Raw genomic sequence first — 60,948 nt, 5'->3', positions numbered from 1 at the left:
ATTGTAAGTGGTGAGTATGACAGACCACGTGCTGTGAGGATTACACATGTTACCAAACGGATTAAAACCATCAGCAGCAAGCCCTAAGCGTACGTTTCGGGGTTCCCTCGAGAAGTCAGGATACTTCATATCAAATTTTTTCCATGAAGTACCATCAACGGGATGAATCATCGTACCATCTTTGGATTGTCCGGTACTATGCCAAATCAAATCTTTAGCTGTGTGTCTTGAACAGTACAAACGTTGTAGTCTGGGGGTCACAGGAAAGTATCGTAAAACCTTATGAGCCACCTTCTTACCCTTTGTATTTTCATTAACCCACCGACTCTCATTACAAACTGGACAATTTTGCAACAACTCGTGCTCTTTCCAGAAAAGAAAGCAGTCATTTTTACATACGTGTATTGACTCATAACCTAAGCCGGTCTTTTTAAGTGTCTTTTTTGCTTCGTAATGTGACGGGGGGACCCTGTTTCCTTCGGGAAATGCAGTTTGCAACAACTCAAGAAGCTGATCGAATGAACTATCAGTCCATTTGTTGATCACCTTGATATGCATCAGCTTTGCTAAAAAGTCAAGGGACGAAAACGAACATCCAAGATATAATTTGAATTGGACTTCCTCTAACAGCTTTTGAAATCCAACATCAACACCTCTACCGTCTGTATCTAGGTTCCCTTCGTTGCAGTTGGTATCATTTTCAATCACACCTCCCATAACATCATCAATAACATCGGCCATCTCGTTACTACACGGTATGTCTTCGACAACCGGGTGAGTTGTATTTTCGCCGTGGTACTTCCATATAATATAATGTGGATTAAAACCATGTTGAAGTATATGGAATTTCATTATGGCTAGTAGTATAAATTTATTGACATTGCATTTGTTACACGGGCATCTAATTTTACCTTTGTTATCGACATGTGGTTTGGATCTCTCGAGAAAAGATTCAAGTCCTTATTGGAACAAGGTAGAGTTACGGTTTTCAATAGTAGTCCACGTTTTATCAATAGACATGTCGCAACTGAAACATAAGTTAGGTTTTAGTGTTTACTCTACAAGAAGTAGAACTTGGATTGAATATTTATAACAACCAAATATTTCTTAAATTATTTTTTTTATTATAGCATGATACTTTAAACGATAGTATATATATATTTGTTAGTTATATCATCGTTTTTTTTTTTTTTTTTTTTCATATTTTGATTTGTCAACTTATTTTTGTTTTTATTTTTCTATTTTGATTAATTATAATTAGTAGATTTAGCGTAGCGTTTTAATTTTTAATTTTTTTATTATTAAATTTTACTTTAAATGATATTATATATTTGTTATTTATTTAATTAGTTTATTATGGTTTATTATTATTCTTCTTCTTTTTCTTTTTAAAACCTTTTTGACCAATTTTGATTTATCAACTTATTTTTGTTTTTATTTTTCTATTTTGATTAATTATAACTTAGTAGATTTAGCGTACCGTTTTAATTTTTAATTTTTTTATTATTAAATTTTACTTTAAATGATATTATATATTTGTTATTTATTTAATTAGGTTATTATGGTTTATTATTATTATTCTTTTTTTTTCTTTTTAAAACCTTTTTGACCAATTTTGATTTATCAACTTATTTTTGTTTTTATATTTCTATTTTGATTAATTATAACTTAGTAGATTTAGCGTAGCGTTTTAATTTTTAATTTTTTTTATTATTAAATTTTACTTTAAATGATATTATATATTTGTTATTTATTTAATTAGTTTATTATGGTTTATTATTATTATTCCTCTTTTTCTTTTTAAAACCTTTTTGACCAATTTTGATTTATCAACTTATTTTTGTTTTTATTTTTCTATTTTGATTAATTATAATTTAGTAGATTTAGCGTAGCGTTTTAATTTTTAATTTTTTTTATTATTAAATTTTACTTTAAATGATATTATATATTTGTTATTTATTTAATTAGTTTATTATGGTTTATTATTCTTCTTCTTCTTTTTCTTTTTAAAACTTTTTTGACCAATTTTGATTTATCAACTTATTTTTGTTTTTATTCTTCTATTTTGATTAATTATAATTTAGTAAATTTAGCGTAGCGTTTTAATTTTTAATTTTTTTTATTATTGAATTTTACTTTAAATGATATTATTGATGGGTTTTGGGCATAAGACATCCTATGTGCTCATACAAACCCTAAAGCTTGGATCTAGGTTTCTCTATTGTACATACTTTGAATCCAAGACTTTGAACCCTAATACTAGCATATGGAAATCAGAATTCACATGTAAATAGGTTTAAGAACATACCTTGATTGTTATATAGCAATAACAATCCAATTCCTCCTTGAATTGACCTTGGAAAGCAGAGAGTCACAAGTGTCACTCCTCTAATGGCTTACAAACACCATAAGCAAGTGGAGAAGGTATATAGAGAGAGGAGGGAGGTTAGAATTCGTATCTAGGACTTCTTGGGAAGGGTTACACGAATTCATGACCCTAGGGGTGTTTATATAGGTATAGAGATAGGGTTTCAGTCATTATCCTTATCTAGTTGATTATCCATTAAGCAACCAATAAGATAATCCTTGAATCCTTATCATACTCGAATTCTAAGGGATTTACACCTCAAATTCGTTCACCATATATATAAGATAATCCTTACCTTATTTTGTAACTATCACATAATTACAATTCAGCCCCTCTAGTTTAATTAATTACACTTGATCACAAAATTAATTCTTAATTAATTATTGACCAATATTAATTAAACAAATATGATTTCTCCTTTAATATATTATCCTTATAACATATTAATAAATCATAATAACCTCTCTCTCTTTATTTATTTCTCCAATCAAGTTGCTTTGGTGAAGGCAACCCAAAAGGACCATGCACCATCGGGTCAAGTACATACCAAAATAGTTATGGACTTAGACACTAATCCAACAGTCTCCCACTTGGATAAGTCTAACAACTATTCTGCGTATGACTTCGGATCCCGATCTGCAATCGTAGCTTTCCAAAGCCGCTGTCAACTCTAATCATATCAAATACGCGTGTCCTTAGATAAGGGATCATATATTCCTCCATTCTAGATATCATATGAGATATGATTTCAAATCATTCTCTTTGTACTATATCTCGATTTCTGATTTATGACGACTGACTAATTGAACAAATCAAATTAGCCCTAGCCCGGCTGAGCATTTATGTTTGTCATCACTAAACCATCGAGGGGCCCAAAGATATCGCTTTTATCCTACTTTCAATAAAAGGAACGGATAAACTTTGATACAATGATTGCTTGTACTCACGCACCGAATCACACACAACAATATGTTTTATAACACCAAGTTACTGATGCGTTTACATATTATCAATGTGTAACCGATTTGCAAGATACAACTCACACATCTCGGTTTCAAGAATATAAGATGTTATCGTCTCACTAATCACTCGCGATACAATCCATGGAGTGATCCAAGTGAGCGTGGGTCTAATCCAATGCTCAAATCACATTCATAAGCACTCATGAACGTTGCAGCAAACATTTGCTTATGTCTAATACTCTTTTAGACAATCCACACACCAATTCACGACAGTCTTCATTCATACCTACTTCCAACATATGAACGACTGTGGCCCGTTTGAATAATTCGATTATTCTTAATAAACTCAATTATTCCGGAAGTCAAAACATGCAAATGTGAAACACAAGAATAATACTAATCCCATATGGCCTCAAACCTTTGAGTATAAATAAAACTCCTTTTATTTATCACCATATCGATTACTCATTATTTGTCGTTTCGGGCAATCAACTTCTTACTTGAATTCCAACACTTGTCCCATGCTCCTAGCATGCACACAATGTTTACCTATGGTTCTTACTTTGTGAAATAGATCACATTGAACACATTTCCAATCATTCTCATTTCACAACTCCAAATCCTTTTCATAAGTGAAAGAATATCAAATTCTTGCTACTTATAGAATATGCTAGATTCTAAGATTCTATGCAACTTATCCTTTCGTAATGTCACTGCACCAAAGTCACAAAGACTATTGCCAATGATATTACAAAGTCCTCTATCGGAGATTGTTACAAGACAATTCCATAGACGTGATGTCTCTCACTCAAAGTACATTCTTTGAAAATCCTTTTGCATAGAAGTTTCTAATCTAGACATAGATTTTCAATATTCTATTTCCAATATGGACACACTTCCATATGTTCCATATGACAACTCATTCTTAATAGAATCTTTTCTATTCGTAATGATGTCGATATGGTCCATCCAATATGGAAACATTTCCATATTTTCCAATACTATACTTCCAACTACTCACAAGCGACCAATCCTCGTCGAACTTGGATTGTCCTTTGATAGTTGTTTAATTCTTTTAGTCAAAACCGATTCTAGTCCTTTTTCCCTCTAAATGTGCTCGACATTTGGAAAAATTTTAGAATGGTCAAACATTAAAGCATTTGCAATCGATCCTATACCCGAAGCGTATGGGACACGACGCATAATGTTTTATTTGCTATGTTCTCAAAATTCGAATAGTGAAGAGGGATGCCGTAATCATAATCGAAATTTTAAGAACACACTTTGTACCCTTGACTAAATTTATTAACATTTCTCAAACTAATCCTTTAGATTTGAAATGAAGCATAATATTCTCTCCCTTAATTATAGCAAAACAACTTTACAACCCTTACGACTTTGCAAGGAATGACTTTTGTTTTCTATAATTAATATTGCCAACTTGCAATACTTTCCATAATAATCATACAATCATAACTTTTATGCTCCCACTATCTTGATGATTATTATAAAACATAACACTTATGCTCCCACTAGCTTCGACATGTATTCATAAACATCTTAACTTTCAGAAAAACAATGCTTATTGAATTTCTTAAGTTCATGTTTCTAATACTTAGTGCTCTGATAATCTTTTATCAATGTTTCTTGAACTTATACACATTTGCCTTCGATAGTTCATATGTGTGTCTAAACAATTAAGACTAATTGCCAAACCTCACAATTCAAATTATGGAAAGGGATGCCGTAACCATAATTGAATTCGAGAATGCAATTTTACAATCACTATCTTCTTAAAATCTGTCTTAGTGAGAGCATTTCCTCACAATCATTTTCATGAAGGAGGAAATCTTATGACACTTAGATTTAAAATGTGTATTTGTTCCTATCCATGTGAATTTGTCAAAACCAAAGTTTACGACAAATTCAAACTCTTATGGATCGATCTTTCTTGATCTCGATTTCTTGCCTTATGGTAGCACAGCTGCCCACCATGCCTTCCAAGTAGTTAAGCAGCTCACCCTTTCCTATCAATGTACCTTTCATTGATTAAGGTGCTTTGCCTTTTATGCGTTCAAAATGAGAACTCATAGAACTCACATGCATAATTAACTTGATTGGATTGGCACAGAATCAAAATAATGTCAACACGATAGGTTGTAAACCTCAACTCGTGTGCTAGTGATGATCGATAAGGTTTATTTGATTTGTTCTTGAAACCTTTCAAGACCATTAAGACTCCCACTGACTCCTTGGCATATAAGATTCTCTTGTCAAAAACCATTTCTTGACAAACAAATATTCAAGAGTTAGTGTAGCTTTTATCAAAAGACTTCATAAATTGGTCCTAGTTGGTCTTTGTATTATCCAAGACATCACAACTTTCCACATTTAATGAAAGTTACAAACCTTCTTAATACCTTTCACTCAATGTCACAATCTTAACTTTAAGACTTGTTATTGGAACGAAGTATGATTGACTTATTGATTTAACCATTTCTTCAATTCTTGATTCCTCTTCTTAGACATTCAATTGTACTAAGACTCACTTAGAGGATCAATTGAGATATGGTCCTTAATCATTAAGACCTATCATAAAGCATAAAAGGTACTCTCCCATCTTCTTAGAATGGAGAAACTTTTATCTTTCTGCCTACTTGATTCTTCTTATTCGTTCTGCTATTGATCTAAACCCTTTAATCAATTCAAAATTACACTTAATCTTGTAAGTATAATCATATTTACTAAACCTTTAGTAAATCATGACGAATATCATTGTTACTCTTATGGTGGACTTGATCAACACGCAACATTGTGTGCTCGATCTTTTAGTCCTTCACTTGACACTTTGTCAATGAATCGGTCTAATTTCCAAATACGAAATTTCTCATTCATCGTGCAACCAAGTTGTCTGATTCCAAATTTCTATCTAATTGAAACTTTGGGCGATGAGAAACTCTCCCTATTTGGTAAATTCTCAACTTTCCATAAATAACACAATAAGAACCAAATCCATTATTGCTAATAATAGAAACATTTTAACATCAATTTTTTTTTATACACGCCATTGCAAGGATAAATAAATAAAATTTAAAATCAAAATTTATTTTTATTGCGGAAAAATTTGTCCTTACAATGCAATTCATTGAAAAACTTATGCTAATACATCTTTCTTCGCAATCTAATTCTAACTCTAAGTAGTAGCTCAAGAATCTAATCTTCGAGAAACGCGATCGAAATCCATTCCTTCACGGTTAGATTCTGCTCACTTCTTCCCTTAAGCTCCCTTTCTTTTCTTCGATCCTACAAAACATCAATTGTAATCTTATTACATTATGTATTAAGAATCTAGAATAGAAGCTTAAAAGAGTTAGTAAATGGATTTTACCTATATTAGAGTCATACGTTTCGACTCTCCCATCTCTTAGATCTCTTAGGTAAATGGGGCAGCTTCGTCTCCAATGCCCCTTCTCTTGGCAATAAAAGCAAATCGACTCTTTTGGAACAGGACATGGAACTACTTCAGACATCGCCTTTCTCTTATGATCAAACTTTTCGATCATAGCATGTCTTTCGTTTCCATTGTCTATATCCATAGAGGTCTCGAAGGCAGATTCACCAATCAACTTTGCTTTTCTATTGCGCCAAATCATTGCATATTCAGCAGCAACAAGCATATAGGTGAGATCTATAAGGGTCACGTCGTAGTTCATCATATAGTACTCTCTTACGAACTCACTATATGAGTTGGGAAGTGACTGAAGAACCCAATCAACAGCCATTTCCTCACAGACAACGGATCCCAACATTCTTAACTTATCAATGTGTGACTTCATCCCTAGGACGTGTGCACACACGGACTTTCCTTCTTTATGTTTACTTGCCAAAAGGGCTTGAGTGATCTTGAACTTTTCAAGCCTTTGAACTTGTGGGTTAGGGAGAATAATTGGAGGAGGTAGAGGAAGTGAAGCATGATTTCTTGTTCCTCGATCGAATCGTGGAATATCATCTTCATGTGGAATGCTTGTTCCACGGGATTTAAGAAGACCATAGTTGTCGAACTTTGACATCTACAAAACGGGAGAAAAACGAATTCAAGTTAGTTGATAGATTGAGTCCTTGGTAGATCACCCAAATGAAATTCCAAGGCTAGGACCCAACACAATACGCTACAACCTAGAAAAGGGATGCCGTAATCTAGTTGCAGAATATTTGAAGGTAAGTGAATGACGATTCACTAATTTCCACCATGAAAAACGAAAAAGAAATTTAAGTTTTAAATCTATGAAAACTCCTAGATCCTTTGAGATACATTGAACTTTCAATGGCATGTTTATATCTCGATATGCCCCTCTTGTTTGTGACTGGGATGCCGAGGATCACAAAGCGGGTGTGAATAACCATGCAAACTACATGGTGCCCTCACATGTTACAGTAACCTATTCGATGTGCCGGTAAACCACACACGCTCCACCGAACTATGACAAACATTGAGTCACCCTTTGCTACCTTTGCTTAGAACCATTTAGTGTGCCGGTTAACCACACGCGCTCCACTAACGCCTTAGCAATGGCACAAAGTGTAATTTCATGGAATTGCATCAATTCACTTTCGCCTAAGTAACTAAGATTGGGAATTTTATGAAAACATTTAGTTACTTTATATACTTCATTATACTTATAAAGGAAGGTTTCGTCCTATCCTACCCGTTCGGCTAACGACCCTCCACTGGTCAAGAGTGCGGTGGGTAAGAGTGGATACCCATTTAATCGCCATTTTATAGGCAATTTCCTTAAACACCCCTTATAGACCAGCTTCGTGAATGAGGCCTACTAACGGTAAGACTGACTTTTTACTCATACATATATATAATGTTAGACTTTTAATGTTATATATAGTATAGGGTGTATTTTACACTTTTAAAATATTAGGTGGCTCAATTTAACAATTATACTTTTAATTTACTTAAATTGTAAACCTAAACTTTTATGGATTTATTAAACCTCTTTAATTAAACACCTTAATTAGTTAATAAAACCATAAGGGTGTGATTTGAACTTTTTCAAAACTATACTTGAGTTTTAGAATTTAACACTCCTAATTAAACTTTTAATCAACTTTTAAATTCCAAAACTTGAGGGCAAGTTTTGAAACATTTCAACACATTAGGGATTAGAATTTAAATATGCATCAAAATTAAACTATTTAATCAAAATTTAAATTCCAAAACTTGAGGGCAAGTTTTGAAAACTTTTTTTTCAAAACATTAGGGTTTCAACTATTTAAATTTCAAAACAACAAAACTTTTGGGGTTCAAATTTAAACTATAAAACCTAAAGGGCCAAATATGAAACCTTTCACAACAACAAGGATCAAATAACAAATAATTCAAATTAACATTTAATCACATAATTATCCATATTTGATGATTTCTTGCAAAATAATTTATCAATTTATTTAAAATAATTAATCAATTATCTTATAAGGAAACAATTATCTTATTAATTGATAAATATCTTCAATTAGATTAAAAATATAGTCAAATATATCATATAATCGGATTAATATTAATCTAACATGATAAGGTAATTATCCCAATGCAAAAACAACAAGAAATCCCGAGATAAGCACTATCTGACGCACCGACTCGCCGAGTCACCCTCTGGAACTCGCCGAGTAGGGCTGACTCGCCGAGTCCAAGAGTGACTCGCCAAGTCAGGTCGAACAGTGAGGCCAAAACATGATTTTCAGTTACATCAAGCATTAATACAATAGAAACCAATCATGGCTCTGATACCACTGATGGGTTTTAGGCATAAGACATCCTATGTGCTCATACAAACCCTAAAGCTTGGATCTAGGTTTCTCTATTGTACATACTTTGAATCCAAGACTTTGAACCCTAATACTAGCATATGGAAATCAGAATTCACATGTAAATAGGTTTAAGAACATACCTTGATTGTTATATAGCAATAACAATCCAATTCCTCCTTGAATTGACCTTGGAAAGTAGAGAGTCACAAGTGTCACTCCTCTAATGGCTTACAAACACCATAAGCAAGTGGAGAAGGTATATAGAGAGAGGAGGGAGGTTAGAATTCGTATCTAGGACTTCTTGGGAAGGGTTACACGAATTCATGACCCTAGGGGTGTTTATATAGGTATAGAGATAGGGTTTCAGTCATTATCCTTATCTAGTTGATTATCCATTAAGCAACCAATAAGATAATCCTTGAATCCTTATCATACTCGAATTCTAAGGGATTTACACCTCAAATTTAATCCTTACCTTATTTTGTAACTATCACATAATTACAATTCAGCCCCTCTAGTTTAATTAATTACACTTGATCACAAAATTAATTCTTAATTAATTATTGACCAATATTAATTAAACAAATATGATTTCTCCTTTAATATATTATCCTTATAACATATTAATAAATCATAATAACCTCTCTCTCTTTATTTATTTCTCCAATCAAGTTGCTTTAGTGAAGGCAACCCAAAAGGACCATGCACCATCGGGTCAAGTACATACCAAAATAGTTATGGACTTAGACACTAATCCAACAACTATATCTTTATTATTTATTTAATTAGTTTATTATGGTTTTTTTCTTTTTCTTTTAAAAAACTTTTTTACGAATGTTTCTTTGTTAACTTATAGAAAAAAATTATCTATTATGATGTATTTATTTTATTTTTTTAATATAAAATAAAATATATTTCTAATAATCATATGAATATTCTTAAATTTTACATACAAATTCATGATGAACATACAATAGTTTCACAAATATATATATATATATATATATATATATATATATATATATATATATATATATATATATATATATATATATATATATATATAAACTACTCAATTCATACAAAACATATCAAATTAATCAACTCAAACATGATCAACAAGTGAATATATATAAACCACTCAATTCATACAAAACATATCAAATTAATCAACTAAAACATACATTCAAACACTTGAAAAAAAAAACAATTTCACAGTTTCTAGTTTATATCAATCCAAAGAAATAAAAATAATCAAATTCACAATTTCACAGTTCACACTCAAAATCAGTTTCACAGCTTCACAATTTCACAGTTCGCAAATTCATAGCTTCAAAATAATCATTCACATTCACAGCTTCATAAACAAGTTCACACTTCAAAATAAACAAATTTAATAGTTTCAATATAAACAATTTTACAGTTTCCATCAAGTGAAACTAATCAAACTAACCTGTTTTGCCAGGAAAAATTAAAGCTACACAGTGGTGAAGGTGAAGCTGCTGGAACGAAAAAAAAATCACTTCAAATAAATCGGTGGTGTTAATGTGAGTTAAAAAGAAAAATGCAAACACAATTGGGTCATGAAAACTAACCTCGCCGGAGATATGAGCACGAAATCGAAGGTCCCGTCGGAATTGGAGGTGGCAGTCGCTTTGGAGGTTATACCGCCGGTGGGACTCGGTTTTGGAGGGCAATCGGCGGTGGGAGAAGGGTTTCTAGCCCAATCAGCGGTGGAGAGCGTTGGGAGTCGCCACAGAAACTGCGAATGTGAATGATACGCGCCGGTGTGAAAGAAAGGAGAGCAAGGTTCGTCTGGGGAAGACGAACTGGAACATAAAGGGCTACGCTAATAGCGGCGACGCTAATAGCGGTGACATGGGGCTATTTGCAGCGACAAAATGGAGGGAATCATACGCGCACTTTTTGGCGATTATCAACCGTTGGATTGGGTTGGAATTGTACGGCCAGATTTCGTCTAAGGGTCAGTCAACGGATCGACCCCTTTAGCGGCGACATGTCGCCGCTAAAGGCATCGTCTCTAATGCCTTATCACAGGAACAAACCCTATCCGTTGGATTATTTGCCAAACCAAGGGTCACGATTGAAAGTAGCGTATCTCCGACGGATCACCGGTTGTTATCTTTAGTGACGGCGGTAATAGCGATGACAGTGGAGTTTTAGCAGCGACATACAGCGCGTCAAGTCTGGTGTCGCCACTATTGCTCTTGTCGTCCCAAAACGCGTCATCCCTAATACTCCGAATTCTTGTTGTGTAATCAATTAGTAAAATGGTTGTTTAATTTAGAAAGAGGGAATAAATCCAATGTATTTTTCATTTGGATAATATTTAAGTGTTGCATTCTTTAGTGCTGAGAGTTTCATTCAAGAAACTAGGTTATGTATTTCAATATTTTTGGAAATATATTTTGGATTTGAGTTATTTTTCAAAATACATTTTCAATTAGACACCATAGAAATTAGAAAACACGAGTAACATTTTTTTTGGTAATTCTTAAAATTATATATATATATATATATATATATATATATATATATATATATATATATAACATGATAAGAGTCATTCTACAATTGTAATTTTTTAAACAAGTGTATAAATGAGACTAGGGGCAAAATGGTAATTTTTCTTTGAAAATAATAGCATTGTACTTATTTTCAATAAAAATTATGATTAAAGAAAGGCGCAGTACGTGGGGCGCAATCTGTTATATGCATGTATGCTTGTGTGCTATATGTATGTGGGTTGAAATAGACCTAGGCGTGAAATAGACCCGTGTGGTTGAAAAAACCGACAGAGTCAATAGGGACTCGAGGGTGAAATAGACTAGGGGGAGAAATAGACCCGTTCGGTTGAAAAACACCGATTGAGTAGAAATAGACTCAGGGATGAAATAGACTCGGGTGCGAATATACCTGTTATAGCTTGCAAATAATATGTATGTATGTTATGCAGTATTTTTGTGGAACTCACTAAGTTTTGGGCTTACGGTTTATGTTTAAAATGTTTTTTTACATACTTTCGGTTCCAAGGGAAAGAGCTCGACGTGATTGCATCGTATCCACTAGTGTTCCATATTTTATGACATGATTTGTACCCTAATAAATATGTTATACATTATCACATTTTGATGGTTTTGGAATGAATGATTGATGGTTTTGGTTGATTTAAAACATAGATTTTCACTTAGTATTTTTGGGATGTTATAATGGCAAGGAGGATACAATTCACATGTTGCATGCACTCACATTGTCTCACAGTAATCCCATGACCCCATGTCTAACTTAGGCATCAAAGAGTATTATCGAGTTCTCACCCTGTAAATTGCAATACATTTGCATTTCTTGTTTCAATCAAATATTCTATGTCAAATGAGAATCAAGATAAGCCAGACAAGTCTTGGCAAGGATCAACGCAGAAATATTCTTTTTTATCTTATTTAAAAGTAAGAAATTATAATACATTATTGCTTCATATTATATTAAAACCAGGCGAATCTGTGCGCATTGTGCAAAAATATAACTATATAATTAAAATAATTCCTTTTAACAATTTATTGTTTAATATTTCTTTTTGAAAAACAAATCACAGTAGTAAATCAAACATATAGTTAACCTATTAGTTTTATTAAACATCATAGTTTTAAATCATTGATGATGCATACCATTAATTGAAAACTTTATAAATCGTTTAAAGTTGTGTAAATTGTATATCAAACATATGATCATCTATATATAACGAATAAGAAAAAGTATGAAAAAATAAATACAATAATATTTAATAACTTAAAAACACTAAAACATATATTATGAAAATTGTATTAAAATAATATTAAACAGTATAAATCATTAAGAAGAATATACACAAATTGATATACATTTGATATATAAAAACACTATTAACTCAAGATTCAACAAAACTAATTTCTTCAACTCTTTATATTTGAATCACAAATCTCTTTAAAATCATAAAAATATTTGAAAGCAAAACTTACTTATATACTACTAATACTAGTTTACGACCCTTGGAAGCCACGAGTAAAATATTTATAAAATTTTATTAAATTTTGAGTCCCTTTTTATTCTTATATCCTTTTTAAATATGAATATTAACTATTTATGAGTTTCACGAAGGCTCTTGTCAAACATGAAACATCATCATATATAATGAATAATTATAAAGAAGTGATCATTTATTCGATCATGACATTTATTAGAACATAACTTAAGGAAAAACTCATTTATCGTTGAACATTTTCTTGATTGACGTACTTAACCACATATATGAACAACACCATTAACAATAAAAAAAACATGTTTTATTTGCTAGCTTAGTTATTATACACACATATATGGAGATTCCTTCTAGGGGTACATATGAATCTAAATATAAAATTAGTACCATAAAACTTGATATATGGAACCATATAAGCCTAAGAGTTTATCAGGTTTAGATGAATGCAATGTGCTTTCCACTGAAAGTTTTCATTACTGCCTATAATGGAGAAAAAGAAGTCAAAAAGATAGTGTTTGACTAAATGTTACACACTGAAATAGCAACCAAGAATATCTTACCTTGGACTCATGAACATCTTGAACGGATCTGTTCATTTTGGTATAGCTTTTTGCTTCAGTATAGTGTATAATTGCACTGTGAAAGGTTTGCTACAACAAATGACCATTCTTCCTCACAAATCTAAAGAAATTATTGCCACTACGACCCAAAATAATTACAACATTTTAAGTAGATGTATAGTGATCAACAGAAGTTAGATGTTTAAAAGTTGAAGACATAAACTATGGGATAATTTAATGGATGAATACAAAAGGTTAGCAACAAAACTGGAAGATGAAGATGTGTTTAATTTGACATCACCTGCATTAATACATAATCGTTATAGAACAATCTGATACACACCCAACAAACATGATTATGTCAAGAACAAATATGTTTACTTTTTCCTAATAAAATTTTGAATTGCTAGCTTTAAGCTTCTGTGCCTGCATAAATTATAAGATTTAATACAACATTGTCATCCTCAAGTAATCAGAACTAAAAAAAACACATGTGTTGCTTAAATTGATCAACTTGTTAAAATGTCAAATTTAACCATTTTGACCTGTTAATAATCCAAAACTCTTTGCAAATATACCACCATCTATCTTATATTCTAGCCGAATTAATATACGAATCCAAAAAACTTTATCAATTTACTTTAAGAAAACGAAAATGTTAAAGAATGTTAACATTGGTTACTTTTGGTTAACAAAAACCTTCAAGTAAACATTAGCTACTTTTGATTCACAGAAACACTCATTTCTTGAAATACAAACACACAAACACATATAGTTACAGAGAGGGTGAAAAGTGGGAGAGATATGCTTTCATTCTTTGTAATTCCTTTGAATCAATGCAGAAAACTCTCCATTTCCTACAAAATTTGATTAAAACAAACATTGAAATGATTTTTAGTAGGGAATACATGTAAAGTCAAAGCATAAAATGCTTCTTCAGAAAAGTCACATGAGAACCATCTTTCAAATGACCTTTAGATAAACATGTTTCAGCAAATGTTGTTCTCTACGGTCAAGAAGTCACATGACAACCATGCTTCAAGTGAGCGAAAGTAAGACGTAAAAAGAAACAAATATTCTTCGATGCATTTTAACAAACATGTAGAAAGCATTCATTAAAATGGTAAAAACTAAACATTACCAAATCCTAATGAAACTAACACAAATTTATCTTCCTTTGATACCTTTCTTGTAGTATTATTCATAATTGCATGAACACCACTTTAATTAATAGAAAATTGTAACATTGTCAAATCACCATATCCTACACTACTTAATACATAGTTGGCCTAGCCTAAAACAAAGCAAAACACAACAATTTCAATTAGTTGAGGATACATGAATGAAAAGTTGATAAAAAAAGTCACATCAACATATAATCTGAACACTGTGGATTGCAACTATGAGCAATGTACATTACATATCCATTACAATAATATGAAAATTCATTTGAGGATGACCTTTTATATGTATTACTTTATAGCAAATTTAGGGCATCCTAATCAAGACCACCATCACTTCCAAACAGGTAAACATAGTCACAAACATGTACACACAGTTACAAACATATATAATTAAATAAATGCACACAACCACAAATACACATGTAGAAAAATAGCCATAGAGATACACATACAAACATATCGATACACAAACACAAACAATAACACATAAATATTAGCGTATACTCAACCTTGAATTGTAAGATGTATAAAAACATAAACTTAGTACCATTTTGTATTTTAAAGCCAGTTCTTCATATATTTCTACGTCTCACATAAGAAAACTTCAGTTATTCTATGTTTTCCTTCACCTTTAAAACATTTATTTTCCTAAAAACCGATTAATCAAATTATTTCCATGCTCAAAAAAAGAAGCAAAACACAATGATTTTTTCTAGGACGGTAGATATTGGAGATGCGATGATACTGGAACAAAAGACTCATGTCTTTAGACTTAGTGATTTGTTGATAATAGAAAACAAAATTTTTTAATACTTCATGGAATTGAAAATTCATATATATATATATATATATATATATATATATATATATATATATATATATATATATATATATATATATATATATATATATATAAGAAAAGTGATCTAACTCACCTGGACATAGGAGAGTTGCAACAGATGTAATCTTGAAATTAGCATTTACGATTAATAGAGGGAAAGAAAATAAGAAGCTGTGAATATGAATTTTGATCTTTTTGATTTTAGGGTTTAGTGAGAGGTTGAAGAAGAAGAGGTTGGCTATATTAAAAAGCGTTGGAAATCGTATATATACAGAAGGGCAGCATGTTAATTTAACAATAGACCAAATGTGAAAGGAACGAGTGACAAGTGCAAAGAGTCTTTTATTATAACAAGAGAAGAGATAAGTTATAAAGTGTATAAATAAGAGGGAAATAAAAAGTCATTAACCATTATCAATTAATAAGTATAAGTTACAAACTCTTTTGAGTGTAGTGAGAGTTGAAAATAAATATACCGTTTTAAAATGTCTTTATTATTATATATATATATATATATATATATATATATATATATATATATATATATATATATATATATATATATATATATATATATATATATATATATATATATTCAATCAACACTTCAAATTTTCGGTCTTTCTTGAAAACTCTGAAAAATATTGTTTTCTTAATAATACCACTTTATCTTTTACCTTTGTTCATAATTAAAGCATGTCTACTCGTTAACTTATATTATCTCTTAAAATTATTGTCACCTCGTCATTCTATTAACTTTAACCTATAATTAAATAATCCTTCTAATGGTTAACATATTCGAATAATTTTTTCATTAAATTTACATCATTTATCCTTATCTATTTAAAATAGTCTATAAAATCATTTCTGTTTTATTATTCATTTTTAAATATATATCATATTTTATACACGTTGAATGCTACAAACAAACAAAAATAGAAATAAATGTTTATTTTATAAACGTAAAATACTAAAAAGTTATCATGTCATAGTTATAAAAAAACTGAAAATATTATATAATCGTTATTAATATGTATTTCAATATGTCATTAAATATCTGATAAAAATAATTAATTAATAAATAAATTAAAAATATTTAAAACTAAAATATAATTATGGGGTACAAAGAAAATATGATTAGATAACGAGGGAGTTAAATGTACTAAAGATGAAATTATATCGAATATAAAAGAAAAAAAAAATAGCTGTGATTGTAATAAGTGACAGATAATATAAAGCAAAGTAATAAGTTGAAAAATAAGCTTTTTTTTTTTTTAAAGGTGGAGGTGGACCACGTCCATATGTGTTTCCACTATCTTTGTGACATTGGTGATGAAGAAAATCCATACCTTTAAGGATAAAGCAATACATGTATTTGAGTTTTTCTCTCTTTTTTCTTCAATATATGCAACTTGGTGGTAATTTGGGGGAAATATGGAAGTATCAACAAAGCTTTTTATTCCCAAATCTCAATCACATGTAATTGTCTTTTACTCTCCCTCACAATTCAACTATATGTTTTTTAGTAATCTATACAAACCCTTATATAATGGTTCACAAAAGAAATACAAAATTATATATCCAGGAGAAATCGATATATCAATAAACTATATTAATAACTATTGAGCTTCATCAATCTTTAATTGGGAAAACACTTCGCTCTCACTCGGATAACTCGAAATCGAGCTATCAATTATCGACATCGGCAACTGAAATGAAGTATTTATCGTCGTATCATCATACGACTCACGATCCACTGACATTAGTTGAAGTTTCAAAACATATTCTAAATCCCACAACACATCAACCATACTCGGCCTTTCGTCTCCTGTTTCTTTCAAACATCGCTCAGCTATTTCCACAAATTTCCTTAACGAGTCTTGATTAATTGTACTCATAAGAAACGGGTCAATTATTTTCTCAAGATTCCCATTTTTTATTTGTTTAATTGCCCAATCTGCCAGATTCACTTCCTTTGCAGGAAGTTTGTGGTCTAGAGCGGGTCTAGCACACAAAACTTCAAGCAATAACACACCGAATGAGTAAACATCTGATTTTTGCGTCAATTTCATACATCTAACGTATTCAGGATCCAGATACCCAAAACTCCCTTTAACATCCGAATGCTCACCTTCATCCACATTTTCCAACCGTGATATCCCGAAATCGGCAACTTTTGCTACATAATGTTCGTTTAACAAAATGTTTGTTGATTTCACATCACGATGAATTATCCCGCCTTCTGAACCCGTGTGAAGGTAGTGCAAACCTCGGGTTGCACTGATACACATCTCAAGCCTCCGTTCCCACGAGAGTCTTGGAAGATCTGAATCATACAAATGATCTTGAAGAGTACCCTTTTCCATAAACTCATATACGAGTAACATTTCGTTATTTTCATCACAATAACCGATCAAAGACACCAAATGTTTGTAGCGGATCCGAGACAACACCATGATTTCCGTAACGAATTCCGGCCGGCCTTGACCGTGACCTTGTTCGCCTCGTTTGACGGCCACTTTGGTCCCATGAAGTGTTCCTTTGTAAACCTTCCCGAAACCCCCTCTACCGATCATTAAATTTTCATCAAAATTATTTGTTGCTTGTACTATGTCGGCAAATGGGACCCTAAGATTGAGGTCTAGTACTGGTGATGGATTGTTGACTGTGAAGTCAACGTTTATGCTGGTGTATGAAGTACTCCGGCCATGTGATGGCACCACGTGAGACTCTGATTTTGCTCCGACCACCACCTGCTTTCCTTTCCCACATCTTGATCCGATGAAGAAACCTGCTAACAAAACCAGTAGAAAAGCTACACCTGCAACAACACATCCAACCACGATGAACACGCTCTTTCCCTTCTTCTTCGCCGGATCAGGCACACCGGAGTTTTTCAACATCTGCATGATCTCGACTCCGTTCAAGAACACTGGCTGATTGTTACCCCGAATTGCGCCAATACTGATATTCAAACGATTTGAATAATTGGATTCCACTACCAAATCAAGATAAAACGGAGCATGTAACGCCCGGATTGTGTTACCTGGTTGAATCTCCTCCTTGTGGTGGCTGTAGACAAAGAAGTTGAAAGCGTCGGTGGGACTGACGAGGGCTGTGCTTATAATGTCACAGAAATGAGCTCGAACCAGGTACATGGCATTCTCATTGACGTTGAAAATCCAAGTAATGTTTACCAAACTGTTGTTTAATTGCTTGGCTGTTTTATAAACATCATCAGGAGCATCGAATGAGCTTGCTCCGCCGTCGACATAGTTAAGCCGGTCATCAAAAGTGACGTTTCTTGCTTGTCCATTGTTGAAGATGAAGGAATTATCAGGTGTCCATGTTCTTCTTAAGGTGTCACGATTTACGTTGATCGTTTGTCCTCCAACGTTAACTCTGTGGATTGGGTTGAAAGCATAATCCGATGTTAACTTGTCCAGATCACCAATACTTCCGGCGGGTGAAATACGTGGGAAACTGGAGGCGGGCCTGAATAGATTCGACGGTGTCGTGAAAGCTTCAATGGCGTTTACAAAAGCAGAAGATGATCCACGGGAGGGTGTAAACTCGATTCTAAACTTTCGTTCAGACCCAATCGGGAATATAAATTCTCTAATCACAGTCGTGTTTCCGGTGCTAAAACCGGATAAAAGAGAGAACCCGGAAACAGAAACATCGAGTTTTGAATTGGAAAATTCTAATCCATTAGAAGAGAATTGGGAAAAATGAAGGCGTACCATGACGAAAGTGTTGATATCATCTGCTTCGAGTTCGTACCTTGATTTCTTAGTGAAGACTCTTGCTGTTCTGTAGATAACCGGCGTGTCGCTTGCCGGGTTGTTGCTTTCTGCGGCGACATGGCCACCGGAGATGGAGAAAGTGGAGGGGTTGACGTCTCCGACGAATTTTCGGTTGGTGAAATTGACGTCGGAGTTTGATCCACAATTGATAAAGTAGTGGTCCGGTAAGGCATACTGTGATGAAGCAAGTGATAGTGAAGAGAGGAGGATGACAAGAAAGAAAGACATGATGGACGTCATTGAAGCAAGTGGGTAATTACTGTTTCGATTCGAATAATTATTGGTTTGCTTCCCTAGACGAAGACGACAATGTGATAAAAAAAAAAAAAGGTGTATTGTTGACGACGACCGCGAAGACTAGAATCTGGTAGTTGTAAATGGATACATGAATAAGATTCTATATTTCTTAATTTTAGGCATAATGCATGAAATCAAAAAGAATGGATTTTCTATTGTTTTAATTTTTCTAGTTTAATGCAACCGTGGAAACTAATCTAAGTTAAAGGAAAAGAGAGGTTCCAGGATACAGCGTTCAGCCATGAGGAGAGGCTTCGGTCTTTGAGGATAAAGAATTAGAGACCACAGAGCGTTGACGGCAGATGTTGTTGGTAGTAGAGTACGATCTTTAAAAATACGTCTCATTAATTGTTACCCTTGTATGTGTGTATATATATGTGTATATTGAAGATTAGTAATAAAAACTCTTTTTAGTTCTATATATAATGTCTAATCATGTGAACCACTTAAATCTTTGTATTCTTGTTTTAATCTTTTATATCTCTAATCGGTTAGATAATTGTGTTTGTGTGTATTAATCTATGGAGATTGATTCACCCTTTGACCATATAGCCGGTAGGCAAACCAAAAACATGATGTCCGTATTAGATGTGACACTAAGGTGTTGTTTGATTTTCTGAAGCAAAAATTCATGAAGTCTGCGGACTACCTCTGCAACCCTCTGCAGTAGAAGAGATGGACCAAACGGCTGCAGACTGTAATAAGAAGCGTGTTTGTTTTTTTTAACATCTGTTTACTGCTGCAGATATTAAAAAATTAAAATAAACTAATTTTATAAATCAAAAATAGTTTTTAAATACGAAAATTTTTATAATGTATAACATTTCGGCAAAAATTAATAATAATTCAGTAAAAAATAATGATATTTCAACAAAAAAAATAAAGATATTTAGTAAAAAAATAATGATATTTCATCAAAAATTATCAGTATTCAATATAAAAAACGAAAAAAAAATCAACAAGAATAAACAAAAAAAATGAAAAATACAAAGTGAAATAAATTTTCAACAACATATAAGAAAAAATTCAGCAAGAAAAAAAAAAAGAGGCTGGAAGAGGCAGTACAAGTGCTGCGCCAAACAGAGCACGCACAAAGGTTTTTGACTCTGAAGACTTCTAAAAAACAAACAGCTGCGAGATGAAAAGTGCTACGCGTGTGCTGCGCCGCGCAGCAATAAGAGGTCTGAAGAGGTTTTTCCAAAAAACAAACAACACGTAAATTTCATCAAGAGCTAGTGTTGTGAGTGTTTCATACTTGGCCTTATAGACAACTTTAGGTCAACTCACTAGTATTTATGCTCATTGAATTCATGTAAGGTAAAATATCATACTGAAGCCATTTGGTATAAATAATAAAACCTTCTCTTATGTTTGTTGTGGACGTAGTTGATCATCCTTATCGTGTGAAGTAAATATTGTGTTCTGTTTATCGTTCTGCATTATTACTTTTTTTTTTTTTATGAAATCGTTTTTCATTTGTCAAAGTATTCAATGTCTAACCGATATCAGAACTATGGGTAATGATGAGAAGCTTAAGATCGGAAAGTTTGAAGGTCACAATTTCGAGTTCTAAAGAATGCAGATCAAAGACTACATTTATAGAAGAAATTACATCCTTGGTCAAAAAGAAACCTGAAGCGATAAAGCCGGAGGACTTGAATCTACTAGATCGGTAGCCTTCTAGCATGTTAACATTATCATTTAAGAAGAACGTATCTTACAATATTGTCGATGAGAAGACTACATACAACGACGTTATCCAATATGTATGAAAAACCATCAAAATGAATAAGGTGTTCTTAATCTAACAGTTGGTATATGTGAAGATGAATGGGGGTAGCTTGGTTACTGATCGTTTTAATGAGTTCAGTTCAATCATCTCTACGTTGATTTCGGGTTATTTAGATTCAAGAATCAAGTCCAAGCGTTGATACTATTATCCTATTTGCGAGATAGTTGGTAGGAAGTGCTAACCTAAAATTCGAAGGCATTCACGATGTAACCCTCGGTGAGGATGTGCGTAGACGAAGAGCCAAAGAAACTTCAAGTAGTCTTTTAAGTTTGTAAGATAGAGGAAGCAAATAGAATGTGATAGTATAAAAAGATAAAAATAGAGGAAGAAAGGTAGTGCAAGATATATATTAACTTAACGTAATTCATTCATTTACTTTAGATTTAAAATGAGTGATAGCTTAAGACAGTCATATATTTTTTAAAGATGCTTCACGAATGCATAACACGATAGGAGGCATTCATGCATATATAACTCAATGATCTAAATTATGCCGCATGTATTAATTATGTTATTTTAAGTTACTTTCAAATATTCATAGGAGATTTTGCAAGTCATGCATTTTTTTTTATCATACATAACTTTTTGGTTCCTCAATTTACATTTTCAATTTTAATAAACAGTATTTAAAGACATTCTCGTTCATTGTTTGATGCAGCTCTTGGTGTAGAATTTCTGATAATGTTGGTTGTGATAATATTACGTATCATATGGAAACTGAAATGCCGAATAAAGACAGAAGGATGTTAATGTGGAAAAGTTTCTAGAAAATCATGAATTCATTGAGAAAAGGTACACTTATTTCCAATTAAAGTGAACGAAAAAAAATCATTCGAAGTCAAATTAGGACAAAGTGGCTTTGGTTTCGTATATAAATTATGGAGCATTAAGCAATGGAAGCCTGGTGGCCGTGAAGATCCTAAGTGAATTGAAAGGAAGTGGTGAAGATTTCATAAATGAAGTTGCAAGTGCCGGGGTGGACTTCCCATGTAGATATCGCAAGTCTTGTTGGATTTTGTTTTGAGGGCCATCAAAAGCATTTATTTATGAGTTCGTTCTTAACGGGTCACTTGTTAAGTTCATATATAACCAAGGGTTTTCGAGTAGTATCCAACTTGGGTGGGAAAAATTGCATGAGATTATTATTAGGATTGCTCCAAAATATTCTTTTAGATAAACATTTTTCACCTAAGATATCCGAATTAGGCCTTGCCAAGCTATCCCCCGAGAAAATAAGCATGATGTACATGTCCCCTATGCAAGGAACATCCAGGGCATATAGCTCCCGAACTATTCTAAAGGAGTTTTGGGCAAGTATCTTACAAATCAGATGTTTATAGTTATCGGATGTTGATTTTCGAAATGGTTGGAGGGAGGAAAAATTTTGAGGTTGGAGTTAATCATACAAGTGAAATATAGTTTCCTCATTGGATATACAAAAAGGTCGAATTAAATGAAGAACTTTGACTATATACAAGTATGAGTGATAAAGAAAAAAAAATGGTAAGAAAAATAATTATTGTAGGATTATGGTGCAAACAAAGAAATTCCTTGAACCGACCAACAATAAAGCATTGGAAATGCTATAACGGGACTTAGAGTCATTGGAAATCCTTCCAAAAACTTATTTCTCTTTTCCATGAAGGTTGGTTCGTTCCTTATTGTTGGACATCAACACTACCGGTTGATCTAAAACTAGTTAGTGTTAGAGAGGGCGCAACCTAACCTATATATCGCATTTAGCCCTCCAGGACCAGACATTCGATTGTGGCACAACGACATCGTGCGAGGACTTGGTCAATGCCATTTCTGACCCCCAACAATCCCCTCCTCAGAAATTGTTTCTTAAGAGAATGGAACCCTCACCGCTGGCTCTGATACCACTTGTTAGGCATCAACGCTACCGATTAATCTAAAACCAATTCTTGTTAGAAAGGGTGCAACCTAACCAATATAGCGCATTCAGCCCTCCAGGACTAGGTATTCGATTGCGGAACAATGACCATCGTGCGAGGACTTGGTCGATGCCATTTCTGACCCCCAACAACTATGAAAGAGCCAAATATTTGTTGGACCTCATTCATATAGATGTATGTGGACCGTTCAGATCTTCCACACGACATGGTGAGATATACTTCATCACATTTACTGTTGAATATAGTAGACATGGATATGTTTATTTGATTAAACAAAAGTATGAAACCTTTGAGGTGTTCATGACATTCCAAAGAGAAGTAGAGACTCATTTAGATAAGAAGATAAAGATTCTTTGATCTGACAGAGATAGGGAATATCTTAGTCATGAATTCTATGACCATCTTAGAAATCGTGGAATAGTTTCACAGGGTAGCTCTACATAGAAGAAGTGCGACATAATGGTATGTCTGAGAGTAGTAATAAAAAATTATTATATATGGTTCAATCTATGATAAGTCATGCTACACTTCCGATGGTGTTATTCCTTGGAGACTGATGCATATGTCCTAAACCTTGTGCCAAATAAAAAGGTTTTAAAGACACCTTTTGAAATGTGGAAAGGGACTCGTCCTTCTCTAGCATATATCAAAGTATGTGGTTTTAAGGATTTCATACGTCGTGAAGTGCTAAAAAATTAAAACCTATATCTGAGAGGTGTTACTTCATTGGATATCCATACAATTCCTTTCGATATTTGTTTTACAAATCCTCTGAGAACAAGTTTTTTGTTGCTACAAGGCAATATTCCAAGAGAGGGAGTTAATATCTCAAGGAACTAGTGGAGTCAAATTGATCTTGATGAGATTTAAGAGTCAACCAATGACGAACCAGAATTTGGCCCTAAAATTCAACTAGAGGTTGATATACCTATTGAGGAAATTAATATACCTCCAACTCTTACTTATAGATCTAATAGAGAGCGTCATATGCCTTAGTAATATGGTGAGAGTTTCTTCATCACATTTACTGATGATTAACGTAGATATAGATATGTTTATCTAATTAATCATACATTTGAAACCTGTGAGGTATTGAAGACATACCATAGATAAGTAAAGAATCAATTAGACAACAATATGAAGATTCTCCGACCTGATAGAGGTGGAGAACATCTTACTCATGAATTATACGATCGTCCACTAAACTGTGGAATATTTTCACAACTAGCTCCATCTGGAACACTACAACATAATGTTGTGACTAAAGGGAGAAATAAAACATTATTAGATATGGTTTGAGCTATGCTGACTTATACTACACTTCTGATCAATTTCTGGGGTTATGCCTTGGAGACTGTTGCATATGTTCTAAACCTTCTACCAACTAAGAAATTTTCTGATACAACTTTTGAAATTTGGAAGTCAACTCTTTCTTCTCTATAACGTATAAAATTTTATGGTTATGAGGGTTTCGTTTGTCGCAAAGTGCTCGACAGATTAGAACCCAGATCTGAGAAGTGTTACTTCCTTGGATATCCTGACAAAAATTTTGGATATTTATTTTACAAACCCTCTAAGAACAAAGTGTTTATTGTTTGATGCGCAGTTTACTAACAGAGGGATATGATATTTTAATTAACTAGTGGTAGTCAAATTGATCTTCATGAGATTCAAGAGTTAACCAATGAAGAACCTGAAGTTGGCCCTAGAACTTAGCTATAGGTTGATATACCTATTAAAGAATCTTACATACTTGAACCTCTTTTTCGTAGATCTGATACAGAGCGTCATGTGATTGAGTTTTACGGTTTCCTTGTCACTAAGAGAAATGACATACTGTTTGGTGATGATGAGCCAAACAACTATTAGGAAGCCATGACGGGCCCATAGGCTACTAAGTGGTGAGAGGCGATGGAGAGAAAAATTCAATCTATGTAACATAACTAAGTTTGGAACTTGGGTTATCCCACACCTAACATTATGAGGAAACCTTCTCTCCAATGGTGATGATTTTGTCTATTAGGATACTAGCTACTTGCCATTAAAACAATTTATGATTATGAAATATGGAAAATGGATGTAAAAACCACTTGTACCACTGAAGGTTTTGTATAGTCTAAGTATCTGAATAGAGTGTACAAGCTTGAGAGGTCGATTTATAGATTCAAACAAGCATCTTGCAGCTGGAACATCTACTTCGATGAGAAAGCAAAGAGTTTTGTTTCATAAAAAGTATAGGTGAGCAATGCATATATGTTAGCGTTAGTGAGAGTGTTGTAGTCTTCCTTGGATTATATATCAATGACATAGTACTCATAGGAAATGATATCCCAACATTGCAAACTGTAAAAGCTTGGCTTGAGAATTGTTTATCTATGAAGGACTTGGGAGGTGATGCATACATACTTCGTATAAAGATTTATAGAGATATATCTAAGAAATTGATTAGATTAAGAGAAAGTAGATACTTATTTAAGATCTTGAAGCAATTTCATGATACAAGACTCTAAGAAAGGCTTTTTGCCTATACAACATGACACAATATCGTTTAAGACTTAATGTCCTAATACTAGTATAGAAATGGAAAAGAATGACTCAAGTCCCATATGTTTCTTGTATACGTTTGATCATGTATGTCATGGTTGATGGGTTTTGAGCATAACAGCATATCCTATGTGTGCATGCCACCCTAAATTAATTGGATATAAGTTTTCTCTAGTTAAACATGCAAACCATAAACACAAAGAAGAAACCCTAGGTTTTATGTATAATAATTGAAATTCACACAATTGGGATCATAATACATACCTTGATTGTTATATTGTAATAAAAACTAAAACCTACTAGATCTTGAACTTTGAGAACTTAGTGTCACAAGTGTCACACCTCTAATGGCTCACATACACACAATGAAGATGACTGTGAGAATGAGGAAGGAGGTTGAAATTTCAATTTCATTCTCTTAGGATAGAGTAGTCGAAATATGTAGGGGTGATGCTCCTTAAATAGTTAGGTTGCTTAGCCCCAAATCTAGGGTTTCTAGATGGAAACCCTAATTTCCAGCTTAGCCCCAAGTAGCCCATGGATCCACCACCTTAAGGCCTTGGGCGAAATTCTAAGGGCTTCCTAAGAAATTTCGGCCAACCCCACTTAGAGTGACCCAAGAGCCCAAAAAACAACTACTAATTAATTGCAAATAGCCCCTATAATTTTAATTAATTCTTTTAATCCCAAAATTATTTCCAAATTAATTTATAATTAAATATTAATTAACAATATGATTTTTAATTAATATATTATTTCCAAAACATATTAATAAATCATTTATTCTAATTTATTATTCCAAATAATAAGTTCTTCCTCATTCTCAATTAATCATCCTATCTAGTTGAACGTGTGAAGGCAACCCAAAAGGACCATGCCACTATCATTTCAAATACATACCAATTATAGTTATGGGCTTCGACACCTAATTCAACAGTCTCCCACTTAGATAAGTCTAATAACTATAGTTGCAAGTATGACTTCAAAAATTAACAAGCAATCATAGCTCTCAAAGCCGCTGTCGAACTTTGACCTAGTCATATATGTGTCCTTAGATAAGTGATTCAATAATCCTCCATTCTACAAGATATTGTATGAACATGAGACATAGATTATAGTCATTCTCTCTGTCTAAGATTTGTTTCTCGATTTCTGATTTATGATGACTGATATCAGACTACTAATTGAACACATCAATTAAGTCCAGGATTGGCCAAGCGCTTTAGATGTCATCATCAAATCATCGAGGGGCCCACATATATCATTTTTTCTCGTTTAGGGCAAAAGGAACAGATAGACTTCGACTCATATGCTTGCACTATTTACTCATCAAATCACGCACAAAAATACATTTTATAACATCAAGTTACTAATGGGTTTACTTCTTATCAATGCACAACTGACTCGTAAGCAACAACTCATATGTCTCCGTTTCAAGAATATAAGATATTATCGTCTCAAAAATACTCGTGATAATATCCATGAAGTAATTCTCTGAATGTGGGTTAATCCAATACTTAAATACCTATTTCATAAGTATTCATGAACACTGCATCAAACCATTGCTATGTCTAACTCCTTAGACAATCTACATATCAATTCATGCCAATCTTAATTCACTACTTACTTCGAAAAGTATGATCGACTGTGGATATTTGAATAATCCAATTATTCGGGAAGTAAAACGTGCGAAGTGAAACACAATAATAACCTAATTTACTATGGTCTCAAAACTATTGAATATAAATAAAATACCTATTATTTAATCACCATATTAATTAGACTTTATTAATGGTATAATGTTTCGATTAATCAAATAAACACTTGAATTAAACATCAAGCATGCCATGTTATAAACATGCATACTATGTTTCTCTATGGTCCTTCCTTTGTGAATAGATTGATTGGACATTATTCCAATAAGGCTCATTTCACAATTACAAATCCTTATTACAAGTTTAAGAATTTCAAATTCTTCTCACTACTAAATGTGTTAGAGTCTAAGCTTGCATGCAATATCCTTTTGTGATGACATGGTGTCAAAGTCATCGAGACTTAGCCAACGATGTCACAAAATGCTCAATCGAAACTTTGTTACTTCAAACAATCTCATGGTAAACAAATCTCAAATTCAAGGTAACTCCTTGAACACCTTCATTGCGTTAAGGTTTCAAACTCAATCCTATATCCAAAGCATATGGGGCTTGATTCAGAATGTCCTATACAAAGAATTGATATCAGTTAAGTCTCTTGCTATAATATTTTCATATATCGAATTTCCTATGTCGAATCATTTCAGCACGATATTCATAAATGTCCAATACTAAGTTTTATTAAATCCATCAATCTAAACTTTTAGATTTGAAATGAAGTATAAGTGCTCTCTCCCCTATTACATTCTATAGCGAAACAATTTTCAAACTTTGCAACTTGCAAATTTTTAACCTTTGTTTCATACAAATATTATTTCTAACCTACAGCACTTAGTATAACAATTATGCGCCCACTAGCATAACAATTTTCTCCTATCAGTATAACAATTATGCTCCCACTAGCTTTGACAAGTACCCGGAAATCAACTGGAGTTCTAGAGATCAATATTATTGACTTTCTTTCTAAAGTTCAGATTCCTAATACGTGGTGCTTTGATAAGTCTTCATCTAGACTTCTCAAGCTCATACACCTTCATTAGATAGCATATGTGTGTGTTTAAACTGTTTCAGAACTTATAGCGATAATTTCTGAATGTTCAAACTATTACTTGCCATTTCACACAATTTAAATATGAAAAGGGACGTCGTAATCATATACAAATTTGAGAACGCAATTATCACCACTGCTAACCATGATATCAATTAGATTTAAAATCTACTAGCGAAAGTATTTCCTCATAATCATTTTCATGAATTAGAGTGAAAAATTTTGTCACCTAGATTATAAGGTGTATGTGTTCCTATCAATGTGAATTTATCAATTCCAACCTATAATCATCAGATAAGGTTGAGGATAGACCAAAATCAAACTTTGGTTTTTCCTTTCATGGACTGAACTTTGCTTATTCTCAATTGTTTTCCGTTTGGTAGCACAAGGGCCTACCATGTCTTCCATGTTTTTTAAGCAGCTAACTTCTATTGACCAATGTATTATAACTAACCAACGTGCTCTGCCTTTTGTAGTCAAATGAGAACCATAGAACTCACATGCATTGCCAACTCAATTAAGGTGCATAGAAACAAGAATGTGTCAACTATACACGATGGTTTATCAACCTCAGGTCGTGTGCTAGTGAGAACTAAAAATGTTTATTCTTCATTGACTCTTGAAACTCTTCAAGACCAATAAGACTCCCACTGACTTCTTGACATATAAGTTTCTCTGTAAAGGAACAATCCTTGACAAGCAAAAAGAAATATTTGAAAGTTAGTGTGGATTCTCGACAAGAAAACACTTCATGTAATTGGTCCTAGTTTTGCCTTTGTTTCAACCAAAACACCATCACTACAAATTCCAAATGTGCTAGAGTAAGAAAACATTTCTACTCCGCATTTCATGAGGTGTTATAAATCTACTTAGTTAGAAATAAGCTTCTAGATACGACTTGTAGTTACTAGAGTATCACTTTAAAACTTAAGTGGCAACGAAGTATGACTCATCTCTCGATTAAACCATTTCAACAATATATGATTCCTCTTCTTAGTAAAGACAATTTCACTAAGATGTTCTTCGATGATCAATTATGACATTGTTCCATAATCATTAAGATGATCACAAAACATGATACTAAAGTACTCTTATTTCCTTTTAGATTGGAGAAACCTTTATCTTTCTACCTAATAGATTCTTCATATTCGTTATGCCATTCATTGAAACCTTTCAAAGAATCAGAATTACACTTAATCTTATAAGTATAACCATATTTACTGAACCATCTAGTAAATCGTGACGAATAGAGTTATCGTTCTTTGTGGTGGATCAATATAGTCCATATTAATGCATAATAGATTCTTAAGTCCTTCACTTGAATCACATAAACATGTGATCAACAAATTAGTCACGATCTTCAAATGATCAAGATTCTCATACGTCACAATACGAATTGTATGATTCCAAATTTCTATCCAATTGAAACTTGGGTGATGAGAATTCCTTTTCACTTGGTGAATCATGACATTACCACAAATGATATAGTTAAGAACCAAATCCACTTTGACATTGCTAATTATAGAAATATAACCACCAATTTTCATAAATGTCATTACAAGAAAATGTAAATATATCAAAACTGACTTTTAGTGATAATATGCGGAAAAATTTGTCCTTACAATGCAAATATATGAAACCTATGTTTCTTGATATTTCCTAAGCAATCTATTAATCTATCACAACTCCTATGCAGTAGCTTCCAAAATCTGATCATTGAACAGTGCGACCAAAATCCATTTCTCATGATCAGATTCAGCTTCCTCTTCTTAAGCTTCCTTCTTTCTCTTAGATCCTACAAAAACATCAAAATGTCACTATCACATCATGTGATGAGCATCTACGAATAGGAACTTAATAAAATAGAGTTACATAGTGGATATACCTAAAGTATAGTCATACAACTTGACTTTACTATCTCTACGATCTTTTAGGTAGTCTGGGCAGCATCGTATCCAATGCCCCTTCAATTCACAATAAAGACATATGGACTCTTCAGGAATGGCACATGGAACCAACTCAGAATTAGCCTTTCTCTTTACCATATGGTGAAACAATTAGACCTTGACCGATCCCTTTCCACTGGGAAGAGAAAACTTTACTGGACTACCAGTGTTGCCATTGTCAATGTCCACGGAAACATGGGAGACAGATCCTTCAAACACATTTGCTTGATTTGTGCTCTTAGGCATTTCTACTTCAGCATCAATCATTATATATGTCAGATCCATTGAGTTCACATCGTGATCCTTCTCATTGAAGTCTTTAATGAACTGAATATATAAGTTATGAAGTGAAACTAGAGCCAAGTTAATGTCCAGCTCCCATGGGAAAACGACACCTAACATCCCTTGTCTGTCAATGTACAATTTCATTCTCAGAACATGCACACACATAGCCTTTCAATCTTGATGTTTACATGCCAATAGGGATTGAGTGACTCTGAACTGTTCTAGATGAATAAATCGTGGGTTGGGGAGAATCACTGAAGGAGGTGGAGGAAGAGTTGGGGAAGTATGATTTCTAGTTCCACTATTTGAAGAAGGGAACATTCTTTAACCTTGATCAACTTGTGGAAGATCATTTTTACAAGGAAAACCATTTCCAGAAGAACAAGGAGGATCATTGTTGTCTTGAATCCACATCTATAAATGGAGAAAATAATTCAATTTAGTTGATTTATTTAATCCTTAATTATTAATCCAAAATTTAATTAAAGCTAGGATCCATATTTTCGATTCAAATTCGGAAGAGGGATGTTGTAATCAAATTCGAATCTATTTTAGGTAGGTAAGCATTTACCAGTTTCAATCTAATGAAACTCCTAGATATTTGAGATTCATTGAACTATTCAACGGCATGTTTATTCTCAATCATGCTCTCACTTTCTAACTGGGATGCCAAGGATCACAAACAAGAAGTGAATAACCATTCAAATTAGTTTGGTACTCTCGATGTCATTTATCATTTGAAATTAGTGTGCCGGTTATCCACACACGCTCTATTAACTCACTGATAATTTACGAGACAACCATTGCCAACAATATTAGTCCCATATTAGTGTGACGGCTAGCCACACACGCTCCACAAACAACTAATAAGGTGCAATGTGCAATTTTATAGGTTAGCATCATATTCACATTTTTCCTAAAGTAACTAAGAATGAGATTTTTTAGAAAATGTTTTAGTTACTTTATCATTATACTTTTAATGAGGATTAGGTCTCCAGTCGAACCCGTTCGACTAAAGACCCCCCATCATACAAGAAAGAGGTGGGTAAGAATGGATACCTAATAGCGGTCATTTTACAGGTCGCTTCCTTAAACTCTCCTTATAGTATGGATTCGTGAATGAGGCGTACTAGCGATTTGACTGACTCGACTTAAACATATAGTAAATATTAAACTTTTAATCTGACATATAGTATAGGCTGTATTTTAATCTTTTTAAAATACTAAGGTTTAAATCTTTTAATAAATTAAACATATAATTTAATTAAATTTAAACCGTATATGGATTTGTTAATTACCATTAACAAAATCCATAAGGATATATTTCAGGGTTTTCCATTTTAAATTTCGAAAATTAAACCTTTATTTTAAATTTCAAACAACCCAAAAATATATTAATTATTTAATCCAATTAATAATTATCTAGTAACCAATTATGCATATAATACTTATCTTTTAATTAATCAATTAATTAAATCATTAACCATATCTATAAGGATAATTACAATCAAATAAATCATCATCATCCAATTCATAATTATCTCCTAACATTTAGGTTTTTAATGACTTATCTTATATTAAAAAAATCAGACTACGGCATAATTAATAAAAGATAATTACCAAATATTAACCAAGTAAATTAGGTTAGTCAAGAAAATCCGAGATAACGATCAGACGCACCAACTCGACGAGTTCTAAGAACAACTCGACGAGTTCATTGAACAGAATGTCGATTCGGTTCCCTTATCCTTTGAACAAGATCACAATTTCATATATTCAATAGAAATCTAATCCTAGGCTCTGATACCACTAGTAATTTTTTAGCATAATAACATATCATATGTGTGCATGCAACCTTAAAATGATTGGATAGTTTTCTCTAGTTAAACATGCAAACAATGAATAAAAGGAAGAAACCCTAGGTTCTATGTATAATAATCGAAATTCACACAAATGGGATCACAATACATACCTTGATTGTTATATTGTAATAAAAATCTAAAACCTTGTAGATCTTGAACTTTGAGAACTTAGTGTCACAAGCGTCACACCTCTAATGGCTTACAAGCACACAATGCTTGAAGATGACTGTGAGAAGGAGGAAGGAGGTTGAAATTTCAGTTTCCTCTCTTAGGATAGAGTAGTCAAAATATGCAGGGGTGATGCTCCTTAAATAGTTAGGGTGCTTAGCCCCAAAGCTAGGGTTTCTAGATGGAAACCCTAATTTCCAACTTAGGCCCCAAGCAGCCCATGGATCCACCACCTTAAGGCCCTGGACAAAATTATAAGGTTCTTCCTTTGAAATTTCGGACAACCCCACTTAGAGTGATCCAAGAGCCCAAACCACAACTATTAATTAACTGCAAAATAGCCCCTGTACTTTTAATTAATTATTTTAATCCCAAAATTAATTCCAAATTAATTTTTGATTAAATATTAGTTAACAATATGATTTGTATTTAATATATTATTTCCATAACATATTAATTAATCATTTATTCTGATTTATTATTCCAAATAATAAATTCTTCCTCTTTATCAATTAATCATCCTGTCTAGTTGCACGTGTGAAGGTAACCCAAAAGGACCATGCCACTGTCAATTCAAACACATATAAATTATAATTGTGGCTTAGACACCTAATCCAAAAATGATATGTACTAGGACTAATGTCTCCTGTACTGTGAGTATTATGAGTCGTTATTAGGCTAATCTAGGCATAAATCATTGGATGCAGTCATGAACATTTTTAAGTATCTTCAGTGGACAAAAGATATATTCTTGGTATATAGTGGTAAGGAATAAATAATTGTAAAGGTTGACACACATACAAGTTTCCAAACCCGTAGAGACGATTCGCGTTCGCAGTTGCGATTCGTGTTATTGATGAATGGTGGGGCAGTGACTTGGAGGAGTTCCAACCATGAGATACTAGAGAATTTTATGGCTAAGTCAGATCATATTGTAGCGAATGATAGCTGTAAAGGAGGATATTAAGGTTGACGAAGTTCATCGGTGTTCTCGGTGTTGTTCCAAGCATCTATGTACCTACTGATATTTTAAGCGAAAATATGGGTATGGTCTCTTTGAATAAAGAACTAGATCGCACAAGTGTCAAGATATATACTCAGAAAGTACCACTACATCAACAAGCTCGTGGAAGATAAAGACATCATTGTGATTCGAGTATCACCAGAAGAGAACCCATAGGATCTGTTCACCAAACCACTATCATAGATCTAGCATGGGATCTTGTTGGGTATTATGTGTTGTGTTATGGGCTATTCTTTTTTATATCCGGTATTGGGCCTGTCCAATCGTAATTATAGATTAGGGTTACGTATTATATATAGTGCATGCATGAATGCCTTAATACGCTAGTCATTGATTATCTTTTGCATTGTAACCCTAAGCAGCTCTACAGTCGAAGTTCTTTATCGAGCTCTTCTGAGGTGTTAAAGATTAATCATTCGACATCGTTCAAACCATTATTGTGTCTTTATTGTTTCATTTTTGAATCTGTCGATCATTAAGGAATATAATTCCAACAATTGGTATCAGAGCAGGAGACTGTGTTACTCATACGCATTCCTTCTGTGTGAAGAATTTTTTAGGGTTTCCGCTTTTACCAACTATATAAAGGTCCTCTACTTTCAGTTGACAACTTTGTCTAGTGTTTGATAAAAACCCTAATCTTTAGATTACAAGTCTGATTGTAGCAGATCCGAAAAATAAGCTCATCATGTCACACGTAGAATCTCAAGCCAATCCCATTAACATCTCAAACAACATTGGATCCTCTTCAGGGTTCCTATTTTCTACACTCAAGACTACAAAGTATGGGCGCATCACTTTGAACATTACGTGATTGGATCTGAAGATAATGGCTATCTCATATGGGATAGCCATTATCTTCACATGACAGGGAGAAAGGAAAAATTAAGGGAGTTTCGGTCCTTTAAGGATCGTAGATGATGAGTTCAAAAACTCTTAGATCGATTAGATCTTTCACAAAAACGATAAAAGTAATAAAACAGTTTATGATTAATACGAGTATAAACATAGAACAGAATCAAACTTATGCTTATGATTCAAAACGGAGTCACGCCTTAACAGAGCTCGATGAAGAACCTACGTTGTAGAGGCGAGCTAGGGTTTAGAAACGATGTAAAACGAAAACAATGAAATTCATTCTTAATAAGTCTGCATGCATGCAGCTTATATACAAAACCCTAATACAAAATAATGCATGGCTGGATAGGCCCAATACCGACATTCAAACTGGGTAAGGACCGAGCCCATGACGCAATTCAATAGACTCTACAATCTCCCCCTTTGCGTCAAATGAGGCGAGAGATTATTTCTTCTGAGCAGGCCTCACTGTCATTATAACTTTAAACAGTTTATGAATAATGGCAAGAAGAGTCTGTCAGAACAGAATGTACCACCTCAGCATGTCAATGAACAGTTTCTTATCAGCGGCACTGTTCTGGTCGCACCTCTGTATGATCTTCCAGATATGCTCGAGACAAGTCGTCGAGAAGAGGTGTTTGTCGACAAGAGCGAACATACATTTTTGGCCTTCGCCTCTGAGGAACATGACTGTGTGATACTTTGAATCAATTTTCCCTTTGATCATGGTATTGACATTGCCAACTTTGCCCATGGTCTTGATCGTTGGTCGCTTGTGTATGGCAGAGGCAATTTCTTGGTCCATCTTCGCAACCTCATGTATGTAGCAAACAAGCATTCGCTTGACATGATCGATTATTGGCTGATACTCCTGAGGATTCGACAAAAGAATGTTGTTGAGGAGTATCCAGTCATGGGGATTGAGGTTCGGTAGACCAGCAAGGGTAAAATGGTGGACTGAGCCTTCGGTTCCTCGAGTCACCCTGAATTTGACATTGATAAATTTCCCTGCTGAATAGGGCTTCATCACCTTGACTGTGGTTATCTTCTTTGAGCTCCAAGTCTGGTATTGGGGTTAAGCAAACTCCAAGTAGAACTCCAGAAGATCCCTATCTACCTTCGGGGTCCAGAGATGGAATGGCGACAGTCGAGTTGAAGCAGTGGAAGATGAATGCCTTTCGAGTGATTGGCATATCGAACTGTGCATCCTTGGAGTTGTCAAGGCCAAAAGACATTATTGGCTCGAGCCAGAGAACAGTTGGCTCGTCGATTGCACACTGTTGAAGCGAGTCTTTAGTCCATACAGGAAACATAGACTTTTTCTTCTCTAGGAGCTCCACCTCCTTTCACTTCTGTTCTAGCTAAGCGCACTGCTTCTTGGAGATTTCTTCCGTTTGTTTTTCAGAAGGTAACATAAGACCAAAAGTGAATGAAGTACTTGTAAGATCATTGTGATCTGTTGAACAAGTAGGTGGGAAATGCTTTATAGTGACAAGAGAAGTAAATAAATCTCAAAAAAAAAAAATTAAACTGGATCTTTTAGGGTTAGAGAAGCCTTGGTGAAAGGTAATCTCATAAAGATCACTCAAAAAGAAAAAAATTTCATTGGGTAACAAGTAAGAGCTTGAATTTTTGAATTCACCGTCAATTCATCAGTGGTGTTGAATTTTAGGTTTCACTTAGTACATAGTGGCATGAAACTAAGATCATGAACGCAGATTTTGTATAACCATAAATGTCACAACTGTAAATTGTGAGCCATGTAATCTATACATTCAAGTTAATGTGAATCAAAAACTTCAATCAAACACAACATGCTAGTACTACAAATAGTCATCAAACAATTGGAGACCCTAGAAGTTCTTGTTAAGTCTATTTTAGACTAGAACTTCCTTATTGGATCCAAATGGGCCAATAAGCTTCCAATTAGACTATCATGGGCTTAGAACCCTAATTGGGCTCTAATTGGACCCACACTTATTTATTTCAACATTTTGGACCATGTTGGATCTAGAATGAAATAAATCAAAAGCTTTGATCCATAATTTAACCTAACCTAGCCTAATAAAGCATAAAAATCACAATTTTATTTTATAAGGCCAATGAACACCCAAACTACCTCAAATATTGGGCTTAAGGGCAAAAAGCCCAAAAATCTTTTTTTTTCCCCACCATTCTCGGCCCAAGGCCCAAACTCAAGAGGATAAGAAGAGAATTTGACTTTGGTTGCCACCTCATTATTGTCCATAGGATCTCCATGCAAGATATTTCCTTTTCCCATGCAAGCATCACTTCAAAATCACCTCACTTCTTTCCTCTCTCTCACTCTCGGCCATACACCCACACACACACACAAAAATCTCTCAAATCCTCTCTAGATCACTCAAGAACAACTCTCCCTCTCCACTCAAAAATCTCGAGTTCTAGGAAGCATTCAAGAGGAAATCTCCACAAAATTCTTCATCTAAGGTAAGATTATGCATAGATCTATGGTTTAAATTCTTTTGTTATCAAAATCCTTTCCTAATCTATACAAAAATCGTGATCTTGCATCCTAGAACCATCTCAAAACTCGAGATCTTCATCAAAGGGAGCTAAGGCCTAAAACACTTCATTTTTCTTCCATCTTTTCTTCCAAAAACCGAAACTACACCCAAGGTGAGCTTCATACCCCCTATTTTCTGTTTTTATGAGTTTTGTGGGGGGGGGGGGGGAATACAAGTGAAAGTGTAGATCTATATGTGTTTGTATGCCTTGTATGATTTCCATGCTTATATGTATGCTTTTATGTGTTTTAATGTTGGATCTAGCCATAAAACCCCTCAAAACCGAGATATAACTTATGTTTTATGATCTTGGCTTCAAATATATTTCTACACACAAAGTGTTTCAAGAAAAATGGCTAAGTGGGTTAGTAATAATTTTCTTTGGGTTAAAAACACAAATTTTGGGCCTAAAATGTGAAAAATATAAAAATTAAGGGCCCAAATTGACATTTCACAGAATTTGATGGATGAAGTGTGCCAAAACGGTTTCCATAAAACTATTTCTGGAATTATACTCAATTAGGGGATTAAAAACATAAATTTCAAGCTTAATGGGCTAAAAATGAAAATTTCGGCCCAATGAGGCCCATTATGTGAATTTTTCTGTTTTGGAGGGCCAAAACTGTGATTTTCTGTAAAACAGTGGACCATAAGTGACCCAAGCCCTTTTCAAAGGTTTAAAATGCTTTCTAAATTTAAAAAGGACCAAAGTTGCAAAAATTTTCCAATTTGGGCCAAAATTGTCAAAATTGCGAAAAAGAAGGATTAAAACCGAGAAAACTGCATTTTCAGGGACTTAAGCTGTTTTCTATGAAAAATATGCTGGAAAATGTTTATTTCAATAATTTTTGGTGTTTAATTGTCAAGAAAATTGATTTAAGGACCAAACCGGAAAATATTTTAATAAAGGGTTGAAAAAGTAAATTTTACAAACAAGGAGGGGCTGAAAACAGAAAACTTTTATGACTAATTCAATACATACAATTTGACCAAGTAATGGTACTACAACTATCGGCAAATTACAAAACACTACAACACCAAAAGTCGTTGTTAAACGAATTGGTTCGGTCTCGAACCAATAAAAATCCGAAACCACTAACACAACAATACTATGATACTACAACACTATGATTCATACAAATAACGATTCGGAATTCATTATACATGTGCACAGACGTCTACGCACTATCTTTGGGCCCCACAAGTGTAAAATCTTGTTCGTTGAGCCTAGCTAGCCCGACGACCTGATCTTAAGGCCCAAAGACTTCATCTTACGGAGTGTTGGGTTTTACCAACCCGACACGACGTAACCGGACTTTCAATAGCTGTAGACTACTGGCCCCCAAGGGTCCTTTAGTGTCGCTAGTGGAGTCTGCCTTTTTGCGAGGCGGGTCTGGGACCCCTCGTACCTTTTTATCCCCAACCGGCTAATGGAGTCGTCGAGGCCTTCGTGCCCTCCTTCTCTTCGGATGTGGGACTACAGGACGGTTGGATAGCGTGACTAGTACGGACGACGCCTTCGGGATCGTTAGTATTGCTATAGACTAGTCGTTTGTGTAACGCGTGTTTGTGGCGGATAGTCATGCTCAACAATGATCCAATGTCGTCTGGAATGATAACTTCATGCGTTGCAATGGTTTCAAAGTAATTTCATGGAATTCAAAGAATTAGGAAAACATCGGGTTTTCCTAGGGTTTTCAATACATACACTTTCAGAATACATACGATTTTTAACGAACAATATTTTACAAGTATAGAAAACAAACAAGCATACTTATGGATCTTCACAACATTTTCAAAAGCTTTTCTTTTCAGAAAATATCGGATTTTCTGGTGGTTTTCAAACAATACAAAACATTGGATTTCAAAAACTACTTATGAACTCACCAACATTTCATATGTTGACGTTTTTCAAAATACTTGTATTCTTAGGGAACCAGTGAACCAAGGGAAACCATATTCAGTGACGGTTGCAGTTTATTTTTGTATGAATGGAACAAATTAATTTTTGGGAATGTAATGTTTAAACAATGTATGACATGTAAACACTACTGGTTGTACTATGTAATGAATGGTGACGAATGTTGTTATGTTTCATATATATTCAATGTTATGGTATGCAATTGAGTCACGACAGCCCCCGGACGTTTCCGCCGTCTGGTTCGGGGGTGTGACAATAAACCTCAGTGGTTAAAACTGAGAGTCTCAGGGGTTAAATCGACGAAATGAATTATAATGGAGAAAGATGATAGAGATGGTATAAGAAGCGAAAGTACCTCTGCATTAAAGAAAAGAAGGACCAAGCAGAAAACTCAAAACTCAATATGAGCAGAGTAAGGTAGCTCAAGATTAGAGTGAATTTGATAGCCTGTATTGGGAAAACATGATGGGTATAAATCATGTTATTAAGGCTTCACTCAAAATCAGTCGAGACTTTCGTCAACATACAACAGTATGCTTCTAGGGACACCTAACTAATAAAAACCTTTTACCTGCCTTAGCTGTGCAGTTGAGAATCACACTTAGACAAACATAAAAACGTTAGATATAGAGATAAAAAAAATATTTTTGGATTTTTGTGAGAATTAACCAATTAAACGAAAGAGAAAATTGTTTTTGGGATTTTACAAGTAGAAAAGAAGAAATGAAAAAGTGTACAAAGGAATACAGTTGAAAGGCCTTAAAAAAATGAGTTCAGAAGGACCAGACCCGAAATAGACCGAACGCTCGGTTCATTTCGATTCATGGTCGAACTTCACCCGAAATAGACCGAACCTGAAATAGACTGAACCCGAAATAGACCGAACGTTCGGTTCATTTCGGTTCATATAGGTTCGCTCTATTTCGCTTGTTACCTTTATGGAAGTGAAGGCGATTTCGGTACTGACTCGGCTTGCATCATTCCTAGGCCTTGTAGAATCTTATTGAAGCTTGCTTCAGGTAAGGCCTTTGTCAATATGTCTGCCAGTTGATTAGTCGTTTTGACGAAGTGAATTTCTACATTACCATCTTCGACATGATCCTTGATGAAATGGTATGTTAGTGCGATATGCTTAGTCTTCGAGTGTTGCACTGGGTTGTGACAAATCCTGATTGCGCTTTCAGAATCACAATACAGTAGGATTTTCTTCATGTTTAATCCGTAATCCAGGAGCTGACTTTGTATCCATACGACTTGAGATGTACAGGATGCTGCAGTAATATATTCGACTTCTACAGTGGATAACGAAACACAGGTTTGTTTCTTTGATTGCCAACCGACTAATTTTCCATCTAGAAATTGACATCCTCCTGTGGTGATTTTACGTTCCAATCCACATCCACCCAGATCAGCATCTGAAAATGCTTGAACGAAGAATCCGGAGTTGGCTGGATACCATTGACCGAGAGAGGTGGTTCGCTTCAGATAGCGAAAGATGTTCTTCATGGCTTGAAGATTAGATTCTCGTGGGTTGGCTTGAAATCGAGCATAGTAACAGACAGAGAACATGATATCAGGTCTACTGGCGGTAAGATACATCAGATACCCAATCATCTGTTGATAAAGCGTTGTATCAGCGGCTGTTTTCTCCAATGATAGTGTGAGTTTGGTTCCAAAAGCCATCGACACTTTCACTTTGGAGTCTCCCGTCATTTCAAACTTTGTGAGAAAAGTCTTGGTACATGCTTCCTGATTAATAAAAATGCCTTCGGGTCCCTGTCTAATGTTCAATCCAAGAGCGAAATTAATTGGACCCATTGAGCTCATCTCAAACTTAGTTTCCATCAACTTTCGGAATTCGGCTGTTAAGCTAGGATTCGTGGAGCCAAAGATGATGTCATTAACATAATTTTGGACTATCATAAGGTGGTTACCTTCTCACTTTTGAAAGATGGTTGGGTCAACCAAACCTTGTTTGAATTTAGACATTTTTAAGAAACGAGTAAGAGTTTCATACCATGCTCTGGGAGCTTGTTTCAGGCCATAGACAGCTTTGTCGAGGATATAACAATGATCAGGATACTTCTCGTTCACGAATCCTGGAGGTTGCTCAACATATACAGTTTCTTCAAGTTCACAGTTGAGGAAAACACATTTGGCATCCAGCTGATAGACTTCAAAGTTATTGTGAGCAGCATACGCAAGAAAGATACGAACATATTCCAATCTTGCAATGGGAGCGAAGGTTTCTTCATAATCAATTCCCTCTTCCTGACAATATCCTTTGACCACCAGCCTTGCTTTATTACGAATGACATTCCCTTCTTTGTCCATCTTGTTTCTAAATATCCATTTGAGACCGACAACCGAAGCATCCTTCGGTGTTGGAATAAGACGCCATACCTTGTTTCGTTCAAACTCATTTAACTCATCCTGCATGGCTTGAACCCAGTCTGAATGATCAAGGGCTGAATTAATAGTCTTTGGTTCAATTTTGGATACGAATGAATTGAACATACAAAACTCGACTTTTGAAAATAGGGCAACCTGTTTCTCTTTGATTTGAGAGCGAGTTCACACCTTTTCTGAGGATTCCCCAATAATTTGAGTTTGAGGGTGATCTTTGGTCCATTTGACAAGGGGAGGAAACTTTTGATCATAGATAGGATCCAATTCAGCATTGATTTCTTCTTCTAGTTCAGACGAAATGTCATCTTCACCAACTGTGTTCTCCCCCTCGAAGAATGATTCCTGTTCAGGACCAGCATTTGTATCCCTTTCATTGGTTGGAATTTCAGTAGAGCTTGTTGTTCTTGGCGATGAGTTCTCCCCCTGGAATGAAGAACCTTGATCATGATTAGAAGAGGAACCCTCCCCCTCGAAAGCAGGATGGTCACCAGAAGGTTCACTTGCGTCTGGACTTTCGGTTCCTTTGGATGGATCTTCAGCCATCTTCTTAGCAGCCTCGTCTATAACTTGTTTTAGATTATCAGCTTTCTTGTCTTTTGCAGTTGATTCAGAGTCAATCGCTTTTTGAGGCTCATCAAATAAGAGCATGAATTGGTCGAAAAGATTAGAGATGGAGATGGTAACCTGACCATTCTTTGGAAATTTGTCTTGGGATGCATCTTCTGTTGCTTTTAACTTCTTAACATAACTATCGTCAAAAGTGACATAGTATGTTTCTTCAATTTTCTTCGAGCGTTTATTGAGAACTCTATACGCCTTGGAGTTCAGGGAGTAGCCTAAGAAAATTCCTTCATCCGCCTTAGCATCGAACTTGTTTCGATTCTCTTTGGAGTTGAAAATGAAGCATCTTGAACCGAACACATTAAAGAATTTCACGTTTGGTTTTCGATTGTTCAGGATCTTGTAAGGAGGAATTGAGAACCATTTATTTAAATATGATCGATTCTGAGTATAACATGCAGCCGTAATTGCATTAGCCCAGAAGAATAATGGCAAGGACGCGAAGCATAACATGGTGCGAGCAGCTTCACATAGGGATCGATTTCTCCTTTCAACAATGCCTTTTTATTGTGGAGTATAGGGGGCTGAGAAATTGTGAGTCATCCCCTTTTCAGTAAGAAAACTCTTAAAATCTTTGTTTTTGAATTCTAGGCCATTGTCGCTCCTTATATTACGAACTACCTTTCTTAGTTGTGTTTCTATATGTTTAATGAAGAGCTTGAGCTTTGGAGTAGCTTCAAACTTTTGCTTGAGAAGAAGGTCCATGTGAACCTTGAGAAATCGTCCACTATAACCATAATATATTTGTTTCCCCCAATGCTTTCGATGGACGATGGACCACATAGATCAATATGTAGTAACTCCAATGGTTCTATTACCTTAGTGATGATAATAGAAGGATGACTCTACCGACTCTGCTTTCCCATTTCACACGCTGCATAGAGATGTTCTTTATCGAATTTCATAACTGGCAGCCCTCGAACATGATCACCTAAGACCAATTTGTTAATGTCCTTGAAGTTTAGATGAGAAAGCCTTCTATGCCATAACCAACTTTCATCAGAGTGAGCCTTTGTGAGTAGGCACACTGCTGGTTTACCTCTTATCGGATTGAGGTTCAGGGGATACATTTCCCCATTTCGCTTTGATTTCAACAGAATGTTTTTTGATCTCTTCTCGACAATTTCTGAGCCTTCATCGTCGAATGATACTTTTAATCCAGTACCAACCACCAGCTGTGATACGCTGATGAGGTTGTGTTGGAGCCCTTCCACATATGCAACCTTCCTTATGGAGAACTCGCCATTAGTGATCATTCCATAGCCTTTAATAGTTCCAAAAGAGTTGTTGCCATACTTTACAATACCACCATCTTCGAGAGAACGAAACTCTCTTAGTTCCTCCCTCCTTCCTGTCATGTGACGCGAGCAGCCACTATCGATGTACCATTCTTCGTCAAACTGCTCGTCACGTATAACCTGCAAAAAATTAAGCATATTTAGGAACCCAAAGTTTCTTGGGTCCTTGTGAGCCTTTTATAGGACATGTAATAGTAAGAGAAATATCAACCATATATGTGCGTTTAATTAAATTTGTTTCATCCTTTCTTTTAATTGTGAGCACTTTAATTTTTGTTGATTTAGGAGGACTGGGGTTTTTTACTGAAGGACTGGAATTTAGAGATTTGAATTTAGAAGAGACATTAGATTCTTGGTTCTGATGATCAGACTTGCAGGCATGAGGACCGAAATTGGTATTTTGTTTGCCATGGGATGAAGGACCGAAACTCTCCTTTCAGTTGTAGTAGGATGAGGGACTGAAACTCTCCTTTCAGTTGTTGTAGGATGAGGGGCCGAAACCGCTCTTTCGGTTGTTGATGGATGAGGGACCGAAACCGCTCTTTCGGTTGTTGATGGATGATGGACCGAAACCACTCTTTCAGTTGTTGTAGGAAGATGGACCGAAATCACCCTTCGGTTCCTATCTGTTGAAGGACCAAAACCTTCCTTTCGGTTGGTATCGTAACTGTTCTTCTGGTTCCTTGAGTTTTCTTCCAATTTAGACTTCCTTCCAGTCCTTACAAAATCAGGATTCTGAGAGTTCCAAAATCGCTTTCTTTCGGAGAGATTCTTCTTATATCTCGTATTTCGTTGATGCTTTTGATCAGCCACCTATTCTGGATTTCTATGAATGTTAGCCTTTCTATTAGAAGCATGAGCACATCATTCACTCTTTGTTGAAGAAGTATCATTCGTGGTTTGCATCGATTCATCCAAAGAGGGTTTAGTTCCACTTGTGCTCGGCACATCGTACTTTGTAGTCTCATTTAGTTGTTCAGGTATATATCTACCTTTCACTCTCCATGAGGTTTTCTGAGAAAGAGCCTTTGTCTCGTCTGCGTTGTCTATTGGGGCTGACCAAAAGAATTCATCACATCCACCAGCATTGTCTTCTTCTACCATAGCGGTTAACTCTGCAGTTTGTTGTGGAGTGACTCTCGGCACAGTGTAGACTTGATTTGGGGTAGTCTGAACCTTTTGGTACACAACGGATTTAGCTTTAAGAACTTTAGACTTGTCGGTAGATGAGCGAGAAAACTGAACAGAGTTTTCAGAAATTAGGTTCTTATGGGACTTGGGTTCATTTTTGGCTAATTCAGAACAGTCTACCAAATCTTCTACATAAATTTCACTCATATCATCATGCTCATTAAGTTCATATGTATTTTCAGCATCAATTTTGTTTTCTGAACTTAAATTGGCATTCAAGGAGTCAAATTTTTGAATAGTTTCGGGTCTCAGTTTCAATCTATCGTTTTCATCTAGCAGATTTTTGAGCATGTCCTTGTGATCCTTGGATTCTATGTAGGATTCAATTTTGTCTAGACCTATTTTATACGATGGAGACACTTCGTCAGAAGATATGACACTTCACAGTTGTATGCTTCGGCATCGATTTCATCCTCCTTTAATTCAAGGAAAGGTAAAATCATACGATGAATTTTCTTCCCTATTTCAGAATCAAGATGCAACTGAGTGATGTTAAAATAAAGTCTCTTAGCAATTAAACAAAAAACATTTCTCTGCTTAAGAATTTTAAGATTGTCTCTCTGCAAATAAATAGAATTATCTTTAGATCTAATTAACTCCTTTTCCTTCTGCTCGATCCACATTCTTCGTTCCTCACTCTTTGAAGAAATCCTGCTGATTTGATCAGTTAGGTTAGAATTTGTGACACGGGTTTGGGTGAGACTGCTACTTATGTGGAGAATTTTGACTTTAAGTTATTTAATTCCTTTTCATAATCATTAACAGGTATTTTTAGAGAAGCAAGAATATTTTGTACCTTTTTGATCAACTCATCACATTCGTTGATCTGAGCACTAACAGGCTTGGCCGCAAAACATCTGTCCTCTCGCTCCCTTTCCTCTTCAACTCCCCCATCAGTTGTGTATCCTCTCATTTGGGACACACCCTCGGTCACTACAAAACATCTTCCTATTGCCTGATTTTCTTTTGACCACGTAGCTTTTCCGTGAGTGGGCTTCCTGACCTCATCATCCTCCGAATCTGTGCACCAGACCTCCACACCGCCAAAGTCATCACTGTTATTTGAACCCTGCACAATTATAGAATTCATGGTAGAGTTATTAACAACAAACTTTCTTTTCTTTATTTCCTCCAATCTTCTTAGGAGGCTCGCTTCCTCATCTTCTTCATCTGACTTTTTTTTCTTTCTTTCTTAGCATACAGTCTTTAGCAAAACGATTTTTTCCTCCATAGTAATGACAGTCAAACCCTGAGTCTCCTCCAACTTTAGCTTCCTTCTTTGATTCTTCAAATTTTGAAACCATCTTCGGTTCCTCCTTGATCCTTTCGGCATTGTAACTACCTTGCCAGTTTCGGTTCTTGTTGGTTGGGAATTTTTTCTTAATGAATTTTCGGGGGTTGGACACCATCATGGCGTACTCTTCGCCGGTTAGATCAAAATTTGCAAGATCGAATTCCTCTTCTTCTTCAACCGAACTCTTTCCTTTGGAGACAAGAGCTAAAGAACCCATACCCGAAACCACATTCGTTTCCTTTGATAAGGCATTTTAATGGGATTTTAAAATACCCACAAGTTTTGCCTGAGAGTAAGACTTGAACTGTTCATGATCTTTGACAGTTGACACAACCGCCATCCATTCAGGTCTGAGGCTGTTCATGAAGGTGACCTTTTGTTCTATTACCTTTCTTTCAATTCCATGCTTTATCATCTTACTCAAAAGATGATTGAAACGATCGAAAGTTTGCACAAGTTTTTCTTCTGGCTTTTGCTTAATGTCACCAAACTCAGATAACAAGAGAATTTGGATAGAGTGTTCCAGATATTCATCTGTGGAATATAATTCCTTCAATCTATCCCTGATCTCGTTAGCTGTAGCAGACAAACTCACTAAACGAAACGTATCCGATTGCAGTGCAAACCTTATCATCTGTAGAGCTTTAATGTTGCACTGAAACTTCTCCTTTTCATCCTGAGGAATGTCTTTGACGTCATTGACAAGCTGATTGTATTCTTTCTGAGTTTTAACAATCTTTGATGTGCTTGAGTGAGCGAATGGGCCTGAAGTGATTGCTTCCTATATTAGATATCCATTGTCCTCCGATCCAATCACGTAGTCTTCAAAGTGATGTGTCCAAACTTCATAGTCTTGTGTATACAAGATTGGTATTCTTGTTGTAGACCCTATGCTATTGGAAATATTGATCGGATTGGTTTGTGAATCTTCCATGGACATTGTAAATACTTTTGATCGATAACTTGTAAAGGATCAGACTTGTAATATTTCGTTAGGGTTAGATTAACAATTAATTAGATACGTCAATGGAGAGTGACGGCAAAATAAATATCAATCAATGCGGAATTAAAACCCTATGAACTTCTTTGATAGAAGAAGTGTGTATGGATTACACAGTCTCCTACTCTGATACTAATTGATGAGTTCAAACACTCTTAGATCGATTACATCTTTCATAACAACAATAAAAGTAATAAAACAGTTTAAGATTAATATGAGTATGAACACAGAACATAATCAAACTTTTGCTTATGATTCAAAACTGAGTCACGCCTCAACAGAGCTCGATGAAGAACTTCCGCTATAGAGGCGAGCTAGGGTTTACAAACGATGTAAAACAAAAACAATGAAAATCATTCTTAATAAGTCTGCATGCATGCAGCTTATATACAAAACCCTAATGGAAAATAATGCACGGCTGGACAGGCCCAAAACCGGCATTCAAACTGGGATAAGGATCGAGCCCATGATGCAATTCAATAGACTCTACAGTAGATGTGTGAAGTATGGCAACAACTCTTATGGTACAATCAAAGGTAATGGAATAATAACAAATGGAGATTTCACAATTCGAAAAGTGGCATATGTTGAAGGATTGCAGCACAACCTCATAAGTGTATCTCAATTGGTTGTAGGAATGGGATTGAAAGTCTCCTTTGATGATGAAGGTTCAAAAAATTATTGAAAAACAATCAAAAAGAGTCTTGTTAAAATCTGAACGAAAGGGTGAAATGTACCCCCTTAATCTCATTCCAATTAAAGGGAAACCAACTATATGCCTACTGTCCAAAGCTAATTCTGATGAAAGCTGGTGATGGCACCGACGGTTATCACACCTAAAATTCAAAGAAATTAATAAGTTAGTGCTTGGAGACCATGTTCGAGGGCTCCCTCTGCTCAAATTTGACAAGGAACACTTATGTGCAACTTGTGAGAAGGGCAAACAAAGTCGAAAGAGCCATCCTACACGAATCAACACCAAGATCATTGAAGCTCTTGAACTTCTGCATATTGATTTATATGGACCTTCGGCTATCGAAAGCATTGGTGGTAGTAGGTTCATACTTGTCATTGTCGATGATATTTCTTGTTTCACCTGGGTTTACTTTCTTAAACAGAAATAAGAAGCAACTCCCAAGTTAAAGATGTTTATCAAGCAAGTGGAACTGCAGCTACGAAAAGTTGGATTGAATTCAGAAGCGACAACTGCATTGAATTCAAGAATAAAGAGTTTGAAGAGTTTCTGGTCGACAAGGGAGTATCTCATAACTTCTCTGCTCCCTATACTCCACAACAGAATGGAATCGTTGAAAGACGGAACCGTTCCCTTTGTGAAGCAGCCAGAACCATGCTGAGCTTCGCTTCTCTCCCATTATACTTCTAGGCTGATGCTGTTGCTACTGCTTGTTATACTCAGAACAGATCCTTACTTAACAAGTGATTCTCAATCACTCTGTATGAGATTCTAAACAACCGAAAGCCCAACGTCAGGTTCTTTCACGTGTTTGGTTCCAGATGCTTCATTTTCAACTCTAAACAGAACCACAACAAGTTCGATGTTAAAGCAGATGATGGAATCTTTCTAGGCTATTCACTCACTTCAAAGGCTTATAGGGTTTTGAATAAACACTCCAAACATATTGAAGAAACCTATTACGTAAACTTTGATGACCTCTACATAAAGAAAGCTCAAGCAAAAGAAAGTGCCATGGGTGAAATTTTTCCTGAATCAGGACAAGTCTTGGTTCCCATTTCAAATTTGTTCGATGAATATATGAGGTTATTTGATGAACCAGAAAAAGATATACTCTCAGAGGCAAAAGCCGCAGACAACAAAATCGACCATCTGAAAACGATTATCGATGACGCTGCGAAAGACATGGGAAAGGATCCTTCAAACCAAGCTAATGATCAACCCTCAAATGAACCTCCAAATAACAGCGCAGTATTTGAGGGGCAGAGCTCATCTGTGTCGCATCCAACCGAGCAAGAGAATCCAACTCAAACCGAGCAAGAGAATCCAACTCCAACCGAGGGGGAGGATCTTAAACCTGAAAAGGAAAACACTTCACCATTTGAGGGGGAGAATGAAAATTCAAACGATGAAGATGATCGATATGAATTTGAAGAAGAGGTTAATGCAGAGTTGAATCCTACCTTTGACCCCAACTACCCTCCGCTAACAAAGTGGACTAAAGATCATCCCAAATCACAAATAATAGGAGAATCATCTGAGTGCGTTCTCACACATTCTCAACAGAAAGCGAAACAAACTGCGTTATTCTCTCACATTGAATTTTGCATGTTTAATTCGTTTGTCTCTAAAATCGAACCAAAGACGGTCAATACTACACTTAATCATGCTGGCTGTCACACCCCAAAACCGGAACGGCGGAAACGTTCTGGGGTGGATGACGTCATGTCAAGTATCACAACATATGCAGTATAGTAATCAAAGTACAACAACCATTGCATTAATAGTAATAGTTTTACATGGTTTACATTACATAGAAGCATAAAAGTAATACAAGTGGTAATATAGGTGCAGCTTGGTACTAAACTGTCTTCAACAAAAGCGCCTGGGATGTACCTGCCTATAGCTGAACTGAGAATACAAGTTATTTGAAAAGCGAGTATCAGCATTTTTACAAATGCTGGTGAGTTCATAAGTATTTAGTGTCATTTTATACAAATAACTTTATATAAGTGGTAGTTTTCAAGTATACAGTGAAATAGAGTCCTTTCCAGAAAATCCTATATTTTCTTATTAAAAAGCAGTCTTCTACCAAGACTGGTCAGAGTCATGTGGTAAAAAGTAATTTACCCTTAAACACTATCATTATCAAAATACGGGATTTGATTTTAAAGAAAGTAGGAGAATATCAGGGAAATTAACATATGCCTCAGCAGTGAGGACTGCTGACTAAGGCAAATGAATCATAGACTCCAGGAGAGTATCGACTAAACGACATGCCTGGCTTAGTATAATAAAAGGAGACACAGACCCCCGATGGTATCAAATGAAAGATACAGCTAGTAAGGTCTAAGACAGTGAAGACAGACCCTAGACAGTATCAAATGAAAGATACAGCTAGTAAGGTCCAAAATAGTGGAGACAGACCCCAGACAGTACCAAATGAAAGATACGTCTAGCAAGGTCTAAACAGTGGAGACAGACCCCAGATAGTATCAAATGAAAGATACGTCTAGCAAGGTCTAAATAGTGGAGACAGACCCCAGACAGTATCAAATGAAAGATACATCTAGCAAGGTCTAAACAGTGGAGACAGACCCCAGACAATATCAAATGAAAGATACGTCATGCAAGGTCTAAAACAGTGGATACAGGGAACAGAGTGAATACAATGAATACAGTGAATACCATGGATATAGTGAACACAGTGGATACAGTGAATACAGTGTATGTGATGATTTATTTAATCGAGTTTAAAGATCAATTCACGTAGGAATTAAGAAAGAAGAAACACGATGAACACGAGAGTAAATATAATATTTGTTCAGCTCATGTTATGCTTTTGATTTTACAGAGTAACAAGGAATTCTCTGTAAAGAGTATGTGAAAAGTTAAGTTCTCACTCAGTACAGTCTCTTATTTATAGGCGTATAAAAGCATAACAAAATACTAAGGACTAGACATTAAGACTATTCAATAAAATGCCTTAGTAAATATAACATTACATCCGAAGACTCTACTTACGAAGACTAGAGATCCTTCGTAACAACAAAACTAACACTTCGACTTATTACAACATTTATACCCTAACAATCTCCCCCTTTGGAATAAAGGTTGAAGTCTTCATGAAGTTAGTAGTTGAACGGCATACATCAATACTCTTTGGATTTCCATGTACCAGGAGATAACTTTCTTTATCTCCTTCTTGTCTCCTTCTGAGTTCTTCTTGCAATGATTCATACGAACAATTAAGTTCGTATATTGTGAATTTGAATATCTCTCAACTTCAGAAGTTTGAAACAAAAATCTTTTAGCTCTTCCAGCTTTATCTTTTTCCAGCAAAGACAATCCCCAATGGCTTTAAACATATTTCACCGTCTTCATACTTTTTCAACTCAACTTGCTTCTTCGTAGGAGCCATTGGTGCTGTAATGTCGATGCCTTTAACAGTAGCAAGCTCGACATCAGTTTGAGCTAAGCATTCGAAATAATTCTCCAAGAAAATTTTTATGTGCCTACACCCAAGACTGAAGACATCTGGTTCTGTTTCTTGGAGGAAAGAAAAGGACTTGTCTTTAAGTATCAGAGCAACATTGATGAGATCATAAGTGTTCATCAATGGAAAGTCCGCCACAGTGAACTCTTGTATCTTTCCACTTGCTCTTATCACAACATATTTCAAATTCTGAAACTTTCCTTCGAAAATGACATCCCTTTTTATGGATATCACTTTCTTGATCTTTTCCAAGAACCAAACTTCTTCTTGAGCCTTTGCTAACACAGCGTGAAATCGTATTTTCATCTTCTTTCCCTCTTCAACATCCATAGACTTTGTCTCTGCTTTAAACTGTGGCATGACGAACATCATCTCGTTGATCGGAAAATCTAGTTGACCATAATCAGTATTTGTCACCACAAAACTCTTCTTCGGAATCTTTTCAAACGAGTACATATGATCGAACATCACCCTTGATTTAATAGTTTCGTAATTGAACAATTTCGAAGGATCTCCCTTATCAACATTCGAACCTTCAAGAGCTCTCTGACGCATTATACTTTCAACATGCCCCATTCTTTCAACGTCCGCTGCCACCTCAGCTTTCTTCTCTATATTAGTCTTCTCAACCAAGACTCCTTTTCCTTTGTCTTTAACATTCGAAGGTGCTGCATTCTTTGACGAAGATACATTCAAAGTAACTACATTCTCAATTACAATACGTTTTGTAATAGGTCTTGAAATTGGAACAGTTGTAGTCACAGTCGAAATGACTGGAGCAGCTGAAACTATTGTTGGTTTTACCACAACTTTCGAAGGATAAACTTTTCCTACCATCTTCGAATCTTCAGATATCTTCTCATGTTCCCCAGCCATTGCTTGACCAACCTAGCTTTTCTCCCCCTTGCAGCCTTGTGACAGCAGGTGGGGCATCTGATACGTTCGGCAAAAGGCTTGAAATTCTGAGTAATGGAGCATGGTGTTTTTGTAAGATGGCTTCGAAATGAATGAATTTCTGGGAAAGAAATTCTTGAGAAACAATTGGAGAAGATGATTTCGAAGATATTTCTTTGAGTTCTTTTAACAGCTTCACCAACTCTCCAAAATGTTGTACTTCTATGGCTGAAAGAGAGATCATCCGAGGATTTACTTGTTTGAACATCTTAACACACTGAACAACCGCATCACAAATAATGTCGATCTTCTGATGTGCTGATTCATACCCTTGTTGAATATGTTGAACTTCCTTCGTCATTTCTTCACGAAGTTCACGAATCTGCATATTAACATCTTCTCGAACCTTCTTAACTTCTTGTACGAAGAGCACATGACGCTCCTTCGTAACTGTCTTTAAATCCTTCACCTCCTTCAGGAAATCAGATCTCAGAGAATTGATTCTATTCTTTGTAGAATTATCAGTTTGATCATTCTTCTCAAGAATGCGACTTTCAGAATCACGTATTAATCCTGAAGCCTTTGAAATCACTCTGCTTTCCATTTCCTTCATTAAGGAATCAACTTCCATGATATTGACTCCAGCACTTCCCGCATCCGCTTGAGATTGTAAGATAGAATTCAATTTTGAATTCAATATCTTGAACTGCTTCATCGTCATCAACATATGGTCGGGAAAATCTTCTTCAGCTTTATCAAATGAAAGAGCTTCGAATGTTCCTCCAAACCCTTCGTTATCAGTTTCCTCATCTATAGCCATGGTTTCAGCAACAAGTGATGATGGATTTGGTGGATCGGTTGATTGTGTTGAGAAGATTGTAGTGAAAGGTTGATCCATAATAGATTGGAATGTCGGAGAATCAGTTATTGAAGTAAACTGAGGTAAAGACGTTGATTCAAGGATCTTTATATCAGCAGGCTTCGATATTTCAGTAGACTTAAGAAATTCTACTTCTTTTGGAATTTCATCTTCGGGAGTCTCAGGAACTTGATTCACTTCTTCAATTCGTTGGGTTTTCTTCAAAAATTTCGCCATATCTTCAGCCCTTCGCTTTTTAGAAGATGGAGACACCGGAGCTAGAATTTCTCGAACGGTAACCCCTTGATGAGTAACCTGAGTTTTCTTCACCAACTGAGATTTTCGCTTGATTTTTATTCTTCGAAAAACCCCCGTCTTCGAAGGAATCGTTTCTTTAGATGGAGAGGCTTCAATAACAGGTGTGTCAGCCACTGAGGTTAAAACAAGAGACACCTCTTCGACAGTTCGAGATGTAACGATTAACTCCTGATTCTTTTGTTCTGCTTTCACCCCTTTTTCCGAAGAGTCACCCTCTGTCTTCTTTGACTTCTTCGACTTCTTCTTCTCTTCTTGTTGTAATATTCCAGTCACAACGGTTGTTTCAATGGATTGTAAGTATGACACCAACACATTATTCGTGGGATCCACCTTCTTTAGCATTGCATCCGGAATGCGAGCAATTGTGGTAAAGATAGCCGGATCATCATGTACCTCCTTCGGACTCCCGTACATGTGGAAAACAACTTTTTCTTTGTAATCAGGAACTTCGATCTTCTCCTTTTGATAGACATATTGGACTATCAGACTCCAATATCTTGCACACGAAATCCCCTGCTTAGCACTGGTCTTCGAAATACTTGTTATGAACTCTGTCCATAACTGCTCTGAGTAATCAACTTGTAAATCGTAGTATAGCCCAGCTACCATTGCATAGACCTCCATCCTTCCTTTATCCAACCCCACAAATCTTCCAGTAAGACATCTAAGAAAGATGCCAAACAAAAAGTTCCAAATTGTTGGTAACCCCGACTTCTTGAAGTCACTAATACGTGTCAATGGAGGTTGGTGACCCGTCTCATTGAACATATACACCATTTGCGAAGAAGTAAGTTCATCATATGGGCTAGAATTTGGAATTCCCAAAATCTTGCAAAACAACCTCTTTGAGACCCTAATTCATGTATCTGTGACTATTATGAATTCAACACATCCAGTCTCCTTGTTGTATGATGCCGTAGAACCTGCTATTGACAACCAGGACATCGGAGCAGCAAAAGAGTCAAACATTGCTTTAGACAGAACATAATTCTGTAAAGCAACCACAAGCATGTGTAGTTCTTCCAGATATTTTGACAAATCCGATTCGACTTGATAGTTGGAACCCTGGATCTTCAGAATTGGAACACTGATGATCTCGTCTGTTGTTGGTGATGAAGTAGTCGCCATTGAAGATGATTTTGAGAAAAGAACTTATGAAGAAGATGAATTGCACAGAGAATTTTGTGTTTTTAAGAGTTGGATCGCGTATAATGTTCTTGAGTTTTGATTTGCCCTTTTATATGTAACCCTAGAATTTTGAATTTGAAGCGGGATACAATAAATGCTTGCCGACATGGCACCTTGAAATCCGGAATGTACTCATCAAAAAGTAACAATCGTAACTGTCAACACGCCTTACACGCTTATCATACACCATGCGTCATCAAGAGATAGGACTGTTTGATATTCCCCAAAAGAATTGTAACCGTCGGATGCCTTCAGAATTGAGGTCAGGCTCTTTCACTTTGGGGTTTAGAAAGCGAAGTCATTTGCCAGAATTTCGAAATCGTCAGTTTAAGTTGGTGTTACTCAAACCTCAAGGATTTCGTGTGTGCTGTGTTCCAAAAGAAATTAGATGAGAAACAAAATAAAAATAACTTTTGAAAACTTGTGATGTCAACAATTTCTTTGTGACACAAAAACAATTTTATCCTAGGAAAAGATATCTTCGAAAATTATCAAGAGAGATAATTAACAGCTTTTTTGGTTTCCCGTGAATTACAATCGATAACTTGTAGAGAAGTTTCGAATGGGTTTCTTTTATATGACAAATGGATGGCTTCGAAAATTTCGTTACATATCAACCTTAAAATAAGGTGATGAATTGTAAGCAAAATTAGTTGTATGACCAGTGTAGTCAGTGACAACTTGGTTACGAATGATATTCAAAGTAACTAGTATTTTGAAAATATAGTCACACGGAAATCATATTCATAAAAAAAAACATTTATGCTGGATCTTTTTGGGAACAAACATCGTAGTTTTCGAATGTTTGATTAAGATCACTCAAAATAAATGAATATGATTTGGAGTATAAAAGGTACTAAAACAAATGTTTCGTAAGATCTGGAACATGGTTCCCCATCAATTCCTTAAGGTTTATGGTATTTTGGGTTTCACTACTATCACGGACTCATGATATTAGATCATAAACACAGATTTGTGATTTGTCTAGGTTTTGATTGGTTTGATCAAATACCTCAAGGACAAATCTTCGAATATTTGGAATGTAAGAATTGTTTGGTTTAAAAAGATTGGTTAAGAATCGAAGGGTACCTCTGTTATATTTGGACAAAACAGAAAACTCTTAACTCATTTGAGAAGAGTAAGGTAGCTCTTGTTGATTTATGCAAATACAAGCCTTGTTGGGTAGAAATTTTCATGAGATAATTTCATCAAGGCTTTCATCTCTCACACATAGAATCATTCGAGGCTTGAGACAACATGCAGCAGCATGCTTCTAGGGACATCCTAACTAATCCAAAATGTATAGAGATCATACCTTTCCTTCAAATCCAAACGCATGAATCCTTCGTATTTGAAACTTGACAAAACTCACAATATACATGTTAAAACTAAAAAAAATGAAAAATATTTTTGGTATTTTTGTAATTTTTTCAAAAAAATAAAGTCAAACTAAACCAAAATCTTTTTGATTTTTAATTTTTCAATAAAAGAAAATATTTTTGATTTTTCAAGTTTTTCATAAAAAAAAATTAACAAACTAAAAAGCTAACCTTAGTTGAAATGTGTACAAATACGAAGCATTCGAACCGTTAACTTGAACAGTAACCTCTGATTATCTACTTCAAAACTTCCGAATGCTAAGCGTTCGAAGCGTTGACCATGAACAGTAACCTCTGAACACTGAATCATCCTGTTCATCCGTACGCCAAATGATTCAGACCCATCACTCTTCGCTTTTATCAGTTTGAAGAGAATTTCCATCTATCATTCCCAATCCATCTAAGATCCGAAGAAACGATTTTTCATCCAAAGCCTTTGTAAAAATATCTGCTAATTGTTCCGTTGTTTTTATAAAATGAACTTCAACATTTCCTTCTTCAACATGATCTTTGATGAAAGGATATTGAAGAGCAATGTGTTTGGTCTTTGTATGCTGCACAGGATTATGACAAATTCTTATTACACTTTGTGAATCACAATATAAAGGAATCTTTTTCATATTAATTGCATAATCTCTTAATTAACTTTGAATCCATATTATTTGTGATGTACACGCAGCTGCAGCAACATATTCAGCTTCAGCGGTTGATATTGACACACATGTTTGCTTCTTCGATTGCTAGCTGACCAACTTTCCATCTAGCAATTGACACCTACCAGTTGTGCTTTTACGATCAAGACTGCATCCTCCCAGATCCGCATCCGAATAAGCTTGTACCAAGAACCCTGTTTTCAAAGGATACCACAATCCTAACGAAGTAGTGCTTTTCAAATATCGAAAAATATTCTTTACTGCTGTGAGATGTGGTTCATGTGGATTTGATTGATACCTTGCACAATTACAAACAGAATACATAATATCAGGTCTACTTGCAGTTAAATACAATAAAGACCCAATCATGCTTCGATACAAAGTAATATCAACAGCAGATTTATCTAACGAAGGAGTTAGCTTTATGCCCGTTGCCATTGGTATTCGTAACCTTGTGCTATTCGTCATGCCAAACTTTTCCAACAAATTCTTCGTATATTTCTGTTGATTAATAAAGATGCCTTCCCTGTTTTGACGAATATTCAAACCCAAAAAGTTATTAATTTTACCCATCATACTCATTTCAAATTTGCTTTTCATCAGATTTTCGAATTCTTTAGATAAAGCAGGGTCAGTTGAGCCAAAAATTATATCATCAACATAAATTTGAACAAGCATCAGATGATTTCCAATTTTCTTTCGAAATAAAGTAGGATCAACTGAGCCTTGTTTAAATTTACATTGTTTCAAAAATGATGTTAGAGTTGCATACCATGCTCTTGGTGCTTGTTTTAACCCATATACAGCTTTATCTAAAATATCAACATGATCAGGATGCTCTGAGTTTATAAAACCTGGAGGTTGTTCAACATATACTGTTTCTTCGAGTTCTCCATTTAAAAATGCACATTTGACATCCATTTGATAGACATCAAAATCTTTATGAGCTGCAAAAGCCAGAAAAATACGAACATCCTCGAGTCTTGCGACAGGGGCAAATGTTTCTTCGTAATCAATTCCTTCTTGTTGAGAATATCATTTAACAACAAGTCTAGCCTTATTTCGAATAATGTTTCCATCTTTGTCAGTTTTGTTTTTATAAATCCATTTTAGTCCAACAACTGACACATCATTAGGTTTTGGAATTAATCTCCAAACCTTATTTCTTTCGAATTCAGACAATTCCGCTTGCATAGCAACAACCCAATCAGAGTGTTCCATGGCAACCTTAATTGTCTTTGGTTCGATTTTGGAAATAAAAACATTAAACATGCAGAACTCTTGATGATTGTTCAGTACCTCATTTCGTGCATGAAGTTGTGCTCTTGTCATTATTCCTGCTTGTGGATCACCAAGAATTTGATATTTGGGATGATTTCTTGTCCATTTATCCAATGGTGGATAATTAGGATCAAAATCCAAAAGTGCATCTTCGAACATAACATCTGTTTCTGATCCATTTATGGAAATTGAATCATCAGTATCATCAAAATGTTCTTCTTCAAGAATTGTGTCATTCTCTAGTATGGGCTCCCCCTCGATGATTGACTCCATTTCGATATTTTGCTCTGGTTCATTGATTGGTTCTTCTTCAATAATTTTCTCTTCTTCGACACTAACATTTGTTGACATTTTATCTCTTTCACTATAACGCTCCCCCTCAACAAAAGTATTTGAATCCAAGTGCTCCCCCTCCACTGGATCATCAGCTTGTTCATTTGGGTTTTGATTCAAATTCGAAGTTGAATCATTGATATACTTCGAATTTTCTGATGTTTGATTATCAGTTGCATTTCTTTCTGCATCAATTGCTTGTTCTGAAATACCGAAAATCAAATCATAATCAACATCATCCATTTCAATTGAATCATCTATATTTGAAGAATTTTGTAAAATAGGATAATTCACAAATTTATGACTAGACTTTTTAATGTATTGATCATCAAATGTCAAATTAAAAGTTTCTTCCACTTTACGAGTTCGCTTATTTAACACTCTATAAGCAACTGAATTGTGTGAATATCCCAAGAAAATTCCTTCATCTGCTTTTGTTTGAAACTTCGAAAGATTATCCTTAAGATTCATTATGAAACACCTGCATCCAAAAACATGGAAAAATTTGACATTAGGTTTTCGATTATTGATGATTTGATAAGGAGTAACATTAAACCGTCTATGAATGAATGATCTATTTTGAGTAAAACATGCCGTTGAAACAGCTTCAGCCCAAAGATATTGAGGTAAATTTGAAAAAGCCAACATTGTTCTTGCAGCTTCACATAATGATCGATTTCTTCTCTCATCTACACCATTTTGTTGTGGTGTATAAGGAGATGAAAAATTATGCGAAATTCCTTTTTCCACCAGAAATGTATCGAAGACATGATTTTTGAATTCAGTTCTATGACAGTAGTCAAATTCGAGTCAAGTCTAAGCCGGACAGGGTCAACGAGTCAAACCGGTCAACTCAATTAAAACCTTGTATGATAGGGTTTATATTATGTAATTACTGTATAACTCACTATTGTAATGAGAAAACACCACTTGGAAAGTTCATGTGTTTAAATTTCCTTAGCATTAGTGCTAAACAATGAACAAAAACAATAAAACAATGTTGCATACTCATAAGGAGTGTGTAAGATCCTAAAACATGGCATAACGGGGTCTAAGGACCTTGCATTGTGAAGCCGGACACTCTCATTCATCACACACGAAAACGCTCTCAATCGTTTTCACTCTATCTCTTCTTATGTCAAATCTCTCCCAAATCTCTCCAAGTATGTCAAATCTCTCCCAAATCTCTCTAAGTATGTGAAATCTCTCTCAAATATCTCTTTGTATGTGAAATCTCTCCAAGTATATCAAATCTCTCTAAGTATGTGAAATCTCTCTCAAATATCTCTTTGTATGTGAAATCTCTCCAAGTATGTCAAATCTCTCCCAAATCTCTCTAAGTATGTGAAATCTCTCTCAAATATCTCTCTGTATGTGAAATCTCTCCAAGTATATCAAATCTCTCCCAAATCTCTCTAAGTATGTGAAATCTCTCACAAATATCTCTTTGTATGTGAAATCTCTCCAAGTATGTCAAATCTCTCCCAAATCTCTCTAAGAATGTGAAGTCTCTCCCAAATATCTCTCTATATGTGAAATCTCTCCAAGTATGTCAAATCTCTCCCAAATCTCTCTAAGTATGTGAAATCTCTCCCAAATATCTCTTTGTATGTGAAATCTCTCCAAGTACGTCAAATCTCTCCCAAATCTCTCTAAGTATGTGAAATCTCTCCCAAATCTCTCTAAGTATGTGAAATCTCTCCCAAATATCTCTCTGTATGTGAAATCTCTCAAAGTACGTCAAATCTCTCCCAAATCTCTCTAAGAATGTGAAATCTCTCTCAAATATCTCTTTGTATGTGAAATCTCTCCAAGTACGTCAAATCTCTCCCAAATCTCTCTGAGAACAAGGAATCTCTCTCAAATCTCTCTCGAAATCTCTCCCAACTTTCTATAATCACTCGGGACATCCCGACCCTCGAATTTGGCGAAAAATAGCCCAAAAACGGAAGTCTACGCAAAAAACGGACTTAAGGAAACGAACCCTCCGAACCGAAAGTACTATTCATCAACCGAACCGAGAGTACTGTTCATGAGCCGAACCGAAGCTGCTGACCCATGAACCGAACCGAAGTCACAGTTCATCCGAGCCGAACCGCGCATAGAAGGAAGGTCTGAACCGAGCCTCGCATAGAAGGAAGGTCCGAACCGAAGTTACTGTTCATTACTGTTCACAACAGTTCCTTCGGTTCTGGCTTCCCTTCGGACCGAACCTCCTAACTTCGCTTTTGGCCTTCGCTTCGGACTGCTTCTCATCGGACCGAGCCTTCGCTTCGCGTCCCGCCTCCGGACTCAGCCTCTCGCTTCCGAACCATGCCCCTTCTGACCGAACTTCGGCCCAGAGACCGAACCTCGGCCGAGATCCGAAGGGTCTCGCTGGGAAAGCTCATTTTTCACCCGTTTTTGCGTATTTTTGCGTTTTAAACCCATTTTTAATTATTTTAACATAGGATTTTCACCCAAAACTTTATTTTTAATTATAAGACCCCTAAATTAATGATTTAATCACATTTTAAGGATAAAACCTTATCTAAAAAGGAGTTGGTAAAGTACAAAAGAAGAGTGTTGACCTCACCTTAGTTTATGACGCAAGCAACCCCCACACCC

The 60,948-nt window shown here is 35.1% G+C and overlaps 2 protein-coding genes and 1 pseudogene across 2 annotated transcripts; 2 read left to right on the top strand and 1 right to left on the bottom strand.

Annotated features, from left to right (window-relative positions):
• Positions 1-17,203: 17,203 nt before the first annotated feature.
• On the bottom strand, positions 17,204-19,874 carry LOC145097544 (putative receptor-like protein kinase At2g23200). Its single transcript, XM_079035118.1, has one exon. The coding sequence runs from the start codon at positions 19,812-19,814 to the stop codon at positions 17,388-17,390; it is 2,427 nt and encodes an 808-aa protein (XP_078891244.1). The 5' UTR covers positions 19,815-19,874; the 3' UTR covers positions 17,204-17,387.
• Positions 19,875-21,384: 1,510 nt separating this feature from the next.
• On the top strand, positions 21,385-23,306 carry LOC145099652 (rust resistance kinase Lr10 pseudogene; annotated as a pseudogene).
• A 24,577-nt stretch (positions 23,307-47,883) lies between these two features.
• Positions 47,884-50,827, top strand: LOC145099651 (uncharacterized). The gene is made up of 4 exons (XM_079037186.1): positions 47,884-47,914; positions 48,365-48,504; positions 48,787-49,587; positions 50,795-50,827. Exons 1-4 carry the CDS (start codon positions 47,884-47,886, stop codon positions 50,825-50,827), a joined length of 1,005 nt encoding a protein of 334 aa, XP_078893312.1.
• Positions 50,828-60,948: the final 10,121 nt, after the last annotated feature.

The sequence above is a fragment of the Lactuca serriola genome, chromosome 4 (genome assembly GCF_051521515.1).
Source record: "Lactuca serriola cultivar US96UC23 chromosome 4, Lser_US96UC23_V15, whole genome shotgun sequence".
NCBI lineage: Eukaryota > Viridiplantae > Streptophyta > Magnoliopsida > Asterales > Asteraceae > Lactuca > Lactuca serriola.
This window is presented reverse-complemented; position numbering and strand designations above follow the sequence as displayed.

What these genes read in the sequence shown, in the direction of transcription:
- LOC145097544 (XM_079035118.1), bottom strand. Translation starts at nt 19,814, where the DNA reads ATGACGTCCATCATGTCTTTCTTTCTTGTCATCCTCCTCTCTTCACTA.
- LOC145099651 (XM_079037186.1), top strand. Translation starts at nt 47,884, where the DNA reads ATGGGATTGAAAGTCTCCTTTGATGATGAAG. An exon ending in AGTCTCCTTTGATGATGAAG is followed by an intron (nt 47,915 to 48,364) that starts GTTCAAAAAATT and finishes TTTCTTAAACAG; the next exon opens with AAATAAGAAGCAACTCCCAA. An exon ending in AGTTTCTGGTCGACAAGGGA is followed by an intron (nt 48,505 to 48,786) that starts GTATCTCATAAC and finishes AACTCTAAACAG; the next exon opens with AACCACAACAAGTTCGATGT.